Source organism: Balaenoptera physalus (assembly GCF_965194825.1).
Source record: "Balaenoptera physalus genome assembly, chromosome: 18".
NCBI lineage: Eukaryota > Metazoa > Chordata > Mammalia > Artiodactyla > Balaenopteridae > Balaenoptera > Balaenoptera physalus.
Window position 1 is genome coordinate 12,840,039 of NC_138899.1, and position 60,948 is coordinate 12,900,986.

A 60,948-nucleotide genomic window follows, 5' to 3' on the forward strand; every position below is an offset into this window, starting at 1 on the left:
GCCACCAGGGAAACCCCGAAATGTGCTTTTCATATTGAATCTCCTGCTTAAAATTAATTTCTTTATAGACTTTTAAATATTTTATTTGTATTAATTATTTTCTTTTATTTCCTCTTGAGTTCTCTCTCTAGCTGCTTTTTATTTTTTTCAAATACTTTAAAGACAATGGGGTTGAATTTAAAATATGTTCTGCTATGTTCCATTTATTTGTCTAGGCCCTGGTAATTTCTGACTTTCAAAAGGTCAATGTGTACATTTACAATACTAATAACCAAAATAGAAATGCCAGAGTATTTAATTTTTATTCACTTTCCAAGCCAACTCTCTAAACATAGCCATTTTTAATATCTAAGTCCTCTATGTATATCCACACAAAATCTGCCCCAATTTGCTCCTGGTGCAATACAAGAGACTCCCAATGTATTGTAATTTATCTTTTTCCATAGCTATAATTATAACACTTGTTGTCACAAACTCCTATTCAAAGAGTACGTAAAAAGTAGACAGAAAGCCGTAAAGTGAAAATAATCAGGCTTTTATTTACTGTCTATATAAATGATGTTTAAATGGACAACCTGAGGCACTGTAAGATCTTGAGCTAAGGTTTGAATCTACAGAGATTCAGATACATCTATGATTCCCAGTCTATGATTATGTTCAGAGCAGTTTCAGATGAAGTGTATTTTATTAAAATGTTGTAGTTATTAGGGAATGTGTAAGCTGTCTTTGGTACTTATTGTAATATCAGTGAATCAGAATATTCAAATTACCAGAAAATTCAATTTCTTAGAGAACAAACATATGGACACCAAGGGGGGAAAGTGGCAGGGGGAGGGTGGTGGTGGTGGGATGAATTGGGAGATTGGGATTGACATGTATGCACTGATGTGTATAAAATTGATGACTAATAAGAACCTGCCGTATAAATAAATAAATAAAATAAAATTCAAAAAAACACAAAAAACAAAAAGCAATTTCTAACTCTCCTTGATATAAAGGAGAAAAGGGGAGGAGCAAGGTAGGGTGGGGCTGTCCCCCCAAGAAACCAAACTAGCGAATCTAGCTTCAAACACACCCTCTGGTCTGTTATTCCAATTTTAGCCATTTGTTTCTGCTAACTCTGTCCTAAACTTAGTTTTTTCTGTGCTGCTATAAGAGTATGCTCTTATCTTCTAAATACAACACATTTTAAAATTGCACATTGTTTTCTATTTTTTATTTAAAATTTTGTCCCCTAACTTTAGTTCTCTGGGGCAGAGCCTGGATTTTTAATCCTAGCCACAGGTGTGTAAGGAATTATCTCAAAACAACTCTTAAAATTGTCCCCATTGTTTAGTTTCGATTACTGAAGCTGGTAGAGGTGAAATAATTTGGACAAAGTCAAGACCTACAGATAGCAAGTGAGTAAATTAGAATTTTCACCAAGATTTGCCATGTTCCAAGGGCTGTGTTCATTTCCTTAGTAGTACAGAATATAGGTACTCTGTAATTTTCATTATATAGAGAATCTCCATTAACAAGAATCCAAATACCTGTGATCCTCATTTTTTAAAATGAATTTCTTTTTTAAGAGAAAGAGAAAAATTACAAGAAGGGTAACTCTATTAATAGCAATTAAAATATAAGCATATATATATATACAATTCCAGGGAGTATTCTGTACTTCTCCTAAAACATATGAGGTGTCTAGGGACTTCCCTGGTGGTCCAATGCGTAAGACTCCATGCTCCCAATGCAGGGGACCTGGGTTCGATCCCTGGTCGGGGAACTAGATCCTGCATGCATGCTGCAACTAAGGGTCTGCATGCTGCAACTAAGAAGTCTGCATGCTGCAACTAAGAAGTGTGCATGCTGCAACTAAAAAAAAAAAATCTCACATGCCGCAGCGAAGATCCCACGTGCTGCAGCTAAGACCTGATGCAGCCAAAATTAAAAAAATAAATTAAAATAACAAAACAAAACAAAAAAAACATGAGGTCTAATATTCTACTCTTTAATATTATAAATATTATAGAATGATTAATGTTTTCAGAGATAACTCCAAGGTTTTTAAATAACTCAAATCAATGCCAAAATATTAATTGTTAATTAAACAATACTAACACAGGGAAGTAGACTTACACATTTTATTCCATTTAAAGAAAGTTTAAATCTTATACTTTAATTTCTTGATTTACAGCAGCTTAACTGTTCTCTTAGATATGCTTTTTTGGGGATTGACATATACACACTGCTATATTTAAAATAGATAACAAGGACCTACTGTATATTGAACTCTGCTCAATATTCTGTAATAACCGAAATGGGAAAAGAAGTTGAAAATGAATAGATACATGTGTATGTGTAACTGAATCACTTTGCTGTACACCTGAAACTAACACAACATTGTTAATCAACTATACTCCAACATAAAATAAAAATTGTTTAAAAGTGACACGTATTTCTAAGTGCTTATTGTAGAATATTTAGAAAACACAGAAAAACATAAAGAAATTCAACATATGCATTCTTTATTCTGCTGTGAGCATTTTACCATGTCATTTGTAATCTTTACTTGCATAAATATACATAACCTAAAATATTCTCATATGAGTATATCCCATATTACTTTATAGTTTCTCTGTTGAATATTTGAATTGTTATGTATGATGAGGTAATTAATATATTTGTGTTAGATTCCTAGAAATACAATTACTGGGTCAAAGGGTAGAAACATGTTTGAAGCTCTTGAGAAGTATTGTTAGATTACTCTCCAGTAACTTCACACCATTTTTCACTCCAGGACCCACCTTATCACGCCAGTACCAGCAGTGGGTATTACTATAGCCCGTAAAGATTCGCAATATGGTTTCATTCTAATTATTTGCTTTATCAGGTTTGAAAAATGACCCTCTTTTGATTCATGGAACACGTTTCCCTAAAGGTTCTGTTGTCTGTATAATAACAGTAAAAATGTAGCAGGTATTGTGCTAAGAGGTAAAATTATCTCTTAATTCTAATCACACCTTATATAATAATTTATATTAAATATAAATTATATATAAATATAGACTATATAATGTAATATATAATATAATGACTATATATTTATACATAAATAAATTATATATATAACTATAATGATTTTCTAGATGAAGAAATTGTCTGTCTTAGAAAAGTTTAGCCCCTTGGGACTTCCCTGGCGGTCTAGGGGTTAAGACTCTGCACTTCCACTGCAGGGGGCGTGGGTTCGATCCCTGGTTGGGGAACTAAGATCCCACATGCCAAGTGGGCAGTCAGGAAGAAAAGAAAAGAAAAGAAAAGAAAAGTTTAGCCCCTTGCCTAAGATAACCCAGCTAGTAGTAGTTTGTACAGCTTCAATCAGGTCTGACTCTGAAGCGTATATAAAATTTTATTTATTTATTTTTCATCACACACTTTAAGATCAGGCACCCAAGATCCACCCCACCAACATTTCTCTACATTATTAAAATGTTCTGATCTCTTCCTTTCCATTTATTTTTAAGATGAACTGTATACAATCATTTTATCAGTTCCCTCAAAATTGGCAGTTTGACTGATGTTGAATTAAGGGTATACAGTAAATTCAAGAAAAATAGCATCTTAATAGTACTGGATCTTCCAGTAGCACCATGTCCTTAGGTGTCTTATTTAATTTTGTGGTTCCCTCCAATGTAGCTTCTTCACCTCTCTTGTTAAGGTGTTTTCATTTGCTTGTTTGCTTTTTTTTTTTCCCAAAATGAACAGCAGCTTTTCTGTACTATATTTTAATTGAGTGTAGTTAGCACTGATTTGTGTACATTTATTTGTGTTCCTTTTTAGTTATAATAGTTTTCTATTTGATTTTCTAAGGTTTTCCAAATAAACAATTGTGTATCTGCAATATTTTCTTCTCTTAATTTCTTAATTTCTATTTCTTATCTCTATCTTTTCCTTGTTTCAATGAATTAGGCAAAACTTCTAGAACAGTGTTAAATATTGATGACATGGTAATTATATGGAACATCACTTTTGTCCTTTACAATACTGAAATTATTTCTAGTATTTTGCCTTTAAGTTAATGTAGATGTGTGTGTGAGGGTGTGTGTGTATGTTTTAAGCTGTAGTAAAATATAGGAATAATGCAGTTAGTAGAAATCCTACCTTGACTTTCGCATTTTGTCAATTTTCAGTTTTCAGTATTTTTATGGGCTATTTAATGGGGACTTGGAAACAGGTACATGGACTCCAAAACTTGCTGCTACTTTAACTCTGAAATTGAACACATACTTTTTAGGAGGATTTTCAACAAATGATGCAATATATTAATGCCTAATTAACTTTATTTTTTTTAGTAAATAAATTTATTTATTTATTTATTTATATTTTTGGCTGCGTTTGGTCTTCGTTGCTGAGTGTGGGCTTTCTCTAATTGTGGCGAGCGGGGGCTACTCTTCGTTGTGGTGCGCAGGCTTCTCATTGTGGTGGCTTCTCTTGTTGCAGAGCACGGCTCTAGGCACGTGGGCTTCAGTAGTTGTGGTACACAGGCTCAGTAGTTGTGGCTTGCGGGCCCTAGAGAGCGCGCTCAGTAGTTGTGGCACATGGGCTTAATTGCTCTGCGGCATGTGGAATCTTCCCGGACCACCAGGGCTCGAACCCACGTCCCCTGTATTGGCAGGCGGATTCTTAACAACTGTGCCACCAGGGAAGCCCCCCTAGTTAACTTTAAAATTTGATTCATTTCCTTAAGCATCTCAGTCTTCTGAGGTAAGATTATAATCAGCTTTTCCTAATAAGATTTATCCCACACGCCATTATTTTCCATTACACATGTTCTTTTCACCTCCCACTAGAATGTATAGTTTTCCAGACTAGGACTAGAGAAAGTCAAACTTGGAGTCAATAAGGAAAAAATCCCTTGAGATGAAAGTCTACCATCCATCCCACTTCAGTGCCCTAGAAGCCAGTGATTTCTGCTGAGGACCAAAAGCACTTGGTTCTGGCTGTTCTCATATCCTGAACTCAGAATCAGGTAGGAAGAGCTCAGCTTTCAGAAGTACAGGACCATCTGGCATACATTGTGAATAATAACTTCACCCCCCCCCTTTTTTTTTTCTAATTTTTCTACTTTGTATTCTGTTTTCCCTTATTTCCCAGTCAATTTTGAGGTACGATTTTCCAAGGTATAGAAAGGAGAGAAAAATACTTTTAATGACAGTTCAATTCTCAGTATGAGTGTTTCTGGCTTTGCAAATTTTTGTTGGCCAGTTTAATCACATAACTGCCTTCTCTCTGCCATTTGGTACACACTTGAATCACATAAGCTCACAGAATGCAACATCAATGTGAATGTTAGCTTAATTCAAACATAAGCAATCAAAATTTTCAGAAAAGCACCTCATGCAATGAATTCCCAAAGTAAGTGAAAATGACTTTACAGTATTTACTGTATTGTTATTACTAACACTGCTTTTATCTGTGCTATTTTTTTCTTTTTTTGGCAGGTACACTGTACCTATTTTGAAAAAAAATTTAACCAAAATTTGGTTTGGAAGAAAACTTTCCCCTTCATAACACAATACACGAATCAGTCAGAATTGTTGCTACATTACTCTCTTTTTATTGTTCTTGTTTTAATGTGACCATGGAAACATGGATAGTAGCTAATAAACCCTTGATGATACTCAGGCTGCTTTTGATTTTACTGTCCTCCTGAATCTATCGTTAATGTTGGGTTAATTGCAGCACTTAATTTACCAGATGGTAACAGTAGGTTTGTGCCATATAATTTTTTTATTCAGACCTGTAATGGTGTCCTGTATATAATAGATGCTTCGTGTTTGCTGAATGAATGACAGTGAGAATAAAGGAATGAAAGAATGGTGAATAAAACCAATCAGGCTAAAGCTTAAACATGAGCCCTGGCAAGGCTGTTGAATGGAAAGGAATTCCACTGTGGGCAACTCAGAATCCTTGTTAGAAAACACTTGTTCAAAAGAGAACTCAATTTTCCCTTAATAGTGAAGGTGCCAGGACACAGCTGTAGGCTTCTGGAATTCCTGGGAACAGACATTATTTAAACTGAATCCCTGATGAGGGTCTCTGATGAGGTGGCCTAAAGGATTCCAGGCACCTAAATTTTATCCCATGTGCCAAATGTTTTTCCTCAGTCTCTAAAGATTATAAGAAAGGAGGTTGAGAAAAACCTGTTACAAGGGAAGGGAAACCAAGAACTCAAAATCCAAGCGCCATCTCTTATGCGCAGGACTGGCTATATAATTTGAGAGGAGTCCAGTGCCTAAATGTGAAGTCCCTCAGTCAAAGTTATTAAAATTATTAACTTCAAGATTGTGAGAACAGAGCATTAAGCCATACATGGGGTCCTCCTTAAGTGCAAGGCTGTTTATGATGACACAGTTTGCACACCCATAAACTAGCTTTGCATATGTTTTAAGTCTCTTGTTGTTTCTGAGCAAAGAAAATTGAATAGATCTAATGCAAGCAATTTTTATTCTAATGTAGTGCTATTGAATAGAAATTTCTGTGATGATTGAAATGGTCTATATCTATGCTAATACATAGCCACTAACTACCTAAGGCTATTGAGCACTTAAAATGTGGCTGGTGGGACTTGAAATTCTAGTAATACCACTGAAGAATTATATTTCAATTTTACTGAATATTTAATTTTATCTAACATAAATTTAAATAGCTACATGTGAATGTGGCTAGTGGCTGTCATTTTGGACATACAAGTTTAATGAATAAACCAACCTACAGACAATAAAGAAAATAGCTCCATATAGAACTCATAGCAGTTTTTGTAGCAATGAAATTTGTAACAATTTGTAACAATGAAAAGCAAACAATGCCTTTTATGTTAACTGCTCTGAGCCACTGACAACAGATAAGTTTGCCTGTTATCCTAATGGAAAGTTGCAGAATATCTTCTAAACTCATAAATAGAACAAGAAATTTCTTTAAGATACAGAACTGTGAAATTTGGAGGAGATCCCTGCCTCTCAAATTTCCTAAGGATAGAGAGTTTCCATGGCAACGAAAAATCTATCCAAATGTAATTAAAAGTGAATGACTAGGGTATCTGTATCATTCAGTTCTAGTACATTTTACCTTTAATTACACTTTTCTAAGCTACTGATGTGCTAATATGTCAGACGATATTTGTTCAGGACTGAGGCTGACAAAGCTTTGTAGGAAGAAAAAAAGAGGACACAGTCATCCTGAAGGAACTCTGCAGATAGAATAAAACAAAAAGAAAAGATGTGTTCTTTTGCTCCTCTTCGGAATTCCTTCAAGTAAGAATGAGAGGGCCAGCCATTATTTTAGGGTTTTCCACTTCTTACTATCATATTTCTCCATCTCAGACTCCTGCCAGGACTTACCCTTGAAAAGACTCTCCCTTGAGTCCCAAGAAGCATCTGTCCTTGATCCCCTGCTGGTTTCAGTATCCTAGCCAATCCTGCCCCTGGCCCTGGGGCTTCTTTCCTGTCCTTCCCACCTGGCCCCAGGCCATGGCCATGGGTGGCTTTGGGAGGTCCTAGAGGTCACAATCACTATTGTCCTGCTTTAAAGTAAATGTTGAGAAATCAGTTTTGTTATGTATGATTGAGGGGAAAAAAAGTTTGTAATTAAAAAAAAAATTACACAGTGAATACTAGAGGTATGAGTGAATGAGAAGAGCTTCTTGTATCTTTGTTTTGTTTTAGTTACAAATCACAGGTCCCTGATTGGGGAATGAAAACACCGGAAATTGCTGAAGTGAGATAATTTATTGCTAGAAAAAACAACAAGAGCAACCACCAGACCAAAATCATTCTCAAAAGGAAATAATGTGAATGCTTTAAATAGCAACTGTGTTTAGGATGTGGAGAAAATCCAGCCACACAGGGCATGGAAGATATGGTGACAAATGAGGCCGAAGGAAAGAATGAAGGAAGGAAGGAAGCATGTGATGAAGTTCTGAGCTGGTTTAAAGGGGACAACTGATGTCTATCCTAAATCTTCCACTCTGGTTTCCCAGGTAAACTCCAAAATTACTTACATGCTCTCGTTTGGCCACAGGGCAACAGTACCCTGGGTTTTCTTTAGTTTGTGTTGTTCAGCCATTAAGGTGGGGGAAAAAAAACCAAAAAACCCCCCCAGAAGTCCAGCTCTTTGGGCAGCAAGTCTTAAGAGTATCACTTACGTTAATGGAAAAACCTTAACTAATTCACTGATTCTCAGCAGGAAAGGAGTGGGGTACGAGCCACAGTGGAAGGAGGTTCCTGAACTTCCAGATCAGGGGAAAGACTGGCTTTTTCTACAGAGCCCAAAACATCGATTTTGATGTACTCCCTTACGGGTGGGACCCCATTTTCCTTCTTCTGAGGCATTCCATAGGCAATACAATTTTGTCTGTGGAACCACATTGCACATGGGAAAGATGAGGAGGCTTTCCCACGTGCAAAGAGTGGAAAAAATGTTTCCACTCTTAAAAATGTCTCTTTAGTTTCCTTAAATCTAGAAAACCCCCCTCTCCCCATTTCTGTCTTTTGAGACAAACCTTTTTGCAGCATTCAAAGTTATTTTTGTGGAATGCCTGTGATGTGGATTTGTCTGATTTCTTCCCCATGATTAGAGGCAGGGTAGATGTTTTTGGCAAGGATACCACAGAGGTGAAGCACATGGGGTGCTTCTCCTGTGTCACAGCAGAGAACCATTATGGACTTGAGTCTCATTGTGGGTGGTACTAAGTTTGATCACCTGGTTCAGTTGGTGTCAGCCAGATCTTTCCACTGAAAAGCTACGTCTTCCACTTAGCAATTAAGAAGTAATTTGGGGAATGCTGTATTGAGACCATGAGAAAATTTCATTTCCCCATAACCTTTTTACCCAATGGTCTTAACATTGATTGATGATCTTTGCCTGAATCTACTTTTACGCGGGGGATTGCAAAATGATGATTTCCTGATTCTCTGTCTTTCTACATTCATTAACTAGTATCCTTCTATGAAAAATGGCTAGTCCCCTTCCCCCCTGATTTTTAGAGGTATTTTTAAATATCACTATGGACTCCTGGATTCAGATTTTTTTGACTTCTTTTTTGTTGGACGTCATACCTTTTGTCTTGAGAGATATTTACTAAACCGGTCACCTGTGGAACACCAGTCCTGTGAAATGCTCTGGGGATAAAGCATTCTATGGTCAAATAATTTGGGGATAGAAAGTATCCACCGTCTCTCTTGAAGTTATCTAATGTATATTAGGATATTGAAGAACACAAGGAGTTCTACAGTAAAGAACCTGCTTAACTTTGTTTAACCAGGCGTTTCTCAAACTTATTTGATCACGGAATCCCTTTTTATTTTTTCAACACAGACATAGTGCTTGGTGACATACATTTAGGGAAACACTGGCCAAGAGCCAAACTTGTCAATTAAATGTTTCAATAATAATGTGAAACAAAGACTAACTAATAACAGTAGCTGTATTTCTCTTGGCTCAACAATTTCTGTATGCTTAAAGTAACTATTCTACGTTAAGGTCAAATCAGCCTACCATTGAGGGCCTGGCGGTCAAGAACAACCCTGAAGTAAGGAAAGTTTTCTTCAAAAGAATACAAAAAAATTAATCATAAAAGAGAAGATTGGTACATTGACTTCATTAAAATTAAAGCGTTCTGTTTATCAAAAGACTCCAACGAGTGTGAGAAGGCCAACTTTGTACTGGGATAGGATATTTACAAATATACATCCAGAAAATATAAAGCACTAATATTTATATACAAGAAAAAGACAAACAACCCGTTTAAACAATGGGCAAAAGACATGAACAGGTACATCACAGAAGAGGATAACCAATGGCCAATAAGCATATGAATGTTATTGACCTTAGAGAAATGCAAAGTAAAATCCACAATGGCATACCACTACACACCCACCAGAATGACTAAAATGAAAAACGCTGACGGCACTAGGTATGCATGTGGGTGTGTGGAGTAGGTAGACACTGTGAGGCACTGCCCGGATCTCCTTTCAATGAGATGATTCTCGCCCCGGATGCTTAAGAGTGCTGACAGCCTCCATCTCCAATCCTTCTGCGATTGCCTCAACTGCATCTCATCCAAAGTCACCATGACTGATGGAGGGCACAAAGGGCTAGCCCACTTGCCCAACTCAGGATCATTCTGAGGGGCCATTTCTAACACCCCCGACCCCAGGTTGTTATTGGCCCTGCACTGCAGCTCAATTTCACTCTCCCTTTGTCCAATTTTACTTCCTACCGCTCCCTTCCACAGGAGTTGGTCCCAAGGGCAGTCTGTAATAAACATCCTGCACACTAAGCTCTGTTGCAGAGTCTGCTGACCAAGTAGCCCATCCTGTGACGTGTGCAACTTGCTTGTCCTGGTGTGAACTGGTACAACCACTTGAGAAAACTGTCTCCTGTGACCTCGCAATCCTACTTCTAGGTATTTACCTGGGAGAAATGAGCCCTGTGTCTGTCCACCACCAAAAGCCATCGACGGGAATGTCCATAGCAGCTTTTTTTCACAATAGATTCGAAGTGGGAACCATGCAAATGTCCATCAACTGTAGATTGTATAAACAATTGAAGTATGTTCATGCACAGGAATGCTGTATAGTGATAAGAAAGAACAAGCTACTGTTATACGTAACAGCATGGCTGAACCTCACAGACATAATGCTGAGCAAAAACATCTAGACACAAGAGAGCGCATACTGTATGATTTAATTTATATGAAGCTCAGGAACTGACGAAACTAACCCATGGTGATGGATGTGAGAACGGTGGTTCCTTATGGGGTTCCTTGTGGGCTGTGGGTATTGAGAAGGAGCATGGAGCAGCCCTCTGGAGCGACAGAAAAGGTCTATATCTTGATGTGGTTGGTGGCTACATATGTAAAAGTTCCCTGAGGTATAAAACACTTAGTTTTGGGCATTTTACTATATGTGTGTTATAAGTCAGTTAAAAAAAAAAAAAAGCAACCTCAAACTGTAGTAAATTCCTTATTAATCCAATGTAGATTAACTGGTTTGTAGACTAAATCTGGTTAAGGTGCTACAGTCACCTGTGATAGTGTCACTTTCTAGGGAAGGTTGGCTGGAGTGGGTTTCGTAATAAGGTCGTCCTGATTAGTGCATTGACTCTTCTGCAGCAGGAAGAGCCAAGCTTTAGGGCTTGGTGATCTGAGGGGGGAGGAGAGGAACGCTCCAGGTTTCATGCTCCTGATTTAATCGACAGCTCCTCCCACTCAGATATCTACCACCAGATCTTATCAGCTGTCTCTTAATCACCAAGGCTCTCTGGGAGAAAATCTCTCTAGGGAGGAAAATAATCTCTTTTCATGGGCTGTTAGGATAGTCTGCAAACCAAACCAGTTAACCTGCAGCCAGGTAAATCCAGTAATTGACAATAAATCAACCATCACTGGACATTTAAACTGCTTTGTTATTGAACCAATTTTACAAAGAAGAAAAAAGGAATCAGATATTTGCTATTTTTAAATTAATTTCATTAATATGTCTTCATTAGCCTTGACCAAGAGAGGTTAAAGAGGTAACTTAAAGGACTTCCCTGGTGGCGCAGTGGTTAACAGTCCACCTGCCAATGCAGGGGACACATGTTCGAGCCCTGGTCCGGGAAGATCCCACACGCTGTGGAGCAACTAAGCCTGTGTGCCACAACTACCGAGCCTGTGCTCTAGAGCCCGTGAGCCACAACTACTGAAGCCCGCACGCCTAGAGCCCGTGCTCAGTAACAAGAGAAGCCACCACAATGAGAAGCCCGAGCACCGCAACGAAGAGTGGCTCCCGCTCGTCACAACTAGAGAAAGCCCGCGCACAGCAACGAAGACCCAACGCAGCCAAAAATAAATAAATAAATAACTAAATTTATTTTTTAAAAAAAGAGGCAACTTAAAGACGTAACCTTCCCACCTCTCACTGCGAACAGCAGAGTAACTTCCAGGATCCACCAATGGAAGCATATTCTGTTGAAATGCTAGTTTATCATCTAATGAAGGCCAATCAATTTCCTTTGAATACTGTACTGGTGCTAGATGGATATTTGCTTTGATCAGGGAAACTGAATTTAATTTATGCCTATTTAATGTTTAATACTTAAACATAAGTAGCCCTTGCCTTTTTAGTTAACACTGTAGTTAATAAGGACTTCCTACATGTCTGTGGCACACTGGACATTTTTTTCTAGATACAGTGGTATACATGATTGTAAGGGAGGGATTAAAGTCAAGATAAATGGGGGAAAAAGGGTATATAGTGAAATCCTTAGACTGTAAATTATAATTCTCTAAATAGGGAGATAGTATGTAATAAAGTCCACAATATTGTGTGGGAGGCAGACTTCTAAGATGGCACCCAATGATCCCTGCTTGCTGGTATTCAACCCTGTATTAGTCAGGGTTCTCCAGAGAAACAGACCAATGGGATCTATCTATCTATCTATCTATCTACCTACCTACCTACCTATCCACCTATCTCTCTTTCTGTCACCTATTTATATATGGAGGGAGATTTATTATATGGAATTGGCTCATGAGATTATGGAGGCTGGCAAGTCCCAAGACCTGCAGGGTGAGTCAGCAATCTGGAGACCCAGAAGAGCCAATAATGTAGGGCCAGTCTGAGGCTCGAGAACCAGGCGTGCCAGTGATAGAGTTCCAGTCTGAAGGCTGGCAGACTCCAGGAAGAGCCAATGTCTCAGTCTGAGTCTGAATGCCGGAAAAGGCTAATGTCCTAGTTCAAGGGCTGTTAGGCGAGAATTCACTCTTACTTGGAGAAAGGCCAGCTTTTTTGTACTATTCAGGTCTTCAGTGCATTAGAGGAGGCCCACCCACATTAGGGAGGGCAATCTTGCTTTATTCAATCTTTCCGTGTAAATGTTGATCTCATCCAAAAATACACTCATAGAAACACCCAGAATAATGTTTGGCCAAATATCTGGGCACCCATGGCCCAGTCAAGTCGACACAAAACTCTTGGTAAATTTCCTCCTCTTGAGCGTAGGCTGAACCTAGTGATTTGCTTTTAACTAAGAACAAGGCAAAAGTGGAGATGTATCACTTCTGGGATTAAAATACAGGACCGTAACTTCCGTCTTGCTTACACTCCACTCTTGCTTTCTCACTTGCCTGCTAGGATGAAGTCAGTTGCCACGTTGTGAGCTGCTCTATGCCAAGGCCCATGTGTGCAGCCTTCGGCCCAGCCAGCAAGGAAGCGAGGTCCTCAGTCTGATAGCCCTAGAGAAACTGAATCCTGCCAACAACTACTGAGGGAGCTTGGGAGTGAGTCTACCTCGAGTCCACCCTTAAGATGACTGAAAGCCCAGCCCCACAGCTTGATTGCAGCCTAGTGAGTGACCAGAGTCATGCTTGGATTCTTGACCCACAGAAACTGTGAGATAATAAATATTTGCTGCTTTAAGCCTCTAACTTTTGGGGTCATTTGTTACAAGCAATAGATAACTAATACAGAGTGTGTAAATGAACTGAAAGGTAGTGAGTGATGATGCAAACAAAATAAACTGAGGGAAAAGGTATTCAAACTCTACTTACAGAAAGGTGTTGGGGGACTTCCCTGGTGGCACAGTGGTTAAGACTCCACACTCCCAATGCAGGAGGCCCGGGTTCGATCCCTGGTCAGGGAACTAGATCCCACATGCGTGAAGCAACTAAGAATTCATGTGCTGCAACTAGGGAGCCCGCTGGCTGCAACTAAGGAGCACACATACCGCAACTAAGGAGGCAGCAAGTTGCAACAAAGGAGACTGCTGGCTGCAACTAAGGAGCACATGTGCCACAACTAAGGAGCCAGCGAGCCACAACAAACGGGCACGTGAGCCGCAACTAAGGAGCCCACCTGCCGCAACTAAGACCCAGTGCAACCAAATAAATAAATTAAAAAAAAAAAAAGAAAGAAAGAAAGGTGCTGTGGACTCTGGTGGAGGAAAGGCTGTCCTCCCACCTGTATTTGTACTCACTTCCATCTCCATTCCTCTCCCAGGATGAGGCCAGCTGCTGGAGGATGGGCGGATTAAGCTCACTTTGGCCACAATAGCTGGCTTCCCAGATGGCCCCCCGCAGGAGAAAGGCCAGGGTCTCCCTGCCCTTCTTTCTTCTCCCTTGTGAAATGAGATGAGACTGGAGGCAGCTCCCCCAGGAGGGTCCTCTGCCAGTGAGCCTTCCCCCATTCTGCTACCAGGACTGGGGAGATGGCCTAGGGAAGCACCTTGCCAGACTCCAGATAAAACTTGCTTCTTCTCTGTTGGTTCTTCACACCAGCTGAGGCGCTCTGGCCTTTCTTTGCATTGCAGAGGCAAGACTCAGGATGTGGATTCAGGCTCCAAGACAGAAGTAGACAGAGGTCTTTGGATTGCTTCTCATTCTAGGCTCCTCTGGCAACCTGAGTCTGGGGGGGTGCAGTCAGTACGCTAGTGTTTTGCACTGCAGCTTTTTTTTTTTTTAATTTTTATTTATTTATTTTTGATTTATGGCTGTGTTGGGTCTTCGTTTCTGTGCGAGGGCTTTCTCTAGTTGTGGCAAGTGGGGGCCACTCTTCATCGCGGTGCGCGGGCCTCTCATTATCGCGGCCTCTCCTGTTGCGGAGCACAGGCTCCAGACGCGCAGGCTCAGTAATTGTGGCTCACGGGCCTAGTTGCTCTGCAGCATGTGGGATCTTCCCAGACCAGGGCTCGAACCCGTGTCCCCTGCATTGGCAGGCAGATTCTCAACCACTGCGCCACCAGGGAAGCCCTGCACTGCAGCTTTCAAATGAAAGCTCCGGCAAGTAATTGCCATTCTCTCGCTCTGGTATTTTAGGGTGTGTGTGTGTCTGTGTGTGTGTGTGTGTGTGTGTGTGTGAGAGAGAGAGAGATTGTGTGAGGGTGGGTACACATGAGCTTATACCTCCCTCAGGGATGACATGGATTCAGGGATTCCTGGATGTTTCGGCCAATGCTTTCTTAATGGTACCCCAACTCATCATTTTCGGATGTGGACCCAAGTCAAGGAGACTGTGCATCACGATGCAGTGGGGTGGGTACTGTGATGTGGGGAGCCGGGTCCAGGCTGCTGTGAGTCAGCCTAGGAGTAGACATATACACTGGCCAGCAGAGGCTTTACGGAGAAAACTGTCACTAGTTTAGACATTTTTCTTTGGTTTTATCTTTCTGCCTTCTTCTTAGCTCTCTCAAAAAGGTAAGCTCTGAGGGCCAAGGTTAACTATGGGTCTAAGCAAAATACACAGAGACCACAGTGCCTCTTCTCTCTCTCAAGACTAGACTTGCCAGCTTCACAATTGATCCAGGCCCCTCACCTGGACGGAGTCCCCACAGCAGGGTTTATAAGGTAAATATCTAACAGTAGTATTTCCCAAATTTTGCTCCAGATATTATATGAAGAAAGTATCCTGCAGTCAGGTTAGATTTAGAAACACCAGCAGAATTTTTCTGAGCCTTTTCCAAGAAGTGAGATCTATTATGCAGAGTTTTCCAAACTCACTTGATTCTAGAATCATTTCCTACAAAATATCTCATGGTATAAGACTGCCTCAGAGCTCTTGGGTAAAAAGTACCCAAAGAAATAAGTGATGCCCATTGTGCCATAACATCTCATTGGCAGATCTCCCCCTGGAACCTGGACTCAGAGCCTAGCCTATGACTTTCTCACTTTCTTACCACACAGATGTGACGAAGGACTAAATAAATGAAGCCCCTGGTTGCTTTCACACTTTTTTATTTCCTAACTCAGATTTTGTGACTATCTTCACAGAAATGCTATTGCCTTTTCACTAATAGTAGAGCATTGCTTGGTGTTAGTAGTTTCCCACTAAACAATGATTTCTTTCAATCGCTCTAAGTATATGTGAATCACTCATTTTGTTGAAGCGTCTCAGAAAATAACTTTCTAATCCTGACGTTTTTAATCATAAATGTCACTAAAACCTAAAAGTGTCTAATATTTAACTGTAGCCATAGACCTAGCATTGACTCTTCTGTGTAGTGTCTGATCTATACATCCCTCTGCCCCCCTTAGTTTTGCAATGGCCCTGAATTAGCTCAGTGCCCCCACTTCCCACCCTCCAGGGGCATGGCTCTTGCAGACCCTGTAGTTAGCCTGAACACTTCCTTGGGAAGTAGACACTTGCTCTAATAGCAGAGTCCCAGAGCCCTGCTGTACTGCCATCCATCCCCACCCACCACAGAGACTCCTCAAATTCCCAGGATGAAACAGCTAAGGTCTGTTGCACTGGCTTTAGAAACAAAGAACGGCGCCAGCTGCAGTCTCTGTGGGCTGTGTGCCCAGGACTTTGGCTCCTTTTGGCTTACTGAGCACGGGCATGTAAGAGTAGGAAAGGTATAGATTACTTAATTCTTGCCAGTAGGCTAATTCTTATCTGCCTTGAGGTAAACGGAAAGGCAAGGAGAGGACTATTGCTAGAGGCTGAATGTTTATGTCCCCTCAAATTTCATTATGTTGAAACCTAATCCTTAACGTGATGGTATTAGGTGGGGAGGTCTTTGGGAGGTGATTAGGTCATGAGGGTGGGCTGCTCATGAACAGGGTTAGTGCCCTGATGAATGAGACCTCAGAGGGATGCCTTCTCCCTTCTGCCAAGTGAGGACACGGAGAAGTCAGCCGTCTGCAACCTGGAAGAGGGCCCGCTCCAGACATCAAATCTGCCAGAGCCTTGGTCTTGGACTCTGAGGTCTCCAGAAGTGTGAGAAATAGTTGTTTGTTGTATAAGCCACCCAGTCGATGGTATTTTGTCATAGCAGCTTAAAGGAAGCAAGATAATTAAATTGTCTTTTTTATCAGGGATTATGTGTATGTGCCTATCTGTACGGCTGCACCATGCCAGATGTGAGTAATCCTCAAGGAGTAACAGGTGAATGAGGCTGGAACGAGTGGATACCATTTATAAAAAGACATAACGGTGGGGAAAAGGTGATTTAAAGTTAGAAGAGTCTGCATCTCAACTCTGCCACTTTTATTAGTTGAGTGACCATGGGTGATTCATTTTTAGTACTTAGAGCCAGTTTTCTTATAAGCAACATAGAATTATTTATCCTTCTCACTACCTGTGTATGTGTATCTGTATATGCAGAGAAATATGTCTAGAATGGTTTACATCAAATGTTAACATGGTTGTTTAGGGAATTTGGAAATTGGGTGGCTTTTCCCTTTATATTTTGTGCTTTTCACTAATATTTTATCTTTTTTAAGGTAAAAGTGTAAAGCATACCCCAAATACTGTCAATATAAAATTGTAATCATATGATAAAATGAAATCTTTCATATTTTTGAGTTTTTGAAATGGGAGAGTCTTATAAAAATTCCCATAAATCCAACCAAGTATCATTCCTTCAGTTTCTTTTTTCCTAACTTGTGTGTATAAATAGGTCTTCATATTTAATCTTTCCAGCAGACAGTCTTCTACCTTTTTCTCCATTAATCTTGGAGGAATCTTTAGAAGGTAATATGAAGACTACTGTTTTAAGAAAATATTGAAAGAAATAACAAACCACCTTACCTGGAAGAGCAGCAGATCTTTTAAAGCCTAATACTTCAAAGGGAAAAACAAAAACAAAAAGCAGGGGAAAAAAGTTAATATGGAAAAATGTAAAACCAGTTTAAATTATCCATTTAACAAATGAAGTACCACTATGTTTTATTCCTAGTTACATGGAAACATAGATATTTTGAATTAAAAAACAAATAAGAGGTTAGCAGCTTTTTAAGGGAGTTTGTGACAATTTTCTCTGCTTCACAGGTCCAGAGGTCAGATGGGTTCCCAACTGGTGGCAGCTTATTCCTTCAGCTATTTATATTTTTATTCTTGAACCTCTAACAATCAATAAATGGTACAACTTGTGAGAATTTCAAAATACTATTTTCCAGTTGCAAAGAAATTCTCCCAATTGAAATTAGAATTTGATAGGCTTAAAGACTTTACAAATGCTTCAAATGAGATTATGAAGCCAACCAGTAGATATTTATTTATTTTACTAAAATATAGGCATGTTTTCCTTTAAATATTTGAGATTCTGTCTACAGTGCCTCTGTTATATTCATTCAAATTATTCTTATATTCCAAAACAATGAGGCTTCTAAACTGGTGGAATGTTGCCAGGAAATTTCAACAGAGTTTGAAGGCAACATGACCAAAAGGCACAGTTTAAATTGGCTTAGGGAATGAATGGGCTCCTTATCAGAGCAGCTGAAGGCTGTATATAATTAACAGCATCTGTCAACATTAACAGGGCCGTATATAGAATAAGCAGGCCCTACAGCCCTACTAAACAGCAACCTCCAGCTTCTGGTACCTTAAAATCCACAAGACCTAAACAAAAAGACAGCCCCAAGCCATGACTAGAAGGACACTGATACATTTTAGTGATACTAGCAGGGCTACAAAGCAACAGCTAATTAATGTTAATTATCTAGAACAATTCTGTGAACCAAGAGCACTGAGATTTCAAATTAGCCAGCTATCATCAAAAAATATAAAATACCATTTATGAAGATAACTTTATATTTGAAATTACTGATTTAAAAATCTTTCTCATGTTATTTTAATTTTTAAATGGTGTGAAAATGATCTACTAAGTCCCTTTTTACATGATGAATTTAATTCAATTTAATTCAGCTTGACTATTTCTGTAAGAAGAGTATTAAATTCATTCTACGGCAATTTTTAGGGTTTTTTTTTGAAAAAAATACATTAAATACGTTTCACTCATGAACATGTACAAAACAACAAGAACCAAAAAAAACCCAAACCCAGAGGAAATTTCATTAAATAAATTTATTTGTTAAAATAATTTAACTCCAAATACAACTGTTGAATTTGCATTGAGTTATAACTACAATTCATGTTTTAATTGAAATGTCAAGGTTTAACAACTGACATTGTTACAAAACAATAAACTGTGGTTCAATTTTAAATGGTCAGTTGTATTAGAGCTCAACAGTTAACTGTGAACTATATTTATCTCTGGGAAATCCCAAATCAATAAGGATAAGTCTGTTTCCAAAACCCACTGCAGTCATTCTTGACACCCTGATCAAGATTTAAGAGATGCACAATGACATGTTAAAAAAAAAAAAAAAAAAGACCCCCATAGTCTTTAACATTTGATTGGCTAAGGAGACAATTAAAGCTTACCCAAGCGCTAACACAAGGCTAATGAGAACAAAAAACTACAAAACAAACAAAAAACCAATGGCAACAAGCAAAATAAGCACTTTCATATTCATACATATAGACAATACCCCCAGCGGGCAACTCCTGAAAACAAACAGCAGACACCCTTAGGCAACATTTCTTTATACAGAAGAGTAAATATCAGTAGTTTTACCACAGAAAAGTGATGGCAACTGGGCAACTGTAGCAGAGTCAAAATTTCAGTCCTAATTCTACAAACCAAAGGAGAAAATCATCAAAGCACCTTTCAATAGTTTAAGGAAGATTTTATGTAATACTTTTGATCAGATGCTGGCTTGTTTTGTATAAGTTGAACAAAATGAAAGGCATCAGTTACCATCACTATCACAGCTTAAAAGAACCAAAAAAAAAAGTTGCAATATAGAACGAAAAAACTTAAAAAATGCTGCCTTTGTATAAAAGTAAAACGAGATGAAACAGAAAAAAAAAGAAAACCTTATCATAGTAGCTAAAGAAAAAGTGGGTCTTTGGATCAAACCATAACATTTTTAAGGCATGTTAGAAAAACTTTCACTTATCTAGTTGCTAGTCTGATCAGGGCATAAAATAAATAGTGACCCAAGGTCACCAACTTTTAGCCACTATTATTTCATGTGCCAACAAATTTCATCTTCCTGTTGTTAAGCTTTGTATTAACATCTCAACAAACACATTCATTCAAGCTGAGTTATATCCATACCAGATGAAATACCAATAGTAAGAGCACACAAGCGTTTCCACATTTCTGCATATCTTTGATGCTTTGTCACTAAATATTCAGGGCTGTGTGGAAACACTGATCAGGCAGCCAAATCAGTTATTAACAACTTTACAGTAAAAAACCACCTTATTGTCTGAAAAACACGTCTAACTAAAACCCCAATTTTTAGATAACCTTTTCCACCTTATATCTTGCCATACCTTTCATATTATTTAACTTATTTTTCTTGTCTGCATAGCAATCCACAATGTAAAACTGTAGAATCTTTATAGATGTTTTTAATATGTAATCTGTTGCCATAAATTGCTACCAAATATGGAATTCTAAAAAACAGAATCATTCTTAGAAGTTACAGGCTTCAAAACTCAAACAGTGCACTAACAAATATTTCTAATTCAGTTGATAAAATCATCCTTCTTGAATCTTTGATTTCTCTACGTGATTGAGTCAAATCACCTTTTACGTGATGAAATTTATTTCAATAAAACTGGTTAGAACTTTCTGTCCTATCAACAAGGTGCTTCATAATTGGGGATCATAAAAAAAAACTATATTGAAGAACGCAAATATTCACAATTCAAAGACTTGTGACAACCACGGCCTGGTTTTACCCACAGATCTCTGTTTTCTCATCTATGAAAAGGACTATCCACCTTTTTTCTCTCCTCTAACCTTAATGTCAGGTTACTAAACACTTGGGGGGCTACCTATGATTTCAATAATGTATAAAAACAAATAATTTAAAAGAAAAAAATGGTTTTGATACACTATATTCTGCAGTACAGATTCTCATTATAGGCAATTATCTCTGACTTGTGCCAAATTCGTAGGAACAATAAACACACATGCACACGCAAACATACACTCTTCGCTCAGTTACACGCATAAGACCCGAGCTTACTTGCACAAGAGTGTGAAACCAACAAAATGTCGGGCGTTATGTAGATCACAGGCTCAGTGATACTGCAGTTCTGAAGGCCAAATTTATCTCCAGAGCATCAGCTCAAGATACTGTCTTCAGCATTTATAACTCTGAAGTTAGTTGAAAACCCTTCTGCACTTGATTGTAAAACTTATGAATAGGTTTTTCATGTGCCTTTAGTCATGCAAATGATAAATACTTTACGGCTATGAAAACCAAAAATGTCAGAACTTGAGCACCTTTTCAAAACAAAATATTCACTCTAGCTTTATTTGCCACTTCAGTAATCAGGGCAAAATTGTTATAAGAAAATCTTTATATAATTCTCCAGGAAAATTAAAGGGTTTTTTTTTTTTTTTTTTTTTGTCTCTTACCTTCCACTCTATAATTTATGTTCTACTTTTAAGCCCAAATTATTTCACATGTTTATTCAATGTTTTAAATGCCTGCGATAAAGCTCTGCTATAGAAAACTTGATTTCGAAAGCAGGTTAGCCAAGAATCACACCACAACCATAGCCCTTAAAGGCAAGAAGGAATTTGCTGCTTTAACGAACGTAAAAATGCAAGATATCTGTACTGTCCTGTGAGGTTTCTGCAAACGGGAACGTGTGGATGCAACATGGCTTCGTTTTCCTTACATGATGGTACTAGTTAATCTACTAGAACACTTCTCGTTAGTAAGGCTACACAATCTCTTTCCGTCACAGTTGCTTCCTTCTTGTTCAGTAAAGTAATAAAGACCATCCCTGCTTAGTTAACAGAGGGTGGGTTTGGGGTTTTAGTTCGGCTCAAACCCTTGTAAGAGTCTCCACTTTCTGGGCAGAGCAGGTGATGACACATTCTAACACTAGGCTGTATTTTTACACAACCTGTTGTGACTTTTGCTCTATCAAGGACTGACGTGTGAGTTAGTTCCGTGTCACAAATTAGGATAACATCTACAATTAAGCATCGATATTGAAAAACAAATATGTCAGCTGAGCAAAGAATCTCTCCCTGTAATGCTGTTGGCAGGCCAGCTGTTGCTATCTTACTTGACGTGATACATTGGTTAGAAGCACTATAGCAGTTCCTGAAATTCAGTACTCTTGTAGGAAAATATTTCTCCTTTACTTAATTTTTTTTTTTTTTAACAGAAGACAAAATATTTTAATTGTAAGTGGTCACAGGAATTCTTCTGGTTTCTTGCCCATGATTATTTTTAACATACACCATAGTTGCTTCTGTCAACTCAGTGACAATGCCATGACAGCTTTCAAAGGAGAACACCCTGTAGATCGACTTGGCTACGCCTGAAGCTGCAGGTGCCTAGAGAAGACTGAGGACAACGGTGAAGACTGGAGTTACTGAACCCACATGTTACTCAGAGACATCAACTGACCATCACTGCTCCACTCTGAACAAGGACTGCCATTTCACTGGAGAGTCACACCACACATCCTGCAAGCTCCACTGTCGAGCAGACGAGGCTGGTATCGCCTACGATTCAGGGCAGCCACGTGTGAGCGCTACTGGATGTTACACGCGGAACAGCACGGGTCACCCTTGTCGGGCTGAGCGGCATAGTTCATTTGCCTCACAATTTCTGCAAAGAGTTCGTCCACCATTGTTTTACTCTTGGCAGATGTCTCCATGAAGGGGCAGGCCCACTCTTCTGCAAGGGCTCTGCCTTCATTGGAGGACACTTCTCTCTCACTTTCCAGGTCTACTTTGTTCCCGACCAAGATGACTGGCACTTTCTCATACCTACGAGAGAATAAACAAAACACACAGATGTTGGAGAAGTTAGCACGAAGTTAAACAGGTAAAGTGTATTTTCTCTTTTTTCACTATATTCTACTACAAATATTCTTTTTAGTTACATGAAAAATTATTTGCTCCAGTTGGTCTGACATTTGCCAGAAGGCATTTAGAAGCAGCTCTCATAGTAGGTCATAAATGGGTTTTTCAAAATGATGTTTTAAATTAATCAATTATACATCTTCTAAAATCAATGTACCTTTCCAGATATACTTGGAAAATTATTCTCAGAATCTCAGAATAAATCCCTTTATACAGATTAATTTAAACTTTTTTCATTATAAGAGATGCTTACAAAAATTCAGACAATGAGGTAATAGCTCTTGTGACTAAACGAATAATTTATAATTTTATATAATTTCAGCATTTTACTATGTTCTAGAAGTATACAAAACTGATCATGTTCTAATAGTTCCTAAATAAGAAAAAACTAGTAGAACTCATTAGGATGAAACCCACCAAACACAACTACACTCTATCCCTTTACACAAACAGTTATAGATTAGCCTGTTGAAAGACAATCACGGTTCTTTTCGGCCTGACAAGGACTTAAACATTCCAATCGTTAGCTTTATTTGATGTTACCACTTCTTTTCCTTCCTAACTAGAATCAGTGTGCTACAGACTAAATGTGTGTCCCACCAAAATTCATATGTTGAAACCTAATCCCCAAAGTGATGGTGATGGTATTTAGGTCGGGCCTTTGGGAAGTGATTAGATCATGAATGGAATTTGTGCCCTTATAAAAGAGACCCCAGAGAGCTCCTTTGCCCCTACAGCCAAGTAAAGACATAGTGAAAAGATGACAGTGTATGAACTAGGGAAGTGGGCCCACACCAGACACTGAATCTTCCAGAGCCTTGATCTTGGACTCCCCAGCCTCCAGAACTGGGAGGAATAAATTTCTGTTGTTTAAGCCATGCAGTCTATTGTATTTTTGTTACAGGAGTCAGATGGACTCAGGTAAGGTGTCTATAAGTAAAGATGTTTGGAAAAAGCTAAACTAATAGACAACAGATAATATGAAAAGAACATAGAGATTCTAAATCGTTTTGGTACTAAAGATGATTCTCTCTACAATGGTTATTCATGGTGTAAAAATACATGGTGCTACTGTGTATATTTATTTACTATTTGTGTTTATGTTTGTTCTAAGCAATGTTGCTAATACATTTGTACTTTATACATCATTTTAAAAGCTTTTTGTGATTTTAGGATAAATCAATACCTGTGTCTGTGTGTTTGTACTTACCCCCAAGCAGAATGCATCTCTAATTTATAAAGGAAGCAAACTGCAAACCTGCACACAAGTGATAACAAATGTGACTAGATACAGCTAATCAGTTAGAAGAGAAAGCTACACATAGTCAGGATTTACTAAGGCAGGATTTGTACAGCATTTTTATCATTCAGGAAACTGAGTAACAGGCTGGCAGCTAATGTTAGTGACAGTACTTCCACAACTTCATCATCCTGGCAAGATGGTTCATCTCTACTCACCCTAATTTATAAAGCAAACTATATTCCCAACAGAGTCTCTCTTTTTTTCTTTGGCACAAGATCAAACTGAGAATGGTCTCAACAAGAGGTCACACTCCAGGCAGTGTGCCCCTTAGAAATCTGAAACACACAAGCAACTTAAAAATGAGTGGGGATAGTGGGGATAACAATATCAAAGGTAAATCTAAGATTTGGATATTATCATTTTGCAGGAAATGGATCTGGACAATTCCAATTTTTATCAAAGGACTTTCCATGCATTTACTGTATTTCAGCGGTGCCTAGGCTTTCTGATCTCAGATCATACTGAGAGCTTTGAACATATGACACAGGAGTTTTTCACATCTTCTAGGACCCTCACATACAAACAATTACGTGTACCCCTTGGCCTCTGGGAGGACAATGGCAGTGAGAATGAAGCTGCATTACAAACACTATAAATCAGCTGCTTTGCGTACAAGCCCTCTTGGCCTGCTGTACAGAGAAGCTTGGCAAGGAGCTGACATGGCCAGTCCTGTCAGGACAAGGTCAGTTTCTAATCTGTTTTACTTGCAAAGGTATAACTGCATTTTGTTTTTCTTATAAGAGGCTATACATCACTGTGTGTTTAAAACACTCTGTCTAGAAGTGAAGTAACATAAACATTAATAAAATTAAGTAAAATTTATTGATTAAAGTTAAAATTAATTTCAATCTCTGTTTACAATACTTAATAAAAAGGAAAGTGATAAGGCATCCCTTTCTATTATTAATCAAGTGATAACTATTTTAAGGAATACTTTTTAGTTTAAATACACAGCATAATATCATGCTTTATACATAAAGAAATATTTCTTACACTTTTAATTAAAAACTACAAATATGTGGATTTTCAAAACGTGTAAAAAAACCAAATCATTAACCATTGTATGATACACTGAATCAAGAATCTGAATAAATCTAACAGGTTCTCAAAAGGGTAATAACTAGAACACTGCAAACACAGGTCCACATGCAACAGTATTTAATGATTGTTAAACCAAAATGTGCACTTAGTCAGTATCAGAGACCTTGTCCATTATATCACACACTGAATTCAGTGGTCTTTCCTAAAACCAAGATGCTAAAGATGCTAGAGAAATCCAGCTTAATATTCTCAGAAGAGTTTAAAAGACTGAATATGAGGTTTAAGAAAAAAAGGTATTATGTACATTTCAGAACACCAGACGGTGATCAATTTTGTGGCTCTTTCAGTTAACATGAATATGAGAGACAGGATTTGGAGGCTCAGCTTCCAGTCGGGCCACTGAGAGGCTGCAAGACTGAGCAAATCAGTTACTCTACTCGCCTATATTTCATTTACTCATCAGTAAAGCAGGAGTAACAATATCTGTTCCCACTTAACACACAAGGTTGCTGTAACGGTCACATGAGAGAATCTAGAAAAAACCAAGTGCCGGGGCTTCCCTGGTGGCGCAGTGGTTGAGAATCTGTCTGCCAATGCAGGGGACACGGGTTCGAGCCCTGGTCTGGGAAGATCCCACATGCCGCGGAGCAACTAGGCCCCTGAGCCACAACTACTGAGCCTGCGCGTCTGGAGCCTGTGCTCCGCAACAAGAGGGGCCGCGATAGTGAGGGGCCCGCGCACCGCGATGAAGAGTGGCCCCCGCTTGCCACAACTAGAGAAAGTCCTCGCACAGAAACGAAGACCCAACACAGCCATAAATAAATAAATATTAAAAAAAAAAAAACAAAACCAAGCGCCGGATAAATGAAGGGTGGTGTTCTTTCCCCTCCTGCCCGCTGATATGAGACCACGGCCTCAGGAAGTGTGAAGAAGGAGGGGGAACTGATGGAGGGGGGCGAGGAGTGGGAGGGGCGAGGAGTGGGAGGGGCGAGGAGTGGGAGGGGCGAGGAGTGGGAGGGGCGAGGAGTGGGAGGGGCGAGGAGTGGGAGGGGCGAGGAGTGGGAGGGAGGGCGCGCCAATCTGGAAGGTGAGGACGAGGGGCAGAGGCAGGCCTGGAGCCACAGGGATAAAGCAGCCCCCTGACAGCGGCCTTTTCTGTTCTACCCCGCGCCCTCCCTAGGCTGAGCATCATAACAACAGGCAACAGGACAAGCGGAAGAGCCTTCTCCAAATGTGGGTACCTGCGGGGAAGGGAATCTGAAACGGCGCTGGCTTGGGATGACAGAATTGGTTCTCTGTGTGGAGGGAAGATCTGGAGAAACCTGGATCCTCTTTCAGGAAGATGAGTGAGAAAGAAAAGGGAAAGCAGCAAAGGATGAGGCTGACAGAATACAGTGAGGGTGTGAGGAAACTGGTCCTGCTCTCCACTGTGGCTACACGGTATATTAAGAAACAAACAAACCCAAAACACCCAGACCAGGACTCCAGTTCCAGAACTGCCCCTCGCCAGTGCTGTGAATTTAGAAAATTAACTTCATCTCTATGTTCCGTGGTTTCTTGGACTATAAAATGAGCTGGACTAGCTAATTTCTAAGGGGTTCTTAAGCCCTGAAGTTGAAAGTCAGCACAGACACAGCAGGTCACTCCCAAGACAACACGTATCACTTACTGAGTGACTGCTGAGAGCCCAGCACTGCTCTAAGAACAGCACCCAGCAGGCTGAGCTTCACAAGAGATGCGGATGGACGCCTCAGGAGTAAGCCCAGCATGCAGGGGTAACCTCGTCAGGTTCAGTGGGGCGAAGTCCCCAGGCAGCAGAGCTCTCCGACTTGGCGAGTGGAGCGGCTGCTCAGTGCACTCCGCCTGCCAGGAAGCTGGAGATGCACTCGGGGCCCCGGCAGCGCCATCCTGACAACACTGTTCAAACACAGAAACGTGGGATGCTTTTAGCTATGCACGTGCTGAAGGCTCTACGGAAAACTGCCTGCCGCTGCATAAATAACTAGTGATAAACAATCAATGTGTTGTATATTTATTCATCCATTTAACACGTTTATTTGATAAGGGCCTACTATGCGCTAGATACTATTCTAGGCACTTATAATACATCAGTGAATAAAACAAAGAGCTCTGCCCTAGAGTCTAGCAGAGGAGACGGTCATCGATAATACACCTAAGTAAATACGTAAATTATTGGTTTACTAAATGGTGTTAAGTGCAATGGAGAAAAACTGCAGAACAGGGTGGGGGCTGGGAGCACAGGTGCTACTTTAAACCAGATGAGCAGGGTAGGCCTTGTTGGGATGGTGGCATGTGAGCAGAGGTGTAAGGGAGTTTGCCAAGCAGGTATCTGGGGAAGAGCATGCCAGGTAGGACACAGGCCAGCCAGTGTGAAAGCTGGTGGGAGTGTGTGTGATGGCTGGGGGCCCATCTGTATAGCCTCCTGCCACTCCTGCAGCCACAAACCCTGCAGCATAGGAAACCTGTTCATTTCAGGCTAAACAGAACTTTGGAACCTGGGTGGCAAAAGTGGCCTCAGAAGACAAACACGTGACATCTATGACAGGGCCAACTAGATTATCTAGGAAGACTAGGTACTTGGTTGGCAGGTGACGGCAGTACTTTGATTTCATGCTCTATATTTATTAACAGTTTCGTGAGTTGTCTTCATTTTTTCCCTTTTCTAAACACATCACTTGGGAACAAAGGTGAAGATGCAAAATTCCGAAAATATTTATGTATTGTTGTTAACATTATTAAGAGCAGAGTACCACCCTGTTCACATCTTCAACATCAGCTTGTTTCTCATCAACTTCAGCATAACTTCCTTGATGTTTCCTTTGACAGCAGGATCATACAGTGGCTTCTGCATCTCACTGTTATTTTTGTTTATATTATGAGAACTCTTGTTGTTTTTTTTTAAAATAAAATTTATTTATTTATTTATTTATTATTATTATTATTATTATTATTTTTTGGCTGTGTTGGGTCTTCGTTTCTGTGCGAGGGCTTTCTCCAGTTGCGGCAAGTGGGGGGCCACTCTTCATCATGGTGCGCAGGCCTCTCACTGTCGCAGCCTCTCTTGTTGCGGAGCACAGGCTCCAGACGCGCAGGCTCAGTAGTTGTGGTTCATGGGCCCAGTTGCTCCGCAGCATGTGGGATCTTCCCAGACCAGGGCTCGAACCTGTGTCCCCTGCATTGGCAGGCAGATTCTCAACCACTACGCCACCAGGGAAGCCCAGAACTCTTGTTTTATTAACATGAATGTTCGTGTTGTTTACTGTATCATGAGCATGATTACATAATATATTCATAAATAAAATTAGTTCTTTTGAGCAGCTCTGCTTAATGCATTGAATGAAACATCAGAAATACTAGCTTGAGTATCACTTAGCTGTAGAATGTTGATGGCTTCTCAGTGAAGGCAGCTTTGTAGATATGAATAGTTCAAAGCATTTGATGTTTGTCAACAGTCTTTATGTAACTGTCTTGATATGGGTATATGTGTATGTATATTTTATTCTGGTTGTGTCTAAACTCGGCTGATCACCAAAATAGCTTGAGAATTAAAAATACTGATTCCCAGGCCCAACTCCAGAGCTACTGAATCTGAATTTGTGGGATCAGGACTCAAGACCCTATTAAAAAATACCTATCTATATCTATAAGTTCTGAAGACTAATTGTGAGGTTCAGCAGGGTTTAGGAATCACGGACCTGATCTACTACGTTGTGACCCCAAACAATACTGTATGTGTATAGTTCATGGTTTTATACTGTGGCAAGTCCAGGATCAATTCCTTCTTCCCTGCATTTATTCACCAATGATAAGTTGTAGACAGATACCACTACACTCAGTTCCTTTAACTTCCTTTTCAGGGTGTTACATTGTAGCATATTAAAAGAAGGCTATGCTTCAAATGAATTTTACCAGGCTGCTGTCTTCTCAGTCACTTTTTCAGAAATGAGAATCGGAAAGATTTTTACTTACAAGGTCCCCTTGTTCAACCTTCCACCCGTTGTTAAAAATCTCACTTACCAAGAGGGTCTCAAGGCAAAATGTCAGAACACCTGATGCTTTAATCATTTCCATGACAACCTTACCAAATGGTTATATTTCAACATCTTTAGTGATGTGGAAATCATATCTCAGGCAACCCATTTTGTCCTTCCTGTCAGTTCTGTTAAATGTTAGTGTTAAAAAGTCAGTGCTAAAAAGTTTATCCCTATCTAATGAGCTGTGATCTGTAACACCTTGTCCCTCCTTTTACGCTTGAGAACATAGAAATCTTTTCTCCAAAATGAAAATAGCTTTTCTTCTCCATCTCCCTGGTCAAATAAGTAACACATAATGATTTAAAAAAACCCATGGCAATATTTAAATAGGTAAAGATGAAATTGAAAAACATTCTTAATCTCACCTCCATAAGAATAATTGCTATAACTATTTTGGTGTATATCGTTTCACTATTTTCCTATACATATCTATATAAATGTAAATTTTTATGAAAGGAGATTATACCAGCTTCGATTTTCACTTATCATGGACTTTGTATATCAATAAGTGATATACATCATGTTAATGGCTAAACAGTATTCCATTTTATAGAGTCTCTACAATAAACATACCGTAATTTAATGACTCCTTCTCCATTTGTGCATGGAGAGTTCCCCTCTACTCATTTTTTTCACTAACAAACAGCAATCTGATGAACTACACCTAGAGGTATAACTTCTTTCTCAAAGGTATGCATAATGTGTGTGTGTGTGTGTGTGTGTGTGTGTGTGTGTGTGTGTGTGTATGGCATACCATTTAAACCAGAAAAATCACATTTCTAGATTAGATAACCAGATTGCCGTGCACACATACATGCAGTCTCAACTGACATCCAGAAATTTACACTACAGCCAACAGTGCTTAAGAGTGTCTGTTTCCCCACCCTTGGGATTGATATTTTTAATCTTTCAGTAAAGTATTATGGCAGTTCTGGAGAAAGAGAATGGTTTTTGGCTAGGAGTTGAAGGCTCCTACCACAGCCTGCCAGCATAAAACATCAATACTTCTCGTAAGGATGGAAAACATAAGCTAAATAAGGCTTCCGTCTTCCTCTAAACTGATTTGTTTTGAGGTGACTAAATATTTCATCTTAAAAGAGCACTTCTGGTAATTTAGCTCAAGTAATGAAAGGAAACCACAATTCTATGCTGCAACTTTCTCTTGGTTTCAGACTGCATACTGAAGAACAGAGAGAAATTTGTAAATGTAATGTAAAAATTAAGTTAGGAGCGTAATAACGCTAAAAAGATACTCAAAGCTATCACGGATACTCCAAACCGATGTAGATAAAAATAATCTGTTTTAATAGAAATTAAGAGCTGACACTGTATCAGAAGAACAGTTTGATGGTGAGGGACCAATTGATCATGACAATGCAACTCAGGCATTTTGAATGTTGTATTAAAAAACCATTTGAGGGAGAAAATATTTGCAAAAGACATCTGATAAAGGATTGTTATCCAAAATATACAAAGAAGTCTTAAAACTCAACAAGAAACAAACAACCCAATTAAAAAAATGGGCAAAAGACCTTAATAGACATCTCAATGAAGAAGATATACAGATGGCAAATAAGCATGTGAAAAGATGCTGCACATCATATTTTGTCAGAGAAATTCAAATTAAAACAGAGATACCACTATACACCTACTAGAATGGACAAAATCTAGAACACTGACAACACCAAATGATAGTTAGGAGCAACAGGAACTCTCATTCATTCCTGGTGGGAATGCAAAATGGTGTAGCCACTTGGAGGACAGTTTAGTGGTTTCTTAGAAAACTACACATACTCTTATCATACAATCCAGCAATCCTTGGTATTTACCCCCAAAAGTGAATAATTATGAATATATAAAACCTGCATATGGATGTACCTAGCAGCTTTATTCATAATTGCCAAAACTTGGAAGCAACCAAGTTATCCTTCAGTAGGTGAATGGATAAACTGTGGTATCCAGACAATGAAATATCATTCAGTGTTAACAAGAAATGACCTATCAAGCCATGAAAAGACAGGCAGGAAACTTAAAGGCACATTAAGTGAAGGAAAGCAATCTGAAATGGCTACATATTGTATGGTTTCAATTATATGACATTTTGGAAAAGGCAAAACTATGGAGACAGTTAAAAGATCAGTGGTTGCCAGGAGTTGGTGGGGGTGGGGAGGAAGGGGTGAAGAGGTGGAGCACAGAGGATCTTCAGGGCAGTGAAAATACTCTTTATGATACCACCATGATGAATACATGCTATTAAACATTTGCCCAAATCCACACAACGTACAACACCAAGAGTGTACTAAGGTGAACTACTGACTTTGGATGATTATGATGTGTCGATGTAGGTTCATCAGTTTAACCAATGTACCAGTCTGGTGGGGGATATTGCTTATAGGAAAGGCTATGCACGGGTAGGCTCAGGGGCTATAAAGGAAATCTCCGCATCACCTCGATTTTGCTGTGAACCTTAAACTACTCTGAAGAAATAGTCTTCTTTTTTTATTCTGTTATTTTATTTTTTATTTATTTATTTTTTTGGCTGCGTTGGGTCTTTGTTGCGGCACGTGGGCTTTTCTCTGGTTGCGGCAAGTGGGGGCTACTCTTTGTTGCAGTGCGTGGGCTTCTCACTGCGGTGGCTTCTCTTGTTGCGGAGTGTGGGCTCTAGGCTTGCGGGCTTCAGTAGTTGCAGCACGTGGGCTCAGTAGTTGTGGCACGCGGGCTCTAGAGCGTAGGCTCAGTAGTTGTGGCGCACGGGCTTAGTTGCTCCACGGCATGTGGGATCTTCCCGGAGCAGGGATCGAACCCGTGTCGCCTGCATTGGCAGGCGGATTCTTAACCACTGCATTACCAGGGAAGTCCAAGAAATAAAGTCTTTTAAAAAGAGCTACTTGAGGACTAGGGTAGCCAAGTTGGCTTAAGTCCACTGAAGTCTTTATATCCCACTAATCACAGGTAAAAACTCAGGACAAAATACAAACAGCAACTACCAAACAACTCTGAAAAGTAAAGAAAAGCAGGCAGATTGGGGAGGAGGGCCAATTCTTAGAGAGAAGACCCTTACGGAGGTTGAATTTCCTAGTTTTTCCTCTTTTCTTTTGTGGCCTTGAGCTGAGGGTGGGCACTCAGTGGCATGCACACAGCCAGAACTCTGAGAGAAATTCTGTCTTTCTACCCAGAAGATCAGGGTAAAAGGATCTCTGTGAGCTGGAGTATGCGTGTGGGTGGGGAAACCTCCCTTTTTTCTTTTCTTTTTTTTTTTAAGGGTTTTTTTTTTTTAAATAAATTTATTTACTTTATATTTGGTTGCGTTGGGTCTTCATTGTTGCACGCGGGCTTTCTCTAGCTGTGGCGAGTAGGGACTACTCTTCATTGCAGTGTGCATGCTTCTCATTGCAGTGGCGTCTCTTTGTTGCAGAGCATGGGCTCTAGGCGTGCGGGCTTCAGTCATTGTGGCACACGGGCTCAGTAGTTGTGGCTCACAGGCTCAGTAGTTGTGGCTCGCGGGCTCTAGAGCGCAGGCTCAGTAGTGGTGCTCAGGCTTAGTTGCTCTGCGGCATGTGGGATCTTCCTGGACCAGGGCTCAAACCTGTGTCCCCTGCATTGGCAGGCGGATTCTTAACCACTGAGCCACCAGGGAAGCCGAAACCTCCCTTTTTTCTTGTTTTTCCTTTCACAACTCACCTACAGTGGGCCCCTAGCAGAGCTGGGGTAGTGGGCAATGCCAACAGCTAAGACTTCATTAAAAATTTCTGGTTAGAGCAACTGAAAAAAGGGCTCCTTAAGGTCCAAAGAGAATGAGAAAAATCTTTAGTTTTTTTCCTTCTTTTTTCTCTGCCCACTATGCTAGGAAGATGACCTCAACTGTGAGAACTGTGTAGCAATGCAGAAGGATATCAACCAACTTTATCTAATTAATATTTATAGAACACTCTACACCATAAAAGCAGAATACGTATTCTTGTCAAGTGCGCCTGCAATATTCACTAAGACAGACCATATTTTTGGCTATAAAAACTGTAACAAATGTAAAAGAGCTGAAATGATACAAAATATATTCTCGGACCATAGTGGAATTAAACTAGAAATCAGTAACAAAAAGATATCAAGAAAAATCTCCAGATATTTAGAAACTGAACCATATACTTCAAAATAATCCATGGGTCAAAGAAGACATCATTAAAAAATAAGAAAACACTTATTTGAATAAAAATGAAAATAGAACATATCAAAATATGTGGGATGTAGTTAAAGCACAGCACAGAGAGAAATTATAGCATTAAATGTTTACACTTGAAAAGAAGAAAGGTCTTAAATCAATGATCTCTGCTACCACCTTAAGAAACTAGATAAAGCACAAAATAAATCCAAATTAAGCAGAAGGATGAAATAATAAAGAAAAAAAATAAAAGAAATTTAAAACAGAAAAACAATATAGAAAATCAACAAAAATTAAAAATCTAGTTCTCTTAAAAGACCAATAAAACTGATAAACTTCTAGCCAGATTGATCAAGAAAAAAAGATGACACAAATTAACAATACCAGAAAGGGGAAACTTACTACACACCCTACAGACATGAAAGAGAATATGCTCCTGAAATAAAAACTTAGATGGAATGCACCAATTCCTTGAAAAAATTTACTTATATGATGTCATTCACGCTCCTCTTCTCAGGGGGTGACAACAGCTCTCCACTACTGATCATATTATACCTAAACCCCTCTGTTTAGCTTCTTCAGGTTTCCAAACTCTAGCCCTTCATATCTAATTCAACTTCATCTCCTACAACTTTCCAAAGAGAATCTTCTGTTCTAAATTCTGTTTCCTTGTTCATGATGGTCCTCTAATGATAGAAGTCCCTACCAATCACAATTCTAACTACCATTCGAAATTTAGGTCAAATTTCATCTCTTTTAAAATCTTCCTTTTATAAATAGCTCATTTGTCTGAACTCTTATTTATATTTTATATCATTAAGAATTTGGGGTTCATAGGTTTTCATTAATTTATTTCTTGAGTATCTACTAGGCATTGTGTGAAGGACTGGAGATATAAGACAAATAAAATCCTTGGAGTTTACGCTCAAGTTGAAGGTAACACTATAAACAAACAACCAATGTAACTAAAGACTGTGATAACTGTTTCAAAGAAAATCAATATTGATTAATGTACAGTAACTTGGGCAGGCCAATATTACATGAGGTGATCAAAGAAGGCATCTCTGGGAGATGAATTCTAAGCAGAAACTTGAAGACTGAGAGTTGAGTCAGCCATGGGAGAAAACCAGGAATCAAACATTTTAGCCAGAAGAAAATATAAAGGATAGGTTGTAGAAGAGTGCTAGGCTTATTCAGGGAACAAAAAGGAGACTGGAACGATTACAGCGTAAAGAGCAAGGGGGAAGAAAAGCATGAGGGATGATTGAAGAAGGACCTATGGCCACTATTGTAAGAATAAGAGAAAGTCACTGAAGGTCTTTTAACAAAAAAAATTAGGTGGTCTATGTGTTAAGAGATCAGTGTGGTTAATGTACAGAAAATGTTCTTTAGGGGCACAATAGTAGCAGGAAGACAGGAGATGACTGTACTGTTCCAGGCAAAAGTCAACAATGACTTGAATTGGGATGATGGCAATGACAGTATTAAGAAATAAAACTTAAAATATATTTCGGAGGCAGCACCAACAAAGACATGATAATGGACTGGTTGAAGAAGACAGGCAGGTAGTGGTCTGACAAAAAAAAGAAATCAGTAAGATTCATAGGTAAACTATTGCTTTTACAAGTATAGTTTTATCTCATGACTAAGAACCTAAGACCCCAAGGGGAACTACCATATGCCTCCTATCACCCTGTTTCTAATACACTTGTACTGTGATCATGTTTAAAATTATCTTGGTTATCAAATCACTACTTCTTACAAAGAAACTTTTAGTATACCATGGAGTTCTTAATAAACATTAAAAACAATCCCCTCTTAGCTTTAAATTCGATGATGATTTTCCTGTAGAAGTGGCTACTTCCTTTTCCTATATAAGTTTAATTTTCTAAATATCCTACTCACTTCATGTTTACCTTAATATTATTCCAGGATTTCTACCTATCCTTTACTGATTACCTGGGAGTCTTTTTAAAGATGTATGTTGTTTCCAGATACGAACTTTTCTTTTACTATGTAAGATAAAAATCATTTGCCACTCAAATTTCACCTTGTTGAAGGTCTTTCTACATACTCTCAAATTACTACCAATAGAAAAAGAGTAAGATTTCTGCCTTCTACTTCTACCATACACTTGGATATTCTGATTATTTCTAAAAGTTTGTGAATGATAATTACCCAACACTACAGATGTATTTTTAGCTCTTTCTGAATTATTAATCAAGTCTTTAAAAATCTTAGAAAAATATTACGTCAATCAACAAGAAGCTTCACATACTTTTTTGATTGGAGGGACAGTATAAATAAATAAAATCTCCAACACTGTCCCCTCTTCTTAGGCCCTCCTAAGAAAGAAAAAGTTAAACTTCTCCATATGGCCTTTTCAGCATTATGCTCTCCTCAGACCATTAAAAAAATTAAGTCTGGAAAATTCTACTGTTTCACGGGGTGGGGCAAAAGGGAAGAGGAGGGCGAACTGGTAAAAGCAGTCATTGTTCTGGCCTCAACTAGGGAAAAGGTGAATGGTACCCAATTTGTCCAAAGGCAATTGAAGATGACTCAACCAATTCCTTGAAAAGTACAAACTATCACAACTCATCTCATATGAAATAGATCATTTAAATACCAATTTATCAATTATTATCCTATGCAATATGGTTTTAGTGTCAAGTGAAGAACTCTTTGTCTCGCCCTAGATCATGAAGATTTTCTCTAAAAGCTTTATAGTTTTGCATTTTACGTTTAAGCCAGATCAATTTTAAGTTAGTTTTTGTTAAGATGTGAGGTTTAGGTTATACATGCCTAACTGCTCCAGCTTTTTGTTGAAAAATTATCAAATACCAGAAATAAATCTAATCAAAGATTTAAAAGACTTTTACAATGAAAATTACAAAACAGTGCTTAGAGAAATTAAAGAAGACCTAAATAAATGGAGGAATGTACTAGTCACTGGTTGGAAGACTCAACATTAACACATCAATTCTCCACAAATTGATTTATGGATTCCATGTAAACCCAATCAAAATGACAGCAGGTTTTTGATAATTTTGTGCATGTGGGGTAACTGACAGATGATTTTTGGAAATGCAAAGAATTCTACGGAAAAGCAAAATAACTAGAATAGCCAAAGCAAATCTGTAGAAATAAAACAAAGCTTGAGTATTAGATACCAGATATCAAGACTTATAAAGCTATAATAATTAAGACAGTGTGGTTTACACATAAGAAGAAATAGAAAAATGGAACAGAATAGAGGGTCTAGAAACAGACCTACACATATAGATTTGCCTGATTTATGACAAAGGTGCATCTACAATTCATTGGGGAAACGGTCTTTTAAATAAATAGCACTAGGTCAACTGGATAGCCATATGTGGATAAAAACCAAAAACCAAAAACCAAAAACCGAAAAAACCTTGAACCACCCCCCCATCTCACACCACTAACACAAATTACAGATGAATCATAGAATGAAAGTCAATATACCTTCTAGAAAGAAATACGGAGGATGAATCTTCATAACCTTAGAGTGGACAAAGATATATTAATTAGGACACAAAAAAGAACCATAAAAGATTAATAAAGTAGACTTCATTAAAATTAAGAATTTATGCTCATTAAAAGAAACTATTAAGCAAGTCAAAAGGTAAGGTAAGATTGGGAAAAGGTACCTGCAATACATATATCTGACAAAGGACTTCTATCCAAAATGTGTAAAGAATTTCTACAAAATGTAAGAAGACAATACAATTTTTAAGTGGACAAAACACTTGAGCAGGTATTTTTTAAAAGAAGATATGCAAATAGTCATTAAGCATACAAAGAGGTGTTCATCATTATACACCAGGGAAATAAAAACTAAAATCAAAATGAGGTACCACTAAAATCTTATCAGATAAGCTAAAATTTTAAAAGACTGACTATATCAAATGTTGACCAGGATGTGGAACAACTGAAACTATTATTGGGGGAAGAGTAAATCAGTACAACTACTTTGGAAAATCATTTGGCAGTACAGTTGACCCTTTAACAACTTGGGGGTTAATCTGCATATAGCTTATAGTTGGCCCTCCGTATCCATGGTTCCTCCACAACTAACTAGGGCTTCAACAAACCATGGACTGTGTAGCACTGCAGTATTTACTTTTGAAAAATATCTGCATATGAGTGAACCTGCACAGTTCAAATCCATGTTGTTCAAGGGTCAACTGTATTTACTAATGCTGAGCCTATGCATTTATGACCCAATAATTCTACTCTGAGGTATACACCAAGGGACAGTGTACATATACGCACCAAAAGATATGTACTAGAATGTTCACAGTAGTGTTACTCATGATAGCCCTGATCTAGAAACTACCCAAATACTTATCAACAGAATAAATAATGAAATCATACAAGAGGACTACATACAAGGGGACTACTGTACCTCAGTGAAGAATCAGCTACTGCTACAAGCAACATGGATGAATCTGACAAAGAGGATGTTGAACGATAAAGGCCAGAAGCTTAATAACAGACAAAACTAATCTGTGCTGGTCTTTGAGCATGGAAGTGACAGGGATGAAACATGAGGGAACCTGCTGCGTTGCTTGAAATGTTTGTCTCACATCTTCATCCAGGACTTGGCTACCTGGAGTACGTATCTAGCTGTCTAATCTTAATTTGTGTATTTCACTACATAAAAGTTATACATCAATAAAAAAATAAATTGAAACAAAAAAAATCAATAAATGAGATAATTATCTAAATGATTTCCTCATTGAAATAGGAATGGTAAAATAACCTTCAAGACAAACTGAGTGAGCATGTTGGTTATGGGTTGCAAGTCACACAAAGTGCACTGTAAAGTCGATCAGTTAGTATATTATTCAGCTGAATACTGCTAATCCATTTTAAATTTCTGTCCACGTCCTACGCTGTTTATTTTATATTCAAAACTGGCTAAAGACTGAAAGCATAAGGAGTACTATACTAAAGTATATGTTTTTGGAAACAAAAACGATAATAACTCTGAACATTTTCTTCACCATCAGATCTATAAATTGCATCCATCTGACCACAATTCTTTTCAGGCGTATCAAGATGCCACAGTATGCCAGAGAACTTCAAATATCCATGTTAGAAACAGAAAATATAATCATGACCACATTCAATCTGGCTTTTTATTTATTAGAAATGAAGATAATCTGCCCCAGTAATGTGTCATATGTGAGGAAGTGTTTGCAACTGGAAGCCTTAAACCTTGTTATTTAGAAACTAACTGCAAAAATATCTGAATAAACCAGTTGATTCCCCTTTTTTTTTTTTTAAAGCACAATATCCAAGATATCCAAAATAAGGCAGAGGAAAGCAGTTGTTGGTCCACATTTGATACTTTTAACGTGTAGTTAAATTTCAATCTGCATTTTAATGTATATTCAGTCATCAAATAATCTGTCAACAAAGTATGCATCTTCTTACATAATTTAAATAGCAGGGAAAATTCAAGTTTGGACACCTATTCGAAAAACACATCACATAGCTTTCATCTATCTAAGGAACAAAGGTCTTCAGACATAAAACATGCTTTTTATCTTTAGTGAGAGTCAAAATCTAAAAACCTCTGCATTAAAAAACAGGTCCAACTATTGTACTTGAAAAGACTAAATTGAGTCAATTGCTCAGGAAAACGCAAGTTATTTGAACTGTTATCTAAATTTATATCAAATTATAGGATATATCTTCTCAGCATCCCCTCATTTCAAATTCTTGGCAAAAATGTTGATGAATGAAGAAAATTCATATATATCTGATACACAGTTAAAGTTCAGTTACAAGTACTTCTTAAAAGTTACCTCTGACTGAAGAAGATTTAAAGATGCATCAAAGCTAGAAAGAGCTAAGACTTTTTAGAAACTTTTAAATTATGAACAGAAGAGTATTTTTCCTGGGGTATTTTCCTACTGTTGTAGTAAGATCTTAAAATATTTATTTCCAAATCACTAAATACAAACAGCACCAAACAAAACTAAAAACACAAAAACACACTGAATCTCTAGAAAATGCAGGTTATCAGACCAGCAGAATTAGCTTTTCTTCTCTCCAGCAACAAGCAGCTCAGGGGACGAGCGTATCAATTATGCATGACAGGTTGTAACTGGTTGGTTCAACTGGCATAAGTTTGACTGGGGATGTCTAATAAAAAGGTTTTTTTCATTTGAAGTGGGAGAAGTAACAGGTGACAGATGGCAAAGGCAAAACAAAACAATGAAGAAAGGAGCTGGAAACTATCATTATTGGCAGAGATTATGGTGCCCAACAGCAGCCAATGGAGAACAATGAGCTACCGATATTTTGACAGGATTCAAGTCAACAGCGAATTAAAAGAAGTTAGAAACAGTTATAAGAAGTCACTGTGAGAGTGAGGGAGAAAGGGTGGTAAGCAAAAGTCTTCACTAGGCTCTAAAGTAATCAGGTTTGGGATGAGAGACTGTAACAATAGGTCTGGAACAGTAGTGATTACAGGGGACAAGCAGGGTGAGAATTATTGGATGTGAGAAAATCTGTCGCTTCATTTTCATTCCCACTACAAAACCCCTTTCATTTCCAAAACAAGTCATACCTGAGCTATGCAACAGCCTCCTAACTGGCCCCACCTCCAAGTTCTCACCCCTCTATTCTGTCCTATATGCCACTTCCACAGTAGTTACCTTAAAGCCCTGCACACGGTTGTCTCCCCATCCCCCCAAACCACTACCTAAGAAAAATATGTGATGGCTCTACAACCACTTGATAAAGGCTATCTCTACGTTAACAGTCAAGGTCAACCACAATGTGGTCACTGGCTAAAATCATGACGGACTGCACCGCAAGGGGGAGAGAACTGGATGTCGATTTAGTGGACCTGGAAAAAGTCTGGCTGTGCTCCCTCAGATATGTCATGTGACCTCTCTGAGCCTCATGTTCCTTATCTGTGAAACAAACATTACTGATCCTTAGGTATTATGTTATGGAAGATGATGGTGATGACTTTACTAATAATAGCTAGCATCTATAGAGGGCTTAGGAGGTGCCAGACACTGCACTAAGCAGTTTACATGAATTATCCATTGAAGTATTATGGATACTGTAAAATACTATTGTTACATGGTAACAAAAACTGTTATATAGTTATCTTATTTCCTATCTCCAGCTTCCATTCCCTGGCTGGATGGTCAAACCTAGCTTTCTACTCTAGAGACCATTAGTTCTTATGGGAACAATGTAAGAAAAACAGGATAGATACTATTGCCTCTGGTATCAGAAGCTGACAATTTACCATCTTCTCTGAACAGAAGTATCTTTCCTTACTCTATTCATCTTCTTGCTCCAAGCACTGCTAAGTCAAGTTACTAGATGTGAACCATGGCTCTGACGTCCTATAAAACAATGTGGGATAATAAAAAAGAAAATGGAAACAAAACTGAAGAGAATTAGGTGTTCTGAGATAAAGTCTTGCTTCTGCTTTAAAACAGCTGTGCCACCTTTAAAGTTAGATCTGGGACCTCAGGAAGGCAAGGGCCATGAATGTTTATGTAGCTGTATCTCTGGTGCTGGAATCAATTCTTGACGCTTACAGCCATACAAAATAGAATGAGTCAATGAAGTGATTATCTTCAAATATGACAGATTTTGTATGTAGCCCATAGTGAAAATGTCACAGGAACAATGCAAACATATCCATGGTCACCAGGCTAAAAAAGCATTTTGGATGTACACCATCTAGAATGCTTTATTTTTTAGTCTTTATCATGCTTTCCATTAGATGCCGAAATGCTTAAATTGATTTGCAATATAAGGCGTCTCCAGATATTCAGAAAGAAAATGGTCAAAATCCATAAGGTAATGAACTGAAGGGACCTTTATTCCTAATTCAACAAACATTTACTGGATGCTTTCTTTGTGCCAGGTGCTGGATATCAAAACTGAAGCAGACTACCACCAAATACATACACGGAAGAAGCTTTCTTTGTTAACATAAATTAGATGGTACATGTCAACTACTTTTAGAAAGAATATACACTGTGGGTAGAGCGAATGGGGATGGGCAGTACAGACTACTATTACAAGCAGTTGCAAAGTGTATACACATACGCAGATTTTTCTGCTGAAACTAAACTTTAATATGTTATATTCTAATAAAATTAAATATGATCTTCAAAGTGCAGTTAATCACATGTGGGTGTGAACCGTAAAATGACACGGGACAGATAGTGTGAAGGCAGTTGGTAGATGCCTGCGTCAATCTGCCACCTTTTAAGAGATAAAATACATCCTTTCACTCGCTTGTCACTCATCCTCATTACACATTCTTTAAAGCTCTTAACAGAGAAATCCGAAGGATCAATAGTACTCTTATCAAAATAATTTCTAAAATATCAACATGTTCACCTAAAAATGTTTTATTGTTCCAGATAACTATTACTGCACGAAAAACGACCCCCAAACTAATGGCTTAACATAACCATTTGATTCTGTTTCGTGGTGGTGTGCGTCGGGAACCTGGGCAGAGCTCAGGCGGCCGATCCTTCTGCTGCACGTGGCACCGGTTGGGCTCACTCAGTGGTGTTCAGCTAGGGCTGGCCTGGGAGGAGTCTCAAAGCCGGCTTCACCTCACGCCTGGCCCGCTGGTGGCCACAGCTGGAAGGGTACCTCCGTCTCTCTCTCCACACAGTCTCAGGGCCTTTTCATGTGTTCTCCAGGAGGGTAGCTGGACTTCTCACATGGCAGCTCAGGGCTCCGAAAGACCACGGTGGAAGGTGCTTTGTCCTCTTAGAGACTAGGCCCAAAACTTGCTTAGCATCACTTCCACCATACTCTCCTGGTCAAAGTAGTTACAGGTCAGCCCACATTCAAGGGGAGGGCAAATAGATCCCACCTCTCTCTGGGAGTCATGTCAAACAATCCACAGCCATCTTTAGTCTAGCATGTTTAGTAAAAAAGATGTCACCTTTTTAAAAAAAAAAAAAATTAATTAATTAATTTTTGGCTGCATTGGGTCTTCCTTGCAGCGTGCAGGCTTTCTCTAGTTGCGGTGCATGGGCTTCTCATTGTGGTGGCTTCTCTTGTTGCGGAGCACGGGCTCTAGGCACGCAGGGTTCAGTAGCTGTGGCGTAGGCTCAGTAGTTGTGGCACACGGGCTTAGTTGCTCTGTGGCATGTGGCATCTTCCTGGGCCAGGGATCGAACCCGTGTCCCCTGCAATGGCAGGCAGATTCTTAACCACTGCGCCACCAGGGACGTTCAAAAGATGTCATCTTTTAAACTGAATAAAATTTCCAGTTCATGAGGATCTGCTGCCCCAAATTCAGAAATGTAATACAGAAGGATGTTGGCCAAGTCAAAGAGACTGTTTATACAGACTGGATATCACAAAAATACCAGTAAAAATGGGGTTGAAATTGACATAATTCTAAAAACAGGGAACTTAAGGTAAGCGCCTAGAAGGACCATATAAGTTTTGCCAAGAGACACTTTTGAGATGGAAAGGGGCACTGTAAATAAATGTACCAAGGCAAAAGGTGTAAACCTGAACTGTCCCAGGTAAAGAGACGTACAGCCATCTTTGGAGAAAAGGGAACAGATCAAAGCAGTGGTACTTATTCAAAGGAAATATTTATGGGTTTGTTAGAAGCTAGTCAGTACGATCTAGAAAAGCTTCAGTACTTATGATTTTAACAGGATGTGCTGATGAGAGCAACAGAACAAATCTTCTTCCCCCAAATAGTCCCTTCCTCCATAAATGTCCAAGTATTTCTTCCAGTAAAACCAGATGATGTGCTCAGGGTAGCCTGAGGAATGAACAATGTCATCAAGAGTGGCCTTTTCAAATGGCTGTACCTCTGGGAGGCCTCCAACCACCCAACACTCTGTTTATATCCTTCCTCCCTGAAGGGGGCAGTACGCCGACACTGGTTGATGGCTATTTGAGAGCAAGAACAAGTAGTTTATGCAAACATTAAGCTCTTTAATGCAAGACCACTGAAAAAAGTTTCATGCCATCAGTGTTATGTGTAAACTGATTAATCATTGAAAAGTTGTTTTCTCATCTCCAGCTCTTCTAAAATAAACTTAAAACTTGTCTTGACTTTCTAGTTAGTGTTCACATAGATACGCACTTGTCTTACGACAAGCACCCGCCTCCTCACTATGCCAACATGACTATGACTGATGGACAAGGCTTGTTTGGAGTGTTGGTTCACGAAGCAGAGAACAGTCCGAGTGTATGTGGGTCATCTGGGTGGGGTTGGGAGGGATTATATTTTGGATAGCATAGTTTTTTTTAAAAAATTAATTAATTTATTTATTTTTGGCTGCGTAGGGTCTTCGTTGCTGTGCGTAGGCTTTCTCTAGTTGTGGCGAGCAGGGGCTACTCTTTGTTGTGGTGCACGGGCTTCTCATCGCAGGGGCTTCTCTTGTTGCGGAGCACGGGCTCTAGGTGCGTGGGCTTCAGTAGTTGTGGCACGCGGGCTCAGTAGTTGTGGTGCACGGGCTTAGTTGCTCCGCGGCATGTGGGATTTTCCCGGACCAGGGCTCGAACCCGTGTCCCCTGCATTGGCAGGCGGATTCTTAACCACTGCGCCACCAGGGAAGTCCTGGATAGTATAGTTTTATATGTACCATATTTGGATATTTCAGCTTCACTAAATGCAAAGACAAAAAAACTGATATTAAGATAAAGCTTATTCTTTGTTTCTTAATCTATATTAAACTATCCCTGATAACGAACTTTTATCTTTAGACAATCTCCCAGCTATCTTCCCTGGGTACTAGCTAATCTACGCTGTTTTCTCTCAATTATCCATAAATCATTTTACTTTTTTAATGCTTTCTAAGATAACAATTCTGCTCAAACCATTCAACAACCAAATACAAAGTAAGATTTCATTTCCAGGGAGGATCTAAATGTACTAAATATAACAAAGCAAATATACAATTGTTGGCATTAGTCTTACAGACAAATTTTGACCTTCTATAATGAGTTAGAATGCATCAAAAAACCTTTAGAAAAGGTGAGAGAAACAGGTGAGGGGGATTAAGAAGTACAAACTTCCAGTTCCAAAATAAATGATTCAGAGGTATGAAATATACCGTATACATCTGTACAGGGGAATATAGGCAATAATAATGCAATATCTTTGTATGATGACAGATGGTAACTAGACTTATCATGGTGATCATTCTGTAACGTATTGGGTTGGCCAAAAGATTCGTTCAGATTTTTCCGTAAGACGGGCCCAGGAGCACTTAGTTGTCTTTAACTTCATTCGAAACAGCTTTGTTAGACTGTATGTGACAGCTATCATATCAGCGTGCATTTTAAAAAAGACATCAAAATTGGTGAATTTTTGTGTAGCCATTTCAACGTTGAAGATGGAGGAAAAAAAGCAACATTTTTGGCATATTATGCTTTATTATTTCAAGAAAGGTAAAAATGCAACCGAAATGCAAAAAAAGATTTGTGCAGTAAATGGAGAAGGTGCTGTGACTGATCAAATGTGTCAAAAGTGGTTTGCGAAGTTTTGTGCTGGAGATTTCTCGCTGGACGATGCTCCACGGTCGGGTAGACCAGCTGAAGTTGATAGCGATCAAATCGAGACATTGATTGAGAACAATCAGGATATTTTGAGTATGTCAGCAGGAGATAGCTGACATACTCAAAATATCCAAATCAAGCACTGAAAATCATTTGCACCAGCTTGGTTATGTTCATCGCTTTTATGTTTGGGTTCCACAGAAGTGAAAAAAACCTTCTTGACCACATTTTCACATGCGATTCTCTACTTAAATGTAATGAAAACGTTGTTTTTAAAACAAATTGTGACAGGAGATGAAAAGTGGATACTGTACAACAACGTGGAACGGAAGAGGTCGTGGGGCAAGCGAAATGAACCACCACCAACCACACCGAAGGCCGGTCTTCATCCAAAGAAGGTGATGTTGTGTATACGATGGGATTGGGAGTCCTCTATTATGAGCTCCTTCTGGAAAACCAAATGACTAATTCCAACAAGTACTGCTCCCAATTAGACCAACTGAAAGCAGCACTCGATGAAAAGTGTCCAGAATTAGTCAACAGAAAACACATAATCTTCCATCAGGATAACGCAAAACCGCATGTTTCTTTGATGACCAGGCAAAGCCTGTTACAGCTTGGCTGGGAAGTTCTGATTCATCCACCATACTCACCAGACATTGCACCTTCAGATTTCCATTTATTTCGGTCTTTACAAAATTCTCTTAATGGAAAAAATTTTAGTTCCCTGGAAGACTGTAAAAGTCACCTGGAACAGTTCTTTGCTCAAAAAGATAAAAAGTTTTGGGAAGATGGAATTATGGAGTTGCCTGAGAAATGGCAGAAGGTAGTGGAACAAAAGGGTGAATATGTTGTTCAATAAAGTTCTTGGTGAAAATGAAAAATGTGTCTTTTATTTTTACTTAAAAACTGAAGGCACTCTTTGGCCAACCCAATACAGAAATACCGAATCACTATGTTGTGCACCAGGAACTCACATAGTGTCGCAGGCCAATTATGCTTCAAAAACAAAGTAACTCACAGCAAAACAGAACGATCTGTGGCTACCAAAGGCAGGGGTGTCTGGGGGTTGGGGGAGGAATTGGATGAAGGTAGTCAAAATGTACAAACTGCCAGTTATAAGTACATGATAAATACAATGAACACTGCTGTATGTTATACATGAAAGTTAAGAGAGTAAATCCTAAGAGTCCTATTCCAAGGAAAAAAAATTTTTTTCCTATTCTTTAATGTTCTATCTGTATGAGATGATGGATGGTCACTAAACTTCCTGTGGTCATCATTTCATGATGTATGTAAGTCAAATCATTATGCTGTATACCTTAAACCTATGTAGTGCTGTACGTGAATTATATCTCAATAAAATAGGAAGAGAAAAAAAAAGTTGTGCCAAAAAAAAAAAAATTCCTTAAAACAAGTGGCCTAGCAAAAGCAATGTTTTTGGTGGAATACTACTTTAAAACTTAGAAATCAAATTGTTTCAAAAAATGTATTCTGTCTCTCTCTCCATATATAATAAACTCAAACACTGTCAAATATATATTCATTTGTAGTACATTTTGGCATGCCAGATGGACAAAGATAGTATATCTTGTACTTATTCTGCATAATGCTCAGGGCAGTGTTATGCAAATAAAGTGGTTTAAATCATAGTATTTGATGTTGACAGTGATGACTTTTATACAAAGACAAAACTTCTAGAATCAATTTATTAAAAAGCTCTGTCAACACATTTCCCTCCATTGCCCCCCCATATACATATATACACATATATATGTAATTAGCCATAAACACTATTAAAATTTTCTTCACCCCATGTATAGTTTTGGTATTCATAAAAGGTCTATTATCATTATAAACTTTTTTTTTAAAAAGATTTATTGATTGATTGATTGCTATGTTGGGTCTTCGTTTCTGTGCTAGGGCTTTCTCTAGTTGCGGCAAGCGGGGGCCACTCTTCATCGCGGTGCGCGGGCCTCTCACTATCGTGGCCTCTCTCGTTGCGGAGCACAAGCTCCAGATGCGCAGGCTCAGTAATTGTGGCTCACGGGCCTAGTTGCTCCGCGGCATGTGGGATCTTCCCAGACCAGGGCTCGAACCCGTGTCCCCTGCATTAGCAGGCAGACTCTCAACCACTGCGCCACCAGGGAAGCCCCATTATAAACTTTTTAAAAAAGAAAAGTGTTACTTAACAAATACTTACTATATGCCTGATCACTTTCTATATTTTTTATATTTTAAATACATGTACTAAAAAAAAAAATCACAATTCTTTCTGAGTCACAAAATCATATCGTCACCATTTATAGGCAAGAGAGTCTCCTGTGGAAGGCAAAGACACAAAGTGCTCAGGGTCTATTCTGTAAGTTCTGTAATACACACACTGTACGAGCACTTCAGGCACGGGCAAGAAAGCAATGGAAAAATGGAAATGCAATACTAGATTAGCTAATATATAATTCTTCTAGATATGGGAAGGCAAGTGAGTCTAATGCCTAAGAAATCATGTGGCAGTATACTGATTTATACAGTCAGAAAATGCTTGGGTCTCCTTTCTATTTCTGTGAGTTTTGGTGAAACTTTATTGTTGATATTTTAGAGTTACTATGTAAAGAAACTTTACATTCATTACCTCATTAGTTATTATATTATACCCATATTCCAGATGAAGAAGGTGAGATGCAGAGAATGCTAACTTGCTCCTAAATCATATGACTAGTAAGTACTGAAGCTCAGCTTTAACCAGATTAACAATTAATGGTCTTCATAGATAAGATCAGTATGCCCAATAAAATTAAATACTGACTGAGAGCAATTATAATATATACAGTATTTGTTATGTTCATTGTAAACCTAAGGATGCATGTACTTAGAATTAAGAACAAAACAAAAATTTCCATCCAAAACCAGAGAAAAACCCTCTAAGATTTCATTTGCAGAAAGATGTAAAGACATCTGGTAAGATGAAAACATTAAGACGTACTGAATTATTAATATGGTGTAGGACTTCACATTCGAATTACTAATTTTTTAGGGCTGCTCCTAGAAAAGCATGAAAAACAACACTCCTAAATGTTTTAAGTAAAGGTTTATGATGTTTCTCTGGGGTAATTTTACTAAGTAATTTTAAGATAGCTGTAATTATGGTCGTCTTCATCTATTTTTACTGTCTTAAAGGCAGAGCTGAATCAACATCATCCTAGACAGATGCAGCAAACCTCTCATAAAGATCAGTCTCCCAAGTCCCCACAGCAACCTGCTGTAGTAATGAACACATTCTGGTTGGGATCCTACTGCAACATCCCTTTCTCTGTTCTAAATTTCACAAGGCAGGAGCTATCCTGCCTTACCAGAACAAACAAAACTACAAGAGAAATATGTCCTCATATTTGTAATATGCCCAACAAACAGTAATAAATGCTTCCTCAAAAGATACACTTTATGTATCTCTTTGTTCCTTGACTAAATGTTATCTTTCTCTGTGACAGAGGTAACATTTACTAACTCATGTTGGGAAATTCATTTCACTTTCTGAACATTTATATAGCATTGTTGGAAAATGGAAAAGCAGGAAGAGAAGATAAAAGTTGTTTCAAACTATGAGATAGTTCCATTTATTTTTCTTAGAGTAAAATGTTCCAGGATAGCAGTTTTCAGATTGTGTGTGATGAGATCAATTTAGTGGATCAAGAGGAACACTTAAAAACAATGAAATAAAACAGAAAAGAATAAAACAGAAAAGATAATACCAGCAACATACCAAGTGTAACTGTTGTTTCACAAAATTTTGGTTTCAGTTATACGTATTTATGCCTGTATGTACACTGCAAAATGTATTCCTGAGAGCCATGATTCAGAAAATGTAAAAGCCACTGTTGAGTGAATACAAAGAAGTAGAGTTATTGTTTTTAATATTTTGTTTTTTGACAGATAATAACAATTTTAAAAAATGATAAGACATTGATGAAAAAAACTGAAGAAGACACAAATTAATCTAAGGCTCTTCCGTACTCATGGGCTAGAAGAATATTGTTAAAATGTCCATACTACCCATAGCAATCTACAGATTCAATGCAATCCCCATCAAAATTCCAATGGCATTTTTCACATAAATATAACAAACAATCCTAATATTGTATGGAATCACAAAAGACCTCAAATAGCTAAAGGACTCTTAAGAAAGAAGAACCAAGCTGGAGGCATCACACTTCCTGATTTCAAACGATATTACAAATCTATACCAATCAAAACAGTACGGTATTAACATAAAAACAGACACATAGATCAATGGAACAGACTAGAGAACTCAGAAATAAGCCCATACATATACGGTCAACTAATTTACAACAAAGGAGCCAAGCATATGCAATGGGGAAAGGACAGTTTCTTCAGTAACTGGTGCTGGGAAAACTGAACAGCCATATGTAGAAGAATGGAACTGGAATATTACCTTATACCACACACAAAAATCAACTCAAAATGGATCTAAAGCTTTGAACATAAGACCTGAAACCATAAAACTCCTAGAAGAAAACATAGGGAGTAAGTTCCTTGACACTGGTCTTGGTAATAATTTTTTGGATTTGACACAAAGAGCAAAGGCAACAAAAGCCAATAAAAACAAATGGGACTACATCAAACTAAAAAGCTCCTGTACAACAAAGGAAACCATCAACCAAATGAAAAGGCAATCTACAGAATGGAAGAAAATATTTGCAAATCATATATCTTATAAGGGATTAATACCTGAAATATAAAAAGGATTCATACAACTCAATAGAAAAAAAATCCAATTAAAAAATGGGCAGAGGATCTGAACAGACATTTTTCCAAAGGAGACATACAGGTGGCCAAAAAGTACATGAAAAGGTGCTCAACACTGATAATCACGGAAATGCATATCAAAATCATAATGAGATATCACCTGTTAGAATGACTATCACCAAAAAGACAAAAAATAAACAAGTGTTGGTGAGAATGTGGAGAAAAGAAAACCCCTGTGCACAGTGGGTAGGGATGTAAATTGGTGCAGCCACCATGGAAAACAGTATGGAGGTTCCTCAAAATATTAAAAATAGAACATCTAGCAATGCCACTTCTGTATTTACCCAAAGAAAACAAAATCACTATCTCGAAGAGACATCTGCACCCTCAAGTTCACTGCGGCATTATTTGCAATAGTCAGGACATGGAAACAACCTAAGTGTCTGCTGATGGATGAACTGATAAAGAAAATATTATATATATATAGATCAGAATATTATTAAACCATGAAAAAAAAAAGGAAATCCTGTCATTTGAGACAATTTGGATGGACCTTAAGGGCATTATGCTAAGTGAAATAAGTCAGACAGGAAAAAGACAAATACTGTATAATTTCACTTATATACGGAATCTTAAAACAAACAAACCACAAAACTGAACTCACAGATACAGAGAACAGATGGGGCGGGGGATGAAATGGGTGAAGGCAGTAAAAAGGTACAAACTGCCAGTTATAAGATAAATGATAAGTAAGTCCTGGGGCTGGTGTACAGCACGGCGCCTACAGGTAACAATACAGTATTGGATGTCTGAAACCTGCCAAGGGAGTAAGTCATAAACGCTGACATCACACACACACACACACACACACACACACACACACACACAACTGTAAATGTGTGTGGTGACAGACGTTAACTAAACTTACTGTGGTGACCATTTTGCAATATATGCATATATCAAATCATTATGTTTTATGGGAAATAACTCCTAAATGTTTTAAGTAAAGGTTTACAATGTTTGTCTTGCGTAATTTTACTGAGTGAAAAAAACCGTAAAACTATTACAATGTTATATGTCACTTACATCTCAATAAAAATGAACTTTAAAAACCCACAAAATAATTAATCACCATATTTCTCCATAAAATATCAATTTGGTTTGTTTTCAAAACAAAAGAACAAAAGAAAACCAACAATCTATCCAATTCCACCAGTGAATATATTTCAGTAGTTTGATTAAAAAGAATGTATAATTTACAAGTATACTTTATTCACATGCTGTACTCTATTTTAAATAGCTTATTCAGATAGAGCTTTTAGCGTGTGATAAGTACATTTCCAACATTAAGTAATAAAATGCATCAAACTCCAAAGAATTCCAATGCTGCTTTATTATTGGATTTCCCAAACCATGCCTTCGATATAATATGCTGCTGACATTTGATTCGGATACCCAATAACCTTATTCTGACTCACATGCTGGAAAAAAATCTTATTTCATAGCAGTGACCTTTAATTTAAACTGAAATTTATTAAAAATCAGGCTAATATGATGTGTTTTTTAGTAGAATTTTCCTACAAGAATAAAAGGTGAATAGTTGAAATATTAGGTCCGACATTTCCAAAGAGGTTCCAATCTTTTAGAAGTACATAAACAGTATATACCATGTCAAAATCTTAGCAACTAGAAATATGCTCTTTTAATATATTTTGATAAACTTAAACTTTATCAATATACTTATATTTTACTTATATACTTTACTGAAATGCAGATGTCTAAAATCACAGATTGTGTATGGTGTACAGTTTTATGTAAAGATCACTGCTTAGAAACGTGTAACTATATAATCTATGCATTTTAATGTGCCATATATAATTTCTGAAAAGATGGCATACAGAATTAAATCACTCAAGTGTACTGTTACTGGAAAATTTTAACAAATAAAAAGATTCCAACTTTGTTGGCTCTTCTTGTTGGTTGTGTCATCCAGACATATTTTATTAGTTCCCCCTTCTTAGTGTTTATCTGTTAATTATCTGACTTTTTCCTGAAGGAGAGTTAGAAAGTCAATGTCATCCACCTGCCTGGGGCCTGAATACTTCTCATTCAGTGGCCAGTCAAATCACCTTTCAAATCATCCATCTGTTCCATTTGTCAGAGGATTTATCAATATTCAGGGATAGCTGGTATCTTTTGTCTGTGTGCAGTGGAATTGTTGGCTGGCTATTTAAATCCTTTCTGCCCCTATACCTTTTTAAAAAAAACAACACTGTAATGATTCCTCTGATTAGAGATTTTATTGATACAATTATCACAAACCCCTAAATAGATAAGATTGGCAGGTCACAGGCTGCTGATTCTTTAAGGTTCATACTAAACTACTTTTTCCCTTATTGTGCCAATGAGATAGAAGTATTCTCAGAATGTAGGGCTGGTGGGAGATCATCTACTCCATCTACAAAGTGAACTTAAAAAATTCTAATCCTGGGATGGTAAAAAGGAAATGACTCTACTGTAATATTCTAATTTTACAATGCAGCAAAACCAAGTTTCCTTTTCAGGAAAAAACTCTGGGCTATAAAAAGTGACTCACAGCTATTAGGCTCTGTACCTTGGAGGAGATTTCAATTACAATTATGGTCTCTGAAGGTATCAAACTGGGGAAGGAGGTGTTTGGGGAAGAAGGAATTGGTGGCAGACTCCAGAAATCACTTATTGGGACAAACATCATTGGATGTATTTCCTGGTTTCAGCTCCACAGTGCCAATCTGTTGTGGGTCATGATCTATGTGTTAGCAATTGGCAATCTACCTCTACCTTAGATTGGGCTTTTAGGGCAACTTACTGTGAGGAGAAGATGTGCAAACGATCAGCTGGGTCTCTTGAAAGTGATCACTTAAATGATACAGAAATATGAAATAATAATAGTAAAAAAAAAATAATAATAACTTATTCACTTCGGGTAGTACAAATAACCACCCTTTCCCCATTTTTCTTCTCAGTCTTAAAATGCACCATGCCACATAAAAATAAGTAATGAAATGGCTATCCCGAAATGAAAAGGCCATCTAGTGCATTGCATCTAGTGCAATTTCTGAACGTTGAGGGAAAAGAAATGCCAGATCAGAAAGGACCCAAAGGTAGGCTAATGAGGTGGGTATGGTGCAGGTTCTGTGAAGCCAAAATATTTATTGTTGTATAACTCTTAAAATGTCCAATAAAGGACTATTCAAGAGTCTGTTGTCCATTAAAGGACATTGGCTCCTAAAGCCTGGATAACGAAGGTGTTTTTAAATGATTAAGGTATTAAAGTTTTCAATGCTTTATCTGATGTAGAACTTCTTCATAGATAATTAGTAAGTCACAAGTGTTTAAGAGTATTTTAGAAGTAGTTTTGTAAATAGTTTTTTCTGCTGTTGTTGCTTGTTTGCCTTTTGTTGCTCTGTGATTAATAATAAAAGGTGGCTTTGAAATAATGAAAAAATAAAAAAATTAAAAAAAAAATAAAATGCACCATGCCTTCTAGCCTAATGCAATGTATAAAGTCTCCTCTAGGTACCTTACACATCTCAAGTTCTATCCTTGGCCATATTCATTTCTGATTTCTATTCCTGGCCATTCACTTCTACCACTCTATACACTACCCAGCAGGGTTCATCTACTCTCCAAATGTGAATTATATAGATGATTTCGAGTCTTTACACTCATACATAAACTGAACTTTCAGGCTTTAGTCCAGTATTCTAATTGCTTATTAGGTGCATCTACCTGGATGATTACCATCTCCAAAGCCAAAATAATCTCCCCCAGCTATTCCTCTCTAATCCTATTCACGCATGTTCAAAATGTCGAGGTTACTTTTGACCTTTCCCTCTCCTTCTTCCACTAAGTTTGATTAATTCATTCTTTACAACATTATTTGCATCCATTCTTTCCATGCTAATTCAGAATCTTTATACTTCATGTAGAAATGAGATAATGACAATACAACTCTTTCTTCTGACTCTGGTCTATTACCACTAAGCCATCTATCATATCACCACCATATTACTATTTTTATAACAATTCTGATCGTGATCCTTGACTGCAAGAGCAAGTCCAAAGTCTTTAACCTTCCGTAATTTAGCTTTAGGTATTTTACCTCTTCTCATACTTCTATATAAATTCCTGGTTTGGCCAACCTGGTCTATTTAACAGCCAATGAACCTACCCTATGCATTTCCCATGCCATGTCCTCCATCTGGAAGACACCATGCTTCTGATTCTTAAAGTTTGCTATTAAACTTTACCTCTTCCCTGGTCGCCCCTAGTAGATAGAAGTACTCTCACAGAATGTTAGAGTGGAAGGGAGATCGTCTACTCCAGCTGCAGAATGGGCTTTAAAGAGTAACCTCCTCCATCTGTAAAATTCAAGTGCTTGGGGAAACTGAGGCCACTAAAATAATTTTCTCTTTGAACACTAATTTTTTTCAACACATTTTTCTTGATTGATTCCTATGTGCCAGGAGCCATTCTAGCCACATGGGATGACAGTTTAATAAGAAAGGCGGATTGTACTTAAATTATCACCCAAATAATTACACTCTGATGAGCAGTACCAGAGGAGGGGAAGCACAGGGTGCCACTGAGGTCTGAAACATGAGTGGCTGAGGGAAGGGGTGAGGCATGAGGTTAATACAGTGTGGGAAGACAGGATGGAGTAAAGTCAGTGTGGGAAGATGGGGAAGGCTTCCCTGAGGAGGAAATCTTCTAAGCAGGGGCCAAAAAGTAGGAATTAACTCTGCAAAAGGTGGGTGATTTCTGCATGTAGAAGGAAAGCCCAGAGACAGGCACTTTCATGGAACTAAAAGAAGGTCTGGGTGCTGAATCCAAGGGGCGAGGAAGGTTGCCAGAGGTGAAGGTGGAAAGGCAGGGAGGGATAAGAGCATTGCTGGGCCTGGGAAGGTCATGTTGAAGATTTCTGGGCTTTATCCTAAGAATAGGCATTGGGTTGCATGTTCCAAGGTACTTCAAGTCAGGACCACGGCTTACCCTGGGAGGAATGGGAGAAGCAACTATGAAATTAGAAAGAATTTGAGTTTTATTTCAATTGAAACATTTTCTGTATCCTTGTCTCTCTTCCCTATGTGTCTGATCTCATCCAAACTCAATTTAAAAAAAGAAAGCATATGAATTTATAAAAACCACCATTTTAGCTAGCCTGCTTGGCTTGGACAGGAGCTTGTGTATGTACAGGTATCCTGTGCTTTTCAAAAGTTGCTTCGTGACACTTCACTTTTAGGAAAGACCTACGTTAGTACCTGTTTTTGATAACCAAAAGAAATCAGAAGATGATTTTCGCTTTTATGAAAAAAGGCAAAAAGTGAAAATAGCATCCAGCTCTTGGTTTGCTGTGAGCAGTTGAGAGGCGGCACGTACCCCATCAGGGAGAGAGGCACCTCCAAGTTCCTTCCCCAGGACCCACACTCAGCACCTCAGCATTAAGCTGCCATAGCTTTGAACTGTGTCTGTGAGCATCTGTGCTTTACCTAGATTTTTTTTTTTTTTGCGCATCTGTAAGCAAGATACGTCCTAAGGTAATTGCTTCCTCACTTTTTGCCATTTTGGCTTAGGAAAGGTTTCATAGGAACTCTCTACTCTCAGATAGCAGGGGGGAACCTGTATATGGATGTCCGTGAACCTACAGACACTTAAGGGAGTAGGGACCTGTTTTATACCTTTTATAAGCAAAACATTCCATACAGGAACAATCCAGGGAAAAGCTCCATTTCACTGTCAGCCGTGCACTGGTGCTACAGTTAAAGTTAAATGTTCATTCTCTTGCCCTTTCCCATAAGATCTTTAATAAGAGAAAATATTTTAAGAGAATACCAACAAAATTTTTCCAAGGATTGTTTTAGTCACCACTGCTTTTTTAGTATCATCTTGTCTATACTAGGTAATGACTTTCAAAATGCAATCAAATTTATTTCCTCTCAAATTACATTTATATCAAGGATAAAATTTTAAGCAGACAGGGTGACAAAGTTAAAGAACAGCTGGGATTTTGAAGCAATTTTTGTGTTCAAGGTATTGTGTTGGACACCTTAAAATATATTATCTCATTTTATCCTAACAAAGACTCTTGAGAGGTGCATGCTATACTCTAATTCACAGACAAGGAAGATGGAGCTCAGAGAAGCAAGCATTTCCCAAAAATATATATACCTTAGACCTACACTGTCCAATATGGTAGCCTGGAGCCACATGCGGCTGTTGAGCAACTGAAATACAGCTAGTCTGAACTGAGATGTGCAGTAAGTGTAAACTGAACACCAGATTTTGAAAATTTAGTATGAAAAACTATTAAAATATCTCAATTTTTGAATACTGATTACACATTGAAATGACTATTTTAGATAGAGTAGGTTAAATAAAATACATTATTAAAATTAATTTTACCTGTTTCACAGTTTTTAAAAGAAATCAGCTAGTAGACATTTCAAAATTACACACATGGCCCACAACTATATTTGAATTGAAGAGCGCTACCCTAGACCACAGGCTGGATTGCTGAATTTGCCAATAAACATCAAGGTCAAAGGCAGCGTGGTATAGAAGAAAAGAAGAGTACGTGGATTCATGCAGATCTTGGTTTAAATCTCCTCTCCACCAATGACTAGTTTTGGGCAAAATATCAACCCTCTCTGCACTTCACTTATGTCATCTGCATTATGGTGATATTAAATATCCCCAAACAACTGTTGTATATAATATGTAAAGCAGTAACTGGCAGAGGGGAGGGAACAACTACGAATACCTCCTACAGCAACTGATTAATTTAAAAACTGATTCCCAAAAAGAGTAGAAAATTCACTTATTTGAAAATCACATTTTATTCTCTTCAAGTGGGAAAGTTAAAGAACCAACACACTGAATGCCTGCTTTAGCATAATATGTGCATAATATATACTGCATTGTAAAATACTTAGTATACACAGATTCCTTCTTTCTTTCAACGTTGTTTATAATATGCTATAGGCTGGGAGGCCAGATGATGAGATTAAGGTGAAGTAAAAAATATCAGGACACAGAAGGGCCCAAGTGGTTCTTAAGGACACAATGGATGAATTCCAGTGAAAGAGTTTATGAACTACACTTCAGCTGGTCTTTTCAACTTTTACATCAGGAACTGAGACTAGTGAGTAAATGACATCTGGGCAAATAGAATTTTACTCTTTTATTTTCTTCCTGGGTCACAGTGCAAACAAATAAATTGTTCCAATACACTACGTTTCGACTAACTCATTATTAGTAATCTCTACTAAATCATAAGAAACTACAAAATCATATGGACTACACTATCCAATGACATTTTACCATATTCTGTCCCCTAGGCTTGTGTCAAGAAATTCACCCTGGGCATGTCAATGCACGTATTATCTGCATATGTTTAAATATAAAGGGTGGAGGAGTTGGGGCATTTACTTTATTATTTGATGTATGTATATGGCCTAAGATTGACATGTGACAATGTGTTAGATTGCCCTGTTTTGTATGTTTTTTTTAAAGTAGTATGAAGGGGGAATTAAAGATTTGAGTCACCTGAATGTAGCCTCTTAAATATCAGATACTTAGTAAATTTAACACCAAAAGTGTTCCTATGTTAACTATAACAATTAACTTTCAAGAAAATGAGACTGAAGAAGTAAGAAGCTATCAGATTCACAGATCTCAGAACACCATGAGAGGCTATAAAAATATCCACTTTATTCTAGTTTGAAATTTAATGGAAGAAGTAACATACCAAATTTTAGTTTAGCTATTAAAGTGCATATTCAGTGAATTAAGTGGGGAGAGCTTCAGGAGAGGGCCTCCCCTTTGATCTCATACGTGGCATTAAAAATATGCTTCTTCTAATGAATTTTTGAGCAACCCCTGAGTATATGTGACTTGGTATTTGCTCTTTCAAAGTGAGTAGACTCAAACTGACTAAAAATGAGACTACGTCTACAGTACACTTACAACTAGTTTTCAGCAAATGTCTACAAATTTAGGGTTATAGGTAGAATTGGGTAAGAAAAACAAAATTACACTGAATCAAAATTATTAGCAATTATTAACTAATAATAAGAATCAGACAAAGCAGTAACACGTAAATAGTAATTAGAAAAATTTGCTAAAACTCTGAACTGAGATATTACACTTCTGATGCTTGAAATTATAGGAAAAAATATACTCAGTCAACTTAAGAGAAAACAAACATCATAAGTCATTTATGCTACCAGCCATATTTCCTAAATGGCTTTAGAAAAAAGAGTTCATATCAGGAAAGAGCTTACTTGCATTAACTTTAAATTAGCTAATATCTGAGCCACACCTTTGAAGAAACTTGTTTTATTTCCAGGAATGCCTTTTTCCCTCCCTTTTCTTTTTTTCTTTTTTTTTGAGGGGAGTAAGGCAGCTAGACTAAAAAGAAAACAAAAAGTGAAGTCGCATTCTTTAATGTGAATGGTATACTTGCGCTCCTATACACTATCTCAATCCCACTGAGCCATGTCTTCAAATAATTTTATAATCTGTCTTTAAAGTTTCATCTTAATTGGAGAGTTCATTTTTGTAAAACGCCCTGGCACCATTCAATCTTTTATGAAACGAGAAAGGTCTCCTTCCTTTGGACTTGACATTTTTAACCATGTACGTGTGGGCAATTTCTGCTGTCAAATACTGCAAAGGTAGGCTTTTTGTTGTTGTTCAATCTGAAAATGTCTCCACTATACTTGCACAGCTGCCCTCTTCCCAGCAGAAACCTACCCGCCCCTCTCCCCCACCCCCCTGCAAGTTTTAAACTTTGTTTCCTTTGGGGTTCTGCACAAGCGCTACTAGTAATATCCAAGAGACAAAGAGCTGTGCTGTGGGTTCACGGGATGCCAAATTTGAGTTGTGAAACAAAGCACGCAAATTTGAGATTCAAGATGAGAAGGAGGAGGATGCTGGTAAGAAAAAAAATATATATATCATAAAGCGTAAGATCGCAGAGCCATCTCCCTAGACAGCTCCTCCTGCCCACGGCCACCCCAGAACGCGCGGGAGGGAGTTCTGGCCCCGGGACAGGGGCTGCCGGCCGCACCGCGAAGCCCCCTGCCCGCGCCCCCGGCCCTCTCACCGCTTCACTCGGATGATCTGGTCCCGCATGGGCTTGATGTCCTGGAAGCTCTGCTGGTTGACGAGGCTGTAGACGAGGATGAAGCCCTGGCCGTTCTTGATGTACAGGTCCCGCATGGACGCGAACTGCTCGGTGCCCGCCGTGTCCAGGATCTCCAGCACCGACGGCGACGAGTCCACCTCGATCTCCTTGCGGTAGAAATCCTCGATGGTGGGGTCGTATTTCTCGATGAAGGTGCCGGTCACGAACTGCACGGTCAGGGCGGATTTGCCGACCCCGCCCGAGCCCAGCACCACCACTTTGTACTCGCGCATCGTCCCTCCGCGGCCGCCGCCGCCGCCGCTGCCCGCGACATAGACCTACGCCCGCCGCGCTGCGCGCCCGGACCCTGCGCCGGCGGCCGATCCCGCCGCCTCCCGCGGCCGCCCCCACCTCACGGCCGCCGCGGCCCCCCGGGCGCCGGCGGAGGGAGCAGCAGCCCTGGGCATGGGCCGAGCCGGGCGGCAATGCGGCACCGCGGACGCCGGCAGGCACTGAAGGCGAGCAGGGAGTGTGAGCCAAGGAGCCGACGGAGCCACCCGAACCGCGGGCCCGCAGTGCCGGCGGCCCCGCCCCTCGCGCCTCCACGCCCAGCTCCCCGCCCGCCGCCGCCGCCGCCGCCGCTCTTCCCGGCGCCGAAGCGCGCGCCCGAGCCCGAGCCGCAGCGCTGCTGGGGGCGGGGCCCGGCGGCCCGGGGCGGAGCCCGGCGGCGCAGCCCCGCCCCTGCTCCCCCCGTCGCCTAGGCGACCGGCCGCGCGCGCGCTGCCAGGAAGCTCGGCGCGGCGCGGAAGCCTCGGCCCTCCTTTAGATAAACAGCCACCTGGGTTACCCAACAACACCCCACCCCGTCTGACCCGTTGAACCCCGGGGCCTGCGTACTGAGCATGCGCAGTTCTTCCTCCTGCGACGGGAGCCGCTTCTACCTGAGAACGCCACGTTCAGAATTTGGCGGAGACAAGCTGTTGGAGGGGCCAGAGCAATCTCCGGGCTTTAACCTGAGGCGGGGAGAAGACACTGACAAGGTCCAAAAGGAGGCCTTGGCATGAGGGCCTTGCTGGGCACCACCCAGTCTGTCAGCATTCCTGAGAGCTTTGGTTTTATCTTGCATAAACATGAGAAGAAGCTTTGTTTAAGGGAGGAGCATAAATACAACGAAATGCAGCTTTGTTTTAAGCGTCAGGACACTGAGAGAGAAGTGACAGACCCCCATCCAGCCCACTGCCCGAGGCGGCGAAGGCCAGAGACCGCGGAAGCCGGGCCCACGTTCTGTGACGTCGCTGGGGGTCCCGCCCACCTTCCCCAGCCCCGCCCTTCTTCAGTGCCTGATAAAAGTCGAGCTCTTCCCACGCCCTGTCAGCTAGCTACGGGCGCTTGGAAAACCGGGAGAGCGGATCCCCCAGCAGCAGCCAGAAGGCCCGGGGACACTTCATAGCAACAGCCAGCCGAGGCACCTAGTAGAAAGCTGGGATTCATTCCAGCCAACCAGCCCGCGTTTTTGGACCCCGTGGTATCATTCTCGACCAATAGAGAGCCGCTTCATGCCACGTGACACTGACCCATCAGCCAATGGGGGAAAAAACTCTAGTCGCAGGCTCAGCCATCCCATCTGCCACTGTGGGCCAGGCTGGGCGTTTGCCCTGCGCATGCTCTGCCAACCAATCATAGGTGAGCTGAAGAAAGACGCAGACTTGCGCTGAGCCAACCAGAATTCGCGGTTTCCTTGCCACCAAGGGCCGGTAGTATGGAGGCAGGGGCAGAGCTGGTGAGGTCTGGGAGGGGTCAGTGATTGAGGGGTGGGTCGCGGCACCCTATTCGGGCAAAGGAACAAGATGTGTTGCGGGCGAGAGTGATGGATTTCACTTTTAACGTCGTCTCCGTGGCATTTTGATAGACACGGAAATAGTGCTGAGGGATGTGGGCTGAAAAGTGGGGTGAACTGACAAAACAGGGACTCTTTAGGATGAGAAAATTTCGGGTCCTTAGACATACAGCAGCAGTTGCATGGGTCCTCCATGCGTGCCTCCTAAAACGTTTTTAACAACTCAGTTTTGAAACTTACTGTTCTCTCTGTGGCACTAGATCTTAATTACACACTCTCTCCCACCCATAACATCAAATTTAGGAGAAGTTATGTCCCTAAATATTCCTGGATTATATTTTGCAATAACTGGTAATT

At 39.2% G+C, this 60,948-nt stretch overlaps 1 protein-coding gene and 1 long non-coding RNA gene across 2 annotated transcripts in view; both read right to left on the reverse strand.

Annotated features, from left to right (window-relative positions):
* Positions 1–14,358, reverse strand: part of LOC309647405 — a 138,888-nt gene extending 124,530 nt beyond the window's left edge. The window contains exons 1-2 of the long non-coding RNA XR_014256022.1: positions 14,247–14,358; positions 1–14,139 (exon numbers count right to left, since the gene is read on the reverse strand). The exon at positions 1–14,139 is cut by the window's left edge and continues 1,136 nt beyond it. This is a non-coding gene — a long non-coding RNA (uncharacterized lncRNA). The remainder of the gene's footprint in view (positions 14,140–14,246) is intronic.
* A 4,451-nt stretch (positions 14,359–18,809) lies between these two features.
* On the reverse strand, positions 18,810–59,184 carry RAP2A (RAP2A, member of RAS oncogene family). The gene is made up of 2 exons (XM_082434730.1): positions 58,734–59,184; positions 18,810–22,614 (listed from the first exon to the last, which is right to left on the reverse strand). The coding sequence occupies exons 1-2, from the start codon at positions 59,045–59,047 to the stop codon at positions 22,377–22,379; spliced, it is 552 nt and encodes a 183-aa protein (XP_082290856.1). The 5' UTR covers positions 59,048–59,184; the 3' UTR covers positions 18,810–22,376.
* Positions 59,185–60,948: the final 1,764 nt, after the last annotated feature.

What these genes read in the sequence shown, in the direction of transcription:
- RAP2A (XM_082434730.1), bottom strand. Translation starts at nt 59,047, where the DNA reads ATGCGCGAGTACAAAGTGGTGGTGCTGGGCTCGGGCGGGGTCGGCAAA. An exon ending in CAGATCATCCGAGTGAAGCG is followed by an intron (nt 22,615 to 58,733) that starts GTGAGAGGGCCG and finishes ATTCTCTCGTAG; the next exon opens with GTATGAGAAAGTGCCAGTCA.